The sequence below is a fragment of the Hibiscus syriacus genome, unplaced genomic scaffold (assembly GCF_006381635.1).
Source record: "Hibiscus syriacus cultivar Baekdansim isolate YM2019G1 unplaced genomic scaffold, ASM638163v2 tig00112443_pilon, whole genome shotgun sequence".
Lineage (NCBI taxonomy): Eukaryota > Viridiplantae > Streptophyta > Magnoliopsida > Malvales > Malvaceae > Hibiscus > Hibiscus syriacus.
In genome coordinates, this window is record NW_024063332.1 from 1126803 (window position 1) to 1198891 (window position 72089).

Consider the following 72089-nt stretch of genomic DNA (forward strand, 5'->3'; position numbering starts at 1 on the left):
CCAAATTGCTTTGGATCCTTGGACGTTAGTTTCAATGCCCCTTGTTCCTTTCGGAACCCATACTTGCCTAATTTTAAAACGTTTTCCTTTCTTCAAATGACAAGTATGTTCCAAATGACCATGATAATGACAATGTGAGCATATTGTCATTATTGAACTAAATGAATTATTTAAAATGATTTCTTTTTCTTTTGTTAAGCATTCAAGCTTAACTTTTAAATCAAAATTTTGTTTTTCAAAACTATCAATTTTTATTTTTGAAAGCTCTAAATCCTTTTTCAAAATTTCATTTTGGCTTTCAAAATCTATTTTTGTTTTCAAAAGAAAATCGTTTTCAATTTTAAATTTTGAAATCAGTTTTTTATATTTGGAGTTCATGGTCTCAAACTCCGAATATAACCTATTAAAAGCATCTTGTAACTCATCAAATGTATATGAATTAAGTTCATTTGAGTTAGAAGATACCTCGAGCTCTTCATAAGCCATTAGAGACACCACCTTTGTTGGTTCTTCTTTCTTGTTTCCATGGATTTCCTCGAGCTTATTCCAAAGTTCCTTGGCACTTGAATATGAATAAACCCCTTCATAGATTTCAGGACCAAATGCACAAAACAACATGTGTATGACCTTGGCATTAAGTTGAGCTTTCTTCTGTTCTTTGTCACTCCGCTTCTTCTCCTTTTTCTTTGGAGAAGAGTAGTCATTCTCAATTATCTCCCATACATCAAGATCATTGGATTGGATGAATACCTTCATTAATTTCTTCCAATGATGATAGTTGTCTCCATTGAAGTATGGAGGCTTGTCGGTTGGTAGGGAGTCTTCCATGTGGAACGAGCCGGAGGTGGAAGCCATCTTCTCGGTTGTGTCAGGAATTGGTAGAGCTTCTTCTAGGATCGTCTCAAGGTGGTTAAACCTTCTTAACGAGTTAGGCTCTGATGCCAATTGTTAGGATTTTTGGAAGCTCGAAATGACAACCGGAACGATTTGCAAAGAGGGGTCGGAACGGTTTTATGTTTAGGGAGTAAGGAGATTGAAAGATAGAAAATTGCACAGCGATTTAGAGTGGTTAGACTTTCTCAACCAAAGTCTATATTCACTACCTTAGCTCCTCACCAAGGATTTTCCAACAAATTCACTAATTTGTTCTTTCTTTTAAGGACAAAGAGATAACCTTACAACTCCCTAGTTTTTTCGGGCTAAACTAGAACCTTTCCCTAGCTTTTACACGGGCTAAGCTAGAACCTTTCCCCTTTACAAAAGGATAAAAGATGTAAACAATAAAACCTCTCTAAGGTAGGTGTTTACAAGAATTAAGCTCACAAGAACAAAATATTTACAAGAGAAAGATGAAATAAGAATGAAAAACTCTTCTCTTGTGTTTGATTACTTGGATAGTTGTTCTCTTTCTTCTTCAAGTGTTCTTAGCTTGTATTTATAGCTTGGAATGTGTTTGAAGTCATATCTAGCCGTTGGGGATGTTTAGGAGCCATTTGGGAATGATTTTTCTGTAAAAATAGGCTGCCCAGAATGGGGGGAATTGGTATCCCTTCATAGGGAATCGATATCCCTTCATAATATTCAAATATTATGACCGTTGGGCTGATGAACAGTGAGGGAATCGGTACCCCCTTGGGAGGAATCGGTTCCCCTTTTACATAATATTCAAACATTTTTGTGCTCAATTTTAAATTAAAAGAACTTTGAATTATTTTTGTAAATTTTGAATAAATTCAATTAAGTCCAAATACATTTTGTAAATTCAATTCAAGTCCAAAAACCATTTTGCCTTAAATTGTTATATCGAAACATAGTTCAACAAATACGGAAGAGTTTCATCTTGTACAACCGCCAAGGAAATATGGGATAAACTACAAGTCACTCATGAAGGCACAGACGATGTAAAAGAATCTAAAATTAGTCTTCTAACTCATAGCTATGAAAATTTCAGGATGAAACCGGATGAAGATATCAAAGCTATGATGGATAGATTTTCTGTGATTGTCAATGGACTCAAATCATATAGAGAGATCATTCCAAATGTGAAGCTTGTGAGGAAGTTAATATATTCTCTTCATAAAGCTTGTCAATCGAAGAAGACGACGATCATCGAAGCTAAAAACTTAAAGTCTTTAACTCTCGATGAACTCATCGGTTCTCTCCTCACGTATAAAATGATGATTCAAGATGAGTTAAACCTCGAGAAGAAGGACGAGACAAAGAAGGAGACGGAGAAAAAGAAAAACGTTGGAGTTGCTCTCCAAATCCACAAAAGTTGATGATGACGACGATGATGAAGAAATGACATTATTTGCCAAACGGTTCAGAAAATTAATGAAGCTCAATAGAGGAAGAAAATTCAAAAGAAATGAAGGCTTCAAAAATGAACCAAATGAGAAGGATCTGATCATTTGCTACGAATGCAAAAAGACGGGGCATGTCAAATACGATTGCCCGTAATTAAAGAAAAATGGTCAATATAAGAAGAAGCACAAGACACATGTGGCTACTTGGAGTGATGATGATGGATCATCAAATGAAGAGGAACAAGAAGTAGTGAACCTGTGCTTAATGGCCACCGGGGAAGATTCTCAGGTAACCTCTAACTCATTTGATTTCGAAGATTATTCTTTTGATGCGTTAGTAAATGAATATACTAGTTAGCTTCGGATTATGAGAAATTATTTTTGAAATACAAAAATGATATTTCACAATTCAAAAACGAAAATGATCTCATATCCAAGACCAACAATGATCTTGAAGGTAAAATTAAAGAATTGCAAATCAAAATCAAAGATTTTGAAAAGAAAAAATCTGATTTGCATAATTTACTTTCAAGAGTTCATGAAGATCTTCAAAAAGAAATTGATGTTCTTAAATCTTCTTTCAATAAAGTTGGAACAAAAGATTTTGAAAATGGAGAAAGTTCAAAATCCAACTTTGTTAGAAAAAGTTTTAAAAACTACAATCATATATGTCCCCAAAGAACCTTTAATAGAAAAATAATTAAAATTATATGGTTTCTAAAGAACTCATTACTACTAAAGATAAGGATATCCTACACATATAGATACCCAAGGGGACTATGATTTTAGAAACTAATGAATATGAACCCAAAAGAAATTGGGTACCAAAAATTAGAAATTAATATATGTTTGTAGGAAAATGAGCATGACTACAAGGCGCAAAATACAAGTTCAAATTTATGGTTCCTTGATAGTGGATGCTCAAGACACATGACCAAAGACAAAAGTTGGTTTATAGAGCTTAATGACAAAAATGGAGGAGTGGTAACATTTGGTGACAACTCAAAAGGTTACATTGAAGGTATAGGTACTATAGGTAATACATCTTCTATACAAATAGAAAAAGTATTATATATGAATGGGTTAAAGCATAATCTATTGAGTATTAGTCAATTATGCGATAAAGGATACAATGCCTTATTTGAAACAAATGATTGTAAAATTATTGACATTGTATCTAATCGGATTATGCTTGTTGGTCATAGAATAGGAAATATTTGCATGGTGCATTTAGATACAATGAATATGACTAACTTGTGCCTAGTTGCTAAGGATGAACACGATAGTTGGTTATGGCATAGGAGACTAGGACACACTAGCATGAGTGTTTTACAAAGACTAATTCAAGGAGATTTAGTAAGAGGATTGCCAAAGCTAAAATTTGATAATGATAAAATATGTGATGCATGTGCTAAAGGAAAACACAAAAAAGCCTCCTTTAAATCCATTAATGATGTATCAAATAGTAGAGTATTACAATTGATCCATATAGATCTTTTTGGGCCAATTAGGATGGAAAACAATATTGTTTTGTATTGGTATATGACTATTCTAGATATACTTGGGTTCTATTATTAAGTACTAAAGATAAAGAATTAGAAAAATTCATCACGTTTTCAAAAGTAATCCAAAACGAAAAAGGTTGATCCATAACTAGTGTTAGGAGTGATTGTAACACCCCCAACCCGTACCCGACCCGGATCCGAGTCTGAGGTGTCACATTGACTTTTCAAACTTTGACTCTTGACAAAATTCAAGAAAATTTAAAACTTTCATTAAAGTAAAAGTGGTTTATTTACATAAATTGACCAAAAAACCAAAATCGATCAGAGCATATCTAACTCAATCAATTACTACATGCCAACTATATTCAAAATAACAAAAACCATTTAAATCATCTAGTTTTTTATCTAAAATTTTGTAAGGAATATGCTGACCTGTCTTACTCTTCTTCGCTTCTCTTCTAGCTTCTGTAACCTACGTGTGAAACAATCACACGCTAAGTCTATGACTTAGTGAGGCATAAAAACTTATAATGCACTTTATAACATATAACAATACCTGCATGTTCTGTTCTATCATGCTATACCAAATTACACGATTTCCTCATATCATGTAAAATCATATCAGATTAATTAACAATAAATACATACATACACATAAATCATCATTAGCAGTTTATCATGTAATCACATACTTTTATGCTTAACCTTTTCAATCAAACACTATACACTCACAACATCATATCATTTCTATAACATTTATCATATCCTAACATATATTTGTTTATATCTCTTGATCAGCCCATGTACATATGTGAGAACTATATATATGTGAGTATATGGAGGTTGTGCACTAATGTTGTCACCACAGCTCATATAAATGCACCGAAGTTCCATGTAGAATTACACCATAGTACCGCGTAGAATTGCACCGAAGTGCTATATAAGATTGTCCCTAAGGACCAATTAGAAAATTCCTTAAGAATCATATACATATGCCAAGGATCAAGTATGTGTCTCAAAAGACCTCACACATGTTCCAAAGAATACATATATGTCCCGAATGACCACGTAGACCCTTGACTCTTGGCATGCCAACTATACCCGTAGCTCTCATGACACACAACATGAGCATTGTCATTTATATCATTTCATATTCACACATGCATATTAATTATCTTTTATCACATGTCTGATCTCTTATAATCATGTAATCACATAGCTCATGTCATTTCTTGTAAAATCACATATATCATGTAATACATATAACTTATACACTTTCTCATATATTCACATGGGTCACATCACATGAATCATATATTTTCATATAGTTTATGTTTTATTCTCTTATATTCCCATACATGTAATACATATCAGGCATGGTTACACAACTCATTTATATATAACTTGCATGTACCTATATTCTTTTTCATATACTCACATAGTCATATAGTATAATATTTCATATAACCTCATGAATCACATCACATAGATACATACTCAAATACTCATAGTTACATATCACTTAAATTATTCATATTTACCTAATCCATGGTCATATAGCTTCTATCACCAAGTCACTTATCTAATCTCTTATTCTCATATATTCATATTTATCATATAACACGTAAGTTTTATTGCATATTTATATCGCATTCCTACATCACTAATTCATAATATAATTTACCTCATATCATCTACCTTATTATGTATTTCTTGGTATGCACTTACATTACCTAACCTACATTATACTTATAAACATGAATATATTACTTCTATTATTTCTTTTATATACAATTTAATCTATTTACTTATTCAATTTCGTACAACTCCTATAATCATTTCATATCACTCCATAGCTTCTATTATACAACTAATGTATCATAATTTATTTAAGCATATGAATCTTTCTCCTCTATCTTATCTTATATACTCATAGTATCACTGAAGTTCAAGTCTCCTAGTTAATATATTATTTATGTAACCTTTGCTTACTTAGTTCATATCATTTCTCATAAACTCACTTTTACCATATTCTTATATTATTACTTAAATTATCTCATATCATGTATTAATGTAGTAATATTTCATTTATATATATATATATATATATATATATATATATATATAATATATCAAAGATCTTATCGCATAACTTATCTTTTATATTCATATAATTTATTATCATACCATATGGTTTATATCATCATAATATAGCACATATTCACATCAGCCATATAATACATATATACAATAACATGTCAACACATATAAATCATACACACATATAATTCTATTTATGAATTCATGCATTTTACTATGGAAAATATACTTGTCGCAAGTCTTATTTCCATTTAACATCATATACTACTAATATGCACTCACCTGACCTCACTAGTCCATTCTAATCTCTTATCTTCCCTTTTATCGATCTTACTTGTCAATGATTCCGGAACTCGTTTAGGCTCTGAATCTACATAATTATACATTTTTAGGCAATTATTAGATACCTACACCTTGTAATTTTATACTAGCAACTTAAACGAACTTATTAAATCAATATTTACAATTTTCCTTTATGGGGAATCGGTTCCCTCCTGTGGGGGAATCGGTTCCCTCCTGTGGGGGTATCAGTTCCCCCATGACATTCTGGATTTTTTTTGCTCGTTTGAAGGGGTATCGGTTCCCCTTGAATTGGTACTGATTCCCCTAGCCTAGAAATTACATTTTCAGCACGAAAAATACTTCATTTCAACTTAAACACTTCCTATTTCAACCTCTTTTATATACTAAACTCAAACACACATACTTAAGCCTATTTGTACTCATTTATCCCATCTTAATTCTCAAAAACTATCCTCTTATGAAATTCAATAATCATACTCAAATTTCAACATGTTCTAAATTCCTTTCTATCACTCCAAATCTCTTAATTCAACTATTGACAAGTCAAATTTAACTTCAAATTCTACTTATCAATTCTTTTCCAAAATTTCATATAAAAACTCCAAATCTTTAATCTCTCCTAACCCCTCCATTATTTGTTTTACCATAACCCAAGCTTTCCTTAAGTTTATCCATCAACTAAAGATCGAAACCAAACTTAAAATTCAAATAATAATCAACTAATAAAACTCTCACCTTTGCCTTGCTCTCCCAGGTATGAAGAAGAAGAAAGGAGAAGAGAACTCTGGATGTTTCTCACATTTCCCACGTTTATATTACTCAAAAAGGGAAGATAAAAATCTTTCCTACGAAAAGACCATTTTACCCCTTTAGCTAATCCATCCTTACTAATTAATCCAAAATCCTTTACTTAAGTCCCTGAACTTTTAGCTTATTTCAGAATTAAGCACACAGTTTCCAAATTTTACATTTTAGTCACTGACCCGACTTTTGGGATGTTACAAATCTCCCCTCCTTTTAAGAAAATTCATCCTCGAATTTTCACTGCATACCTTTATAATATCATGCCTTCTAATATTTTCATGTTGCTTCCATTTCTTAATCTTTCCTGTTACCGCTAGCAAACTTACCATTTTCCCCAAACTCAAATCTTCATATACATCCACATCTTTATAAGTCCATATAATATCATTCATTATATAGACAGTAACCCTAATCCTTATTCATCAATATTATGAATCAATTGATCTTTTCCATCATTCTCTATGTGCTTTGCACATAAATCAAACTTTTGCTCATTCTTAATCCTTGTCTGTATTACTATACACACAATCTTTTTATATAACCCTTACGTATTTACTCAAAGAATAATCACCCCTTCTTGTTCTTCTAATAATTGAAAATTGTATCGCTCCATATCAAACTCATAACTTATATCTCAATATACCTCTTGTCATCCTTGATCTTTTAAACTCCATATTTGACTTTCCCTATCCCTTTTATTCCTTCAAAAACAAAATCTTCTTATACACATATCATATCTTTTCTTTAATATTCACATACTCTTTTCTTATCATTTATACTCATCTCTGATTACTGATCTTCATCATATCTTCGTAGCTTGATAATCTACTATACTTATACATAACCTTATTCTTTACCATTTCTTATATTTGTATTTCATTCCTTAAAACACCCTTTTAAACATGCAAATACTTATTTCCTTGCCTACATCATATCTATATGATCAAAATATACAACTGTATCCAGATCCACTTCATATTTGGTTATCTTATCCTGACAATATCTCAAAATCTTATAATTACAATACATTTTCCACCATATCATCTAGTTAGCCAACGCTAACACTTTCCATCTAGAATGCAAGCCCTTATTATAGCCACACTCTTGCTTATACACGTTACTATCTCTTTGTTTCAACCTCATAAGCTCTGACTTTATATGTCTTATACGCTTGTCATTGATGCACTTATTCTTGAATTCTCCTAACTAATAACCACATCCATGAATCTTCTATCATTCTTATGTTAACATCTGTTCACTATACTTCAACTTCTCCACATAGTAACTAAACTACTTCATCTAACTTCTTCACTTCAAAACAGTGGAAACTCTTTAGCGTTCTTATGGTGACACTTATTCACCGTATTTTATCTTATTCACGTAATAACAAAACTAATCAATATCACTTTTTTGATTCAAATAGTGAAGATCTTTTATCACTATTCTGATATGATTTCAACTTTCTGAAATCAATCTTTGATCTAACGAAAAACTTCCTGAGGTGTCCACTCTTCATCCTGCCTGGCCAAGGCAGGTGAATTGCTATCACAATCAGGAATATTGCCTCTCACATCACTTTGAAATTACTATAATTATACTTCTATTATAACTTAGCAATCTAATTCTATTAGCAAGATAACACGCTCCTTACACTATCAGATCAGAAATTTTCACCTTATGTTGGCATGTACACATTTTAAAAACTCTTTTACCTTCGGTTTAAGCTTAGAATCGGCTAAACCTTGGCTATGATACCATTAGATGTAACACCCCAACCCGTACCCGACCCGGATCCAAGTCGGAGGTGTCACATTGACTTTTCAAACTTTGACTCTTGACAAAATTCAAGAAAATTTAAAACTTTCATTAAAGTAAAAGTGGTTTATTTACATAAATTGACCACAAAATCAAAATCGATCAGAGCATATCTAACTCAATCAATTAGTACATGCCAACTATATTCAAAATAACCAAAACCATTTAAATCATCTATTTTCTGATCTGAAATTTTGTAAGGAATATGCTGACCTGTCTTACTCTTCTTCGCTTCTCTTCTCTTCTAGCTTCTGTAACCTACGTGTAAAACAATCACACGCTAAGTCTATGACTTAGTGAGGCATAAAAACTTATAATTCACTTTATAACATATAACAATACATGCATGTTTTGTTCTATCATGCTATACCAAATTACATGATTTCCTCATATCATGTAAAATCATATCAGATTAATTAACAATAAATACATACATACACATAAATCATCATTAGCAGTTTATCATGTAATCACATACTTTTATGCTTAACCTTTTCAATCAAACACTATACACACACAATATCATATCATTTCTATAACATTTATCATATCACTAACATATATTTGTTTATATCTCTTGATTAGCCCATGTACATATGTGAGAACTATAGATATGTGAGTCTATGGAGGTTGTGCACTAATGTTGTCACCACAGCTCATATAAATGCACCGAAGTGCCACGTAGAATTACATCGTAGTGCCGCGTAGAATTGCACCGAAGTTCTATATAAGATTGTCCCTAAGGACCACGTAGAAAATTCCTTAAGAATCATATACATATGCCAAGGATCAAGTATGTGTCTCAAAAGACCTCACACATGTTCCAAAGAATACATATATGTCCCGAAGGACCGCGTAGACCCTCGACTCTTGGCATGCCAACTATATCCCTAGCTCTCATGACACACAATATGGGCATTGTCATTTATATCATTTCATATTCACACATTCATATTAATTATCTTTTATCACATGTCTGATCTCTTATAATCATGTAATCACATAGCTCATGTCATTTCTTGTAAAATCACATATATCATGTAATACACATAACTTATACACTTTCCCATATATTCACATGGGTTACATCACATGAATCATATCTTTTCATATAATTTATGTTTTATTCTCTTATATTCTCATACATGTAATACATATCAGGCATGGTTACACAACTCATTTTTATATAACTTGCATGTACCTATATTCTTTTTGATATACTCACATAGTCATATAGTATAATATTTCATATAACCTCATGAATCACATCACATAGATACATACTCAAATACTCATAGTTACATATCACTTAAATTATTCATATTTACCTAATCCATGGTCATATAGCTTCTATCACCAAGTCACTTATCTAATCTCTTATTCTCATATGTTCATATTTATCATATAACACGTAAGTTTTATTGCATATTTATATCACATTCCTACATCACTAATTCATAATATAATTTATCTCATATTATCTACCTTATTTTGTATTTCTTGGTATGCACTTACATTACCTAACCTACATTATACTTATAAACATGAATATATTACTTCTATTATTTCTTTTATATACAATTTAATCTATTTACTTAATTCAATTCCATACAACTCCTATAATCATTTCATATCACTCCATAGCTTATATTATACAACTAATGTATCATAATTTTATTTAAGCATGTGAATCGTTCTCATTTATCTTATCTTATATTCTCATAGTGTCACTGAAGTTCAAGTCTTCTAGTTAATATATTATTTATGTAACCTTTGCTTACTTAGTTCATATCCTTTCTCATAAACTCACTTTTACCATATTCTCATATTATTACTTAAATTATCTCATATCATGTATTCACGTAGTAATATTTCATTTATATATATATATATATATATATATATATATATATATCAAAGATCTTATCACATAACTTATCTTTTATATTCATATAATTTATCATATCATATGGTTTATATCATCATAACATAGCATATATTCACATCAACCATATAATACATATATACAATAACATGTCAACACATATAAATCATACACACATATACTTCTATTTATGAATTCATGCATTTTACTATGGAAAATAGACTTGTCGCAAGTCTTATTTCCATTTAACATCATATACTACTAATATGCACTCACCTGGCGTCACTAGTCCATTCCAATCTCTTATCTTCCCTTTTATCGATCTTACTTGTCAATGATTCCGGAACTAGTTTAGTTTAAGGCAATTATTAGATACCCACACCTTGTAATTTGATACTAGCAACTTAAACAAACTTATTAAACCAATATTTACAATTTTCCTTTAGGGGGAGTCGGTTCCCTCCTGTGGGGGTATCGGTTCCCCTATGATATTCTGGAATTTTTTTGCTCATTTGAAGGGGTATCGGTTCCATACTTCATTTCAACTTAAACACTTCCTATTTCAACCTCTTTTATATACTAAACTCAAACACACATACTTAAGCCCATTTGTACTCATTTATCCCATCTTAATTTTCAAAAACCTCACCTCTTATGAAATTCAATAATCATACTCAAATTTCAACATGTTCTAAATTCCTTTCTATCACTCTAAATCTATTAATTCAACTATTGACAAGTCAAATTTAACTTCAAATTCTACTTATAAATTCTTTTCCAAAATTTCATATAAAAACTCCAAATCTTTAATCTCTCCTAACCCCTCCATTCTTTGATTTTACCATAACCCAAGTTTTCCTTAAGTTTATCCATCAACTAAAGATCGAAACCAAACTTAAAATTCAAATAATAATCAACTAATAAAAATCTCACCTTTGCCTTGCTCCCCTAGGTATGAAGAAGAAGAAAGGAGAAGAGAACTCTGGATGTGTCTCACATTTCCCACGTTTATATTACTCAAAAAGGGAAGATAAAAATCTTTCCTATGAAAATACCATTTTACCCCTTTAGCTAATCCATCCTTACTAATTAATCCAAAATCCTTTACTTAAGTCCCTGAACTTTTAGCTTATTTCAGAATTGAGCACACAGTTTCCAAATTTTAGATTTTAGTCACTGACCCGGCTTTTGGGATGTTACAGTGATCATGGTACTGAATTTGAAAATCTTGGATTTACTAATTTTTGTAATTCTAATGGTATTAGCCATAATTTTTCAGCACCTAGAACCCCTCAACACAATGGAGTTGTTGAGAGGAAAAATCGAACTTTAGAAGAAATGACTAGAACCATGCTTTGTGAAAACAATTTGCCAAAATATTTTTGGGCGGAAGCCACAAATCTCGCTTGTTATATTGTAAATCGAGTAATGATTAAGCCTATTTTAAAGAAAACTCCATATGAACTTTTCAAAAATAAAAAGGCTAACATTAGTTATTTTCATATTTTTGGATGTAAATGTTTTGTTTTAAACAACGGTAAAGATAATCTTGGAAAATTTGATGCTAAAAGTGATGAAGGAATTTTTTTGGGTTATTCCTTAAATTCTAAAGCTTATCAGGTATTTAATAAAAGAACTTTAGTAGTAGAAGAGTCTATACATGTTGTTTTCAATGATAATCCCCTTCCGAGGAAGGATTCTTGTGTTGATGATGATGTAGGTATTGTAAATACAAATGACGTTAGACATGACGTTGGAGAACCATCATCAAAAGAAGAATTGAAAGATGAGGAAACTCAAGATATTCTTGAGAATCCAATCATTGAAGAAAGGGAAGTCTCTTTCCTAAGAGAATACAACTATGTCAAGGATGGTGAAATTATAGGTGATCAATCAAAAGGGGCAACAACTCGATATTCTCTTAGAAATATATGTAATTATGTTGCATTTATCTCATGCATAGAGCCTACGAATATCCAAGAAGCATTAAAAGATTAAAATTGGATTATGGCTATGCAAAAAGAGTTAAATCAATTTGAGAGAAGTAAAGTATGAACATTAGTTGAAAGGCCTAGTAATAAATCTATTGTAGGTACTAGATGGGTATTTATGAATAAGCTTGATGAAAATGGTAATATAGTGAGGAACAAGGCTAGACTTGTTACTCAAGGCTATACCCAAGAATAGGGCATAGACTATGATGAAACATATGCTCTCGTAGCTAGGATGGAAGCAATAAGAATATTATTAGCATTCGCATGTTTCAATTAATTTAAATTATATAAAATGGATGATAAAAGTGCATTTTTAAATGGTTTTATAAAATAAGAAGTGTATGTGGAACAACCTCCTGGTTTTGTTGAAGATTCAAAATTTCCAAATCATGTTTTTAAATTGACAAAAGCTCTTTATGGTTTAAAACATGCTTCTAGAGATTTGTATGAAATATTATCAAACTTTTTAATTGAAAAAAGTTTTTCAAAAGGGAATGTTGACACTACATTGTTTTTAAAGAGAAAAGGTAAAGATTTATTAGTACTTCAAATTTATGTTGATGATATAATATTTGGTTCTACTAATGATGCTCTTTTCCAAGAATTTTCTAAGCTAATGCATAGTGAATTCGAGATAAGCATGATAGAGGAGCTCTCATTTTTCTTGGGACTCCAAATCAAGCAAAGAAAAGATGACATCTTCATCAATCAAGCAAAATACGTAATGATATGCTCAAAAGTTTGGATTGGAAGATGGAAAACCCCAAGCCACTCCAATGAGCTCATCTACAAAACTTGACAAAGATGAAAGAGGTAAATGTGTAGATATTAAATTATATAGGTCTCTGATTAGCATTTTTTTTATCTAACCGCAAGTAGACCGGACATTATGTTTAGCGTTTGCTTATGTGCTAGATTTCAATCATGCCCTAAATAATCACATCTAAAAGCCATTAAGAGAATCTTTAGATACCTTAAGGTCACTCTTAGTTTAGGACTTTGGTATCCTAGAGACTCTAGCTTTAGCTTGCATGCCTTCTCTGATGCAGATTATGGAGGATGCAAAATAGATAGGAAAAACACATCTGGTACTTGTCAATTCCTAGGAAATATGATGATTTCATGGTTTTCAAAGAAACAAAATAGTGTTACATTATCTACCACTGAAGCGGAATACATTTCAGCGTGTAGTTGTTGAGCATAAGTTTTATGGATGAAACAACAACTTTTAGATTATAGAATTGAAGTAGGTATCATACCTATCAAGTGTGACAATACTAGTGATATTTCTCTCACTAAAAATCCCATCCAACACTCTAGAACTAAGCACATTGAAATTAGACATCATTTCATTAGAGATCATGTCACTAAAGGAGATGTAGTTCTAGAATATGTTGATAATTTGCACTAATTAGCGGATATTTTTACAAAACCTTTAGATAAAGAAAGATTTTGGACAATTAGGAGAGAATTAGGTTTAACAAACCTATCTTCACTTAGTGTTTAAAAATAATTTTAGCACTTTTAATTAGTTTTGAAAAATGCTTATAAAAATAATATTTTTGATTGCATTCTTTGTTAATAGTTAGGGGGAGTTTATGATCTTTAGTGAAAATTAATAATATGTTCAAATAAAATTTAAGGATAGATTTGATTGATTGAACATTGTTAATTTTCGATATATGAGTTGTCAATACCACTAGAGCTAATTAATTTAGCATTTTGAGTATTTAAATACAGATTTTAACATTTTTGTGCACAGTATCGATACATGATAGTGTACCGATGCATTCCTTGGATATGTATTGATACACTCAAGAGTGTACCGATACACTCTTCGGGTTTTTGGCTTTAAATCCCTAAAATATCATATTTTGCCAAACCCTCATAAACCCAAACACTCCCATCGTATTGCTCCTCTCAACTCCTACTCTCCATTCTTTGTTGAATCAACGAAATCTAGTCAGAATTAATTCGTTCTTCAACTCCTAATCCTGCTACGATCATTAAAATCGTGCAAACAACATCTAATCTCTCTCAAATATGAATTTTCAAGGTAAATTTTCTAAAACCACTATTTTATTCATTTTTGAACTTAGGACTAGATTTGATTAGTTCTAGGTTGAACTATATATCGAGCATTGTTAGATTGTAGTCTAGAACTATAATATTCAACTAATTTCTTCAAAAACAACATTATTTTTTAATTTTTTTATAAATTTTGAAATAAAAAAATGTTTTGATTTTAAAATTGTTGTTTTTGATTTAATTATGTCGTTTTCATGAAAACTATACGTATTATGATTCTTCAAACATTGTTTTTCAAACATAGTTTTCAAATTTGCCATTAGGAATATTTTAGAGAACCTTGAATATTGAGGACTCGTATTGAGTTTTGGGATTCATTGTATTGCATAGATGTGTTTTCAAATTGCAGGTAACCTTATCCATTCTGATTCTAATCATGTTTAAACACCCTAGGTCATCCTCTAGTCGGTCTTCAAACCAACCTCAAAATCGACCTCCCATTCCACCTCCTAATCCAAATCCAAATGAACCAAAAATGACTATTCTAAACTCTTGCTTTAACCAATCTGGTCGTAGAGAAAATCTCTACCATAGGTATGTTAATTTATTCCAGTCATATAAAATCTGGGAAGAGTGTATCCCCTCAATCCAAGCCATGGTCGATATGAAATTTGAATATCTTCCTACCCTCCGATCTTGGAAATTTGATAAACTGTTTCAGCTCAAACCTATCGTTTATCATCAACTAGTCCGCATTTTCTATTCTAATGCGGTTTGTGTCCAAAATGAGTCTCGTACTGAAATCGTAGGTATTTGGTCTTATCTCTTAGGCCAATTTGTTTATATTAACTCCGACACAATCGCTAATAATTTTGGATTAGATAACGAAAAAGAGATTGTGGCTACCCGATATAAGGCTAAGGCGAGTGCGAGTACTTTATTGACTTATCACGAGTGATTCCTCTACTTGATAATCTCTTGGTGGTTTAGATCATCCGGAGGTAGATACTCCACCCTTAGAGTTATAGATATATGGTGGATACATTGTATCCAAACGAATAAGAAAATAAATTTGTCACAAATCATTTTCGTCGAGCTAGTCGAAACCGTGAACAATGTCCCATCCAAATATGTTGAAACCTTAGTTTACAGTTGTCTTCTTAGCAACTTATTTATCAAATCCAACCTTAGGGTCTCGCTTGATGTTGGCATCCCACTTAAGAACCAAATAAATTTCACAACCTTGAAGAAATCGGGATGGTCTGGGGGAAATGATCACTGGGTTCGATCCACCGAGAAAACAGAGGGTGCTAGTTCTTCAAGAGCAGCACCGGCACTGGCAGCTGATGATGATCCAGAGCTTCAAGAGCTTATGCAAGATATTGACGATCATATACCCGATGATGAGCCGGTTCAGAAAGATGATCAAATGGCTCCATACTTTCGATCATTTTTGGAGACATTTGATCTGAGGTTTGCATCCATAGAGTCTCATTTAACCGCTATGGGGGATCAACAATTGGATCTTCAACGGGAGATGCGCGCAAACAATGAAGCGATGAACGAACGATTAAATGCGCTTTCACTCGATATGGCCGCTATGCGAGAACACTATCCTCCTCCTCTCGATCCTCCTATGGATGATTAGACCTTGTCTTGCTTAGTTTTCTTGGATTGAACTTAGAACTTAATTGTTAAAACATTTTGACTGTTTTGGATTTGTTTGTTATGGATGTTTGGATGATTGAACTTAGACGTTTATATACATATTTGGTTTTGATTGTTTGAATTTGGTTTGATTTGAATATTTAATTTGAATTTTCATGTTAGTATATGTATCATTTACATTTTAGAAATATTATGACCAATTTACCATTACAAATTGATTATGAATATTGTTTATGAACTAATGGCTAATCTTTCTCTTGATTGTGATCTTAGCAGCTTAAGCTATATCTACATTTAAATCAATTGGCTATTTTCTTACAAACTTGTTTAAAAACATTTTATAGAGTCTTTTTTATTTAACAAAAAGGGGGAGAATAAAGTAATAAAGAAATGAGGAGAGTAATTTTCAAAATTGATTTCAAAAATGATTTTCAAATAAAATCTTAAAATTACTTAAATGTTTTGTTATATCAAAAAGGGGAGATTGTTGAAAACATTTTGATGTTTCGATATAACAAATAGAGTATAAATGATTTTAAGATTTTATCCGATTTCAAATATTTGAATTAAATTATTCGAATATCAAAAATATTACTCCAAGTTTTCAAATGTTAATTTCAAACCTTACTTAAGTGTAAAATTGTGTACGGGTCTTAAAATATTTTTTAAACAATTTTTACAAAGTATTTCGAATCTTAATCGGGACAAAATTGATTTTTACAAATGGAGGTACTGATACACTATTGGATGTATCGATACACCCCCAACATCAAATGCATTTTGTGTATCGATACACTGGATGATGTACCGATGCACTGGATGATGTACCGATACAATCTTGGCTTCAAGAAAAATCGAATGTAATTAGTGTACCGATATACTAGGTCAACCAACGGTCGATATTTGAATTTTACACTAAGTGTACTGATACACCTAGAGAGTGTATCGATACACCTACGCTCCCAACAGATTTTTTTAAATGGTATTCACACCATAACGGCTCTATTGACTTCACCAATGATCCCCAACATTCAGAATCAATTGAAGGTATATTTAAACAAGCTGAGGAGCCATTGATCAACAATAATTAAGAAGAGAAAGCTAGAGAATCAAAGAGAAAGCATCAAACCTCAAGTTTGAGCATTTCAAGCCTATTTTCATTCAATATTTATTTTTGCTTTCAAGAATACTATTTGTGTTCAATTGTATTATTCTTGAGTGTTCTTTCTTTGTTCTAGAATTGTGCAAACAATCTACCTAGTGAGGTTTTTCTGTAAGTTTGCGAAATTTGTATTCTTCTCTTTGGGAGAGAGTGTTCTCAAGAATTTGGGGTATAATTCTTGAAGGAGTTGTAAGGTTACACTTTGTCCTCAAAAGAAAGACAAATTAGTGAATTTGTGGAAAATTCTTAGTGTGGATAGCTAAGTTAGTGGACGTAGACTTGGTTGAGAAGTCGAACCACTCTAAATCGTTGTGCAATCTTTTTCAATTTTCTGCAAAAGCTTCCACCGAAATTTTTATTGTCAATTCACCGCCCTCTTGACCGATTCGTCGATCGATTAACTCAACAAGATAGTTCTCTCACAATGTTCAACTATGGTTTATGATTGTTAGTGATCTTTTTGTATTTTTGATCTCCTTTTGTGACTTGTTTATCAATATTGTTAGATTTGTTTGAATTCTTTAGATAATTTTTTAATACTTTTCTTACATTATCATTGTATATTTCAAGTGACTAAGTTGTTAAAGTCTATTATTATAAAAATACGTCTTGATTATATGTTTAATTTACATTTATAATTATAAACCTTATTATAATTTTAAATATGCTTTTAATAAAAATAATTACTTCTATTTATTATTAAAATAATATATTTTATAATATAAGTATGTCAAATCTATTTACATAAAATACTTTTTATGTGAATATTACGTAATTTAATAATATTTGAATTAATTTTAAGATATTTATCAAGTATATCTTACTTAATAAATCAAATATTATCAATAAGATTTGACTTTGACATCAAAATATAAATTCAACAATCACACAAAAAAAGTCCAGCAACACAACAGGTCAACGTTCCTTGATTGCTCCCGGGAGATCCATGCCTTGGAAAGGAAGGTCGACGCACGAAACACCACGTGGCCAGAGACAGACGATCCGACGGTGACTGTTACCCCGTCTGAACGCCCATAAACCACCGAACCCGCCGTCTGCGCATTGAACACGTGTCCGCAATATACACAGACCATATGACGGCGGCTGGTGACACGCCACATGCCGCCAGCGCAAGTGTCAAGAACCTATGTTTTTGGCACAAGAAAACAATTCGCAATGAGAATTGGAAGGGAAAAGGAAAGTGCGGAAGGCCAAGTCCTTATCATGCACTTGAGTGTGCTCCAGAGCTTCTTTGAATTATCACGTTCACCTTACTCGGGTTTCCCGTTTTGCCCCTCTTTTTAATCATTTGCTTATCTATATTAGGGATAGACACGAGACTGAATACGACGAATTTCGCCATGACCCGAATTGATCGGGTTGATTTAAAAAAAAAAAAAAAGTAGATTCAGGTTGTGTCAGGTTTGATTGAGTTTTTTTTAGAAAATATGTTCCAGTCAGATTGAGTTTAGATTTAGAGTAAAAAAATCCGATTGATTTAATTTGAAAAATTATATTATATATTTATTGATAATTACGATAATAACTCTCTATACATTATTTTTTTTCTTATTAGTTTCACATTTTTATTGAATAAAAATAATGTTTTTTATAAATATATTTATTTTGGGTTGAATCGAGTCATATTTATATTTTATCTCAAAAAATCAGATCAGATAAAATCACCCCTAAACTCAAATTAAATCAAGTTTCGAGTAAAAAGTTTATAATTTTAAGTCGAATTGGATTGATCGAAACTTAAACCGACTCATGCCCAACACTCATTTTGTACTAGATTCTTTTTAAAAAAGTATGATGATAAAACAGTTATTTTTTCAAACAATATAGTAATTGAATTAATTACACAACATGTTTTTAAATTATAATTTTATTTTAAATTAATCTTTAAATTTTTAAACATTTTAAATTCATCTTTAAATAATAATTTTTATTTTATATTAATTTTTAAACTTATGAATGATTTAGGAAATGCCATTATCTAATATTTTGGAATCAATTTAGAATAAGGATTATAGTTTGAGACGAACTTGTAATACATAAAATTTTGGCATTAATTTAGAACATACATCATAGTTCAGGAATAAAATTAAAAAGTTCAAAAGTTTAAAACCAATATGATACGTCTTTTGACATATCATATGGACATATATATCTTTGACATTCCCATATTCCTCATACGAGAAATATATAATAAGTAAAGTTCCGTACTCAACTATTCGAATGCATTCTTTAATTATAAGTTTAGAGATTAAGATTTTATTTAAGTCAAAACTAATAATTACTTTTATGGACTGTCTTCTTCTTCCACTATAAGTTTGATAATCAATCTTAACAATTGAACCAATACTCTCATCTATATTAATGATGAAACCCCATTTAGAAAGAGCAACTGCCACACTTAACAAATGGATCCAACTAATCACCTTGTTTTGATACAATTTAGAAGAAAATATGATGTCCAATGTCCAATTGTTTAAATAGTGGCCGGAAGTTATCAAATGACCATAAAAATAAGAGATTTCAAGTAACCTGAACAAGTACAATTTATTATCTTTTTACGAAATATGTTGTAGTCGATTTTTGATTTTAAAAGTAGATGAGATATGGAACGCTCGTTTATTGAGAAGTTTTACAGTGTGTTGCTCTTAATATATAATTAAAAAGATATTATTAATTTTATTATTATTTAAATAATAAAATCGGTAAAAAATTATTTAAAATATTATTATTTTTATCTAAAATATCAATATTTTTTAATATTTACTGTTGTTGTGCACTAGAAGCAACTACATGTGGGGGCATGCATGTGTCTATACTATTATTCAAGGCGTACAATCTTTGCTTTCCTTTGCCTCGAATGCAAAGCAACAAGAGTTCCAACGTCATTGCTATTCCAACAACATCTTTAAATAAATAGATAGAAATAAAACAAATCAAAGAGATGTGAATAAAATAAAGTGTCATCCGTATCAAATTAAACAAATCATTGGGTTTGTTTAACATAAATTATAATTGCTATATTAGGTGACTTTTTAAAATATATATAGGATAAATATAACTTTTCGTACTTAAGTTTATCATTTTGTGCAATGTGGTACTTAATTATAATTATTAACTATTCAAACTAAAAATATTCTAACTTTAAAGTTGGAGGGGATATGCTTTTTTATATAACGGGTTAATATTTTAATAAAGTAGAGATTAAATTGTAAGGACTAGATAACGAATTATAGTATAATAAGGGATTGAAACTACAGTTTTACCTCCTTTGAGGAAAAGAAAAGGTACGATGACAGCATAGCATTAAGTTACCAATTAACAAAAAGTCGAGATTATCCACAACGAAAAGCCAACGTCCAGTTAACTTCGCTAATCATAAAGGGTATTATCGTAATTTAATTATTACTATTCCTGGCCTCAGAGAAATTTCCCGCAATAATAGAACTCCATGAGAAAAAAAAATATTATTGAAGGAAAAATCAAAGAAGAAGAAGAAAGGAAAGAGAAGGAAAACTAAGCTTTTCATTTAAAAAATCCAGCGGCTTTGTTGACTCTTTCTTATTCCCCCCTCTTAATTTGTCAATTTACAAGTAGAAATTTAGGCTATATATTTGTAAATACTGTAGCTCAATAATCCTTCTCTTCAAAACAGATTTCGATTCTTTGTTTGTCTTTGCTGTTTGTGTGAATGTATGTATGATAGAATAAATATACGTGCTGAACCAAAGGGATTTATTTTTCTTTTTTAGTTCTTACTCTTGAGATTCCAATAGGGTCTCGTTTAACAAATTCATTGGCTTCTGATTGTAGGGGGGGACCCTTAAATTGTTGTGTTTTTAAAGAAAATTTTGATTGGATCCTGAGCAAATTTGTTGTTTCTTTGGAGGGAAAATTCTGGGTTTTGACATTTAATTAATTTTAAAACCATTTATTTTGGGGATTTATCTTGGTTGTTCGTAAGCCATGGCGGTTTCGACAATAGTTCTTTACGCTAGTCCACCGAGGAGCACGCCGAGCACCGTGTGCTCCGCTCCTATTCAGATCAACATGAATTCTCACGCTTCTTACGATTTTGATTTGAATTCAAGATCCTCGTCAACTTCCTCAACGACCGCTTCAGGTTCTTTACAGAGACCCGCTGTTGGTGGTCTATCGTGCCTCTTCTCCTCGCCGTCGGTAAAATCAAGCTTTTCTAGCGGTGGGGGAGACGATCTAGGGTCCTATAGAGGAGAAGATTTGAAGGAATTAAGCAGTTCATTTTGTTACTCGTCGAGTAAATTCGGTGGTTCTTCTTTGAAAGCCAATCAGAGCCCGATATCGGTGTTTCAGGGCCCGGTTTCGTATAGTAGCAGCGGCTCTCCTATGCGAATTGTTCGCGAAAAGGGTGGGGATGTGAATTTCCATGGCTCATTTCGTGTTGGGACAAATCGATTGTTCAACGGATTCATTAGGGGAACATTGGGATCTTGTCGTCATTATGATTCCCCGAGTTTCAAGGTGCAAAGCAGTAGTTGTGTTGATGAATTACCCTTCACTATGGAGGATAATTTCACGGAGGAAGTGGATTGGGAGCCTTATGCGAAGGAATTGCTTTTAGGTGCACAAATGAAGCACGGAGTATTTTCCGAAGATATTGTAATCAAAGCATTTTATGAAGCCGAGAAGGCACATAGAGGGCAGGTATAAACAGCGAAATTAATGTTTTGTTCTTTATGTTCTGTTGGTCTCTCATTGTTTATTAGGGTTATATGATGTTCTTTGTTTGTAGATGCGTGCGAGTGGAGATCCTTATCTGCAACATTGTGTAGAGACGGCAGTGTTGTTGGCATCCATTGGTGCTAATTCCACGGTCATTGCAGCAGGGCTTTTACACGACACCATTGATGATTCATTCTTGAGCTACGACTACATTTTTAGAACATTTGGTGCCGGGGTTGCTGATTTAGTAGAAGGGGTAAGAGATAGGAATCTCTCTTGCATTTGAAATTTTGGTATATTCAATTTGCAATAACGCTGCATATGATTATCATTGATCTATTACATGATTTGAATCTGGCAAATAGATGTAGCTTTATTATGGTTGCATATCACTATTTATAGCATTATATGCTGAGCATATTCATGGGTGCCACTTGGTCGGTTTTAATTTCCTTCATTGGATTAGAGAAATCACTATTCTTTTGAATGAATAAATGAAATCATAAGATTCTGATCATGGTATTATTATGTCGTCCGTGTAGGTCTCTAAACTTAGCCATCTGAGCAAGCTAGCACGAGAAAATAATACGGCGAGCAAGACTGTTGAAGCTGATCGCCTTCACACCATGTTCCTTGCCATGGCAGATGAACGAGCGGTTCTTATTAAATTGGCAGATCGGTTGCATAACATGATGACACTAGATGCATTGCCTCCGCTCAAGCAAAAGAGGTTTGCTAAGGAGACTTTGGAAATATTTGCTCCTTTGGCCAATCGGCTAGGAATCTCTAGCTGGAAGGAGCAATTAGAGAATCTATGTTTCAAGCATCTCAATCCGGAGCAGCACAAAGAATTGTCTTCTAGGCTTGTGGACTCATTTGATGAGGCAATGATCACTTCTGCTATAGAGAAACTCGAGAGGGCGCTCAAGGATAAAGAAATTACTTACCATGTTCTCTCTGGACGACATAAAAGCTTATATAGCATTTATTCAAAGATGTTGAAGTATGTTATCTCTCTCTCTCTCTCTTTTTCATACATACATAAACACCCATGGCAGGCAGAGGATAATCACATTCACACACTGACTATCATCGAGAGACATTCACACGACATTGTCACAGGTGTATGCACATTTTCTACATTGTAATCTTTTTCTCAGAAGACTAGGCATGTGTTTCGGGATTGTTTTTTCTTTTCTAGAATTCATCAACAATTGATTAGGCAAAGGGTGAAGGAGTAGGCCATTGTTGATGCTAAATATTATCTTCTTTTTGCAGGAAAAAGTTGACAATGAATGAAATCCATGATATTCATGGATTACGAATCATTGTTGAAAAGGAGGAAGACTGTTATGAGGCTTTGAGAGTAGTTCACCAGTTATGGTCTGAAGTACCTGGAAAGCTGAAGGACTATATAAGATACCCTAAATTTAACGGGTATATTATACATGAACATGTTTCAGTATCGTTCTTAGATGGAATCTGAAAAACTGCAAAATTTCCTTCTAACTTCCTTACAATCTGCAGGTATCAGTCTTTGCACACAGTGGTGATGGGTGAAGGTGCAATTCCACTTGAAGTTCAAATTCGAACAAAGGAGATGCATTTGCAAGCCGAGTTTGGCCTTGCAGCTCACTGGAGATACAAGGAGGGTGACTCAAAGTACTCTTCATTTGTACTTCAGATGGTTGAGTGGGCTCGATGGGTTGTGACTTGGCACTGTGAAACAATGAGCAAGGACCAATATTGTTCGATTGGCTACACTGATCCTGTCAAGCCACCCTGCACCTTCCCAACACATTTGGATGACTGCCCGTTCTCTTATAAGCCTCATTGCAGCCAGGATGGACCTGTCTTTGTTATCATGATCGAAAATGATAAGGTATGTATCCTAAATGGCACACTTCGTCTTACTTGCTGATGGAGATAGGGAGTTTGGTCTGAATATTTATGGTTCTATGAAAGTTGCAGATGTCAGTGCAGGAGCTTCCGGCAAACTCAACAATGATGGATTTGCTAGAAAGAGCTGGGAGGGGGAACTCGAGATGGTCTCCATATGGGTTTCCAGTGAAGGAAGAGTTGAGGCCAAGGCTGAACCATGAGCCAGTGAGCGATACAACATGCAGGCTGATGATGGGGGATGTGGTGGAGCTAACACCATCCATACCCGACAAGTCTTTGACAGAGTACAGGGAGGAGATACAGAGGATGTATAACCGAGGTCTCCCTGTTTCCAGTACGGGACCCTTGTCTAGTACTATGTTTGCTTCAAGAAGTTGACCTGACCCTCTTCAATTCTTACTTTATGCAAAAGAAAAAGAAGCAATAGCTTATTCTTGTGTAAAAAAAAATATTTGTACAGAACAATACTATATGGTTCCATTGCTAGGAAACATTGGCCAACTGGATTCAGCAATCAATGAAATGATTGATTTCTTAGCAGTTTCCTCCGTTAATTCATTCATATGTTGTGCTTCATGGCTCTCGATTGCTCAATTCCACACGGTTTATGAACACATACAGGAAAAAAGTGCAGAAATTGCCAGATAGGGAACGTAACTACGCGTGAAGAACATTTAACATTAAGAATTGAAGCAGTAACTTGGTCAGATTACAATGATCAATAACATTCAATCATGATATCAGATGAAACATCAACCATCGTTTTGATGAACAGGATAAAACTTAAAAGCATATATTATCCTACATAGATGGATTTTTGAAACAGCTTACGAAAACGAGTCTTCACTTGGGGGTAGGGATGGCAAACGGGCGGGTCGGGTGCAGATACCCCCTCCCCCCATCCCCATACCCACATAATATTTTTCAATCCACCACCCGCCCACCACCCATGATGGGTACAAATTTTCAAATCCACACCCGCTCACGCGGGTATATTTTCAAATTCATCCCCACATCCACTACCCACTAGCGACATACCCATCTAGACCCGCCTGATAGCAAACTAATGGGATGTTGGAGTTGGTTCCCAAACAGTTCGTGATGGGGTAGCAGCGCATGCTTCAATTTGTCAGAGGAGTAACTCTACGAATGTTATGGAGACAAATTGTAGGGAGCATGTAGTCGCAGAGCTGGATTGTTGTGTTGTTTTCGATGTTAATGCTCATAGTGCGCCTAATATGGGTTTTGAGGGACTAAAGAACATGGAAACTGTTGCTTTTGATGTTAATGCTTATAGTACGACTAATTTGTGTTTGGATGGGCAGCATGGGCTAAAGAACATGGAAAGTGACGTGGTTAGTGGGATTATGGGTTTAATCAAAGAGCCGAATATTTCCCTAATTAAAGACCATATTAAAGACTAAATATCCTTAATATTTGGATAAATTATATGTTATATATTATACAATATTAAAATTTATAAATTAGTCTATAAAATTACACCTAAATTTATAATGGTCCAAAATTTAATAGATATTTAGCTGGGAGGACGGATGCGGGTCGGGCGGATGCGGGGCGGGTAATATCTCAAACCCATTACCCGCCCACCACCCACGACGGGTACCACTTTATAAATCCACACCCCGCCCACTACCCGCTAAAATTATACCCATCCCCGCTCCAATTAGAGCGGATGCGGTGCGGAATCAACGAAACTGTACCCGTTTGCCATCCCTACTTGGGGGCTTAGTGAGAGGAAACGATACTCTGAGAGATGTTGGGTGTGCCACATCGGTTTTCTGCTCTTGCGACGAATTCGGTTTAACACTTTCTTCATCGTCTTCAGTCTCTTCCATTGCTGGAGTCGATTGCTTCTTAGGGATAGCAAATTGGTAGTTCGTGCTTATCAATGTATCATGCTCAGGAGGAAGGGGAATTCCAGGACCTGGTATTGCCTTCGGCAATGGAACTTTGTTCCTATTTCTTGCCAATTCCAAAAGCACCTAAAAACAACAAAAATCCAAAACTATTTTCACAATATTTATTCATATATTTGCTTCATTCAAGAACATGAAAAGATTGGTTAAAAATACGGGGAAAGAACAAAAACAAGATTTATGTTATTTTAGCACCTCCCAAAAGATCCCTGGGTTAATTATCCAAAAAAAAAGATCCCTGGGTTGCATAACGCTAACATCATGAGAACAAGTCAAATATTGTTAATTTTTAGAGACGCCACAGATCAATTTAATCAGCTGTAAATCCCACAAAGAACAACTTTTTTTTAAAGCAAATAGTACCTCTCTTGGCGGAGGTTGTGAGAAGCTGAAATTGACTTTGGATTGAATAGCAAGCTTCACATCATCGCAATCGATGGTTTGCTTGCCGGCATGCTCACAGTAAACCTGTGCATCTGACAACACATCCACCACATAGCGATACCATAGCTCAAGAAACTGATGGATAACGCGAGGTTCATATTCCTCAACGCCCATTGATTTGAGCAGTGACTTGACAATCTTTGCATCCCTCGGCAGATCCTCTCCTCCTCCCGCCATTGCCCTTTGGCTTTTCCCTAAAAAGTTAATATTTCAACAAATTGATGATTTGATTCCTCGGCGTACAAAGAAATAAAATTGACAAAATAAAGAAGAAAAAAGGATTTGGAATTCAAAAACAAACGAAACCTTATGTGAAATTACCTTTGCAAAGAGATTTGATTGTTGCGGAGATTCCAGCAGTTTCAGCTACAGAATATAGGATACTACACAATTTATATTTTTTTAGGGTACATTAGAGCGAATACCACTAAAATTTTTCTATGGACTCGTTTATACCATTAAACTTAGTTTAAATTCAATTATGTCACTCTGCCTTTAAGTTACTAATAGGACGATGACATGACTAACGGTTGCTGATGTGGCATGTCATACCAAAACAACATCGTTTGGACGCGATTGTTCTAATGCCATATCACTGAACTTTTATACAATTTTTTTATCACTGTATTTTTTTACTATTGTCGTTTGTCAGTCGCCATCTGTCATCATCATCTTTAGTAGAAAAATGGGTTTCAAAATGTTCGCATTTGACTCGTTATTCTTCTCATATGATTAGTTCTCTATGAAACTCTTTTAATATCGACGAAATTAAACACAAAAAATCTACCATTTTTAGATGTTTGAAGACTTTATTAAATGTATGGGATTTAGGATGTTTATTTTAAAAAATTGAACAGTGGAAATTATTATTTTGTGAAGAGGAATAACATACCTCAAAACTAGTCTCATCGGTTGGTCATTGAAAGAGATCATAATATTAATACGTTAAACTTTTAAATGGATTTCGTCAATTTTGCACGGTTTTCTTGGAAAACCAATCCTCAGAATAAAAAGAGGAGTGAAATACGAATATTTTGGTATCACGTTTGTCATAACATATGATTGATAAACGACGATGTTTGTGTAATGCCCTGGAACCCAGTCATTATTCCAGCCAACCCGAAACCCATAAGTCAAGCCAGTTGAACCAGTTCAAAAAGGATATCGAGCTTATGTTGGCCCAATAGTTTATCCGTAGCTTGTTTTAAAGGTTAAAAACCCTCTTATCTCCATTATTTTTTACGTGAGTTATTCCCCAAAAATATTTTCCCATTTTTTTCTTCTCCAGACTCTTCTTCTTTATTTCTTCTACTTAGCCAAGATTAGACTCTAAGGAAACCTAAGCCTAGATTGAATCAATCAAGGTAAGAAATCTATTCTTAGTTTATTTTATAGTTGTTTTATATTTAAAGAAAGTAAGAAAAAGTTGGTTAACCACTTGAGTGGTTTCGTGTAGCATCTTAAATCGGTCGATTATGTGTCGTACTGGTCTAGTGTGTTACATTTAGGGGGCGTTTGGATGGGGGAATGTGAGATTCCCATGGGAATAGAATCCACATTCCCCCGTTTGGTTAGCACGGGAATCCCATTCCTGGTAATGTAAGATTACCATAGTTGATTTTTTGGTATATTACCGGGAATGTCATTACCTCCATTTCCTTAGGTATTGTTGGATTACAGGCGTTTTGGACTAAAATGCCCTTAATTTTTTTTCTTTTAAAAATATCATTCTTCTGTCATTGAATAATAAAAATTCTACGAAAGTTAAATTACAAATTTATCCTTAAACTATTTTAAATTTACAAAAAAGTCTATAATTAAAATTTTATATGAAGTTCAGGGGTTAAAATAAAATTTTACCCTTTCATTAAACCTTTTTATATTTTCAATTTTGTAAAAAAATTATATAAATTTTATGAATTTAAATTTTTTAAAGAAAATATATAATATTTTCCAACTTGTTAAAAAAAACAAATATAATAAGGACAATTTGGTCAAATATATATTCCAATAATCTTTATTCCTTTAACCAAAACACGGTAATCTTGCATTCCTGCTAAGCTAACCAAACACAAATACAACATTCTCAGTAATCTTATTCCCTGGTAATCTTACATTCCCACTGGTAATCTTACATTCCGTGAACCAAACACACCCTTAGTGGTATCAGAGCATTATGATTGACGTTATTAGGACCCGCGGGTCAGTGTCGGTCTGTCAATATCAGTAAAGAGTTTATAGGTATACATACACCTAAAGTGTTAACTCGTACTTCTATATTTGCAATAGTGATAGTAATTCTTTGTTTCCTCTTAATTTTAGAATTTTAGATATGGACAAAAGCCCAAATCATAGTAGAGACGAGAGTAGAGCTCCTTTAGTCAGTGATTCATTAGATGAGTTCGTCCCAGACTTCGAGTATGGAGAGCTTTGAGACGCTGGAGTTGATGAGGGTGCATTCTTCAGGAATCTAACCTCTACTCTAGAGTGCATAGATAGAGTTATTCCTCAGGCACCTGCTACCCCATCTATCCAGCCAGTCCAGCCTGTTCTTCTAGTTGTAGCACCTTAGGAAAACCCAGTAGAGAGGCTTTGGAGGTACCAAAACACTGAATTTTTTGGGTTAGGAGATGAAGATCCAATCGCAGTCGACCTGTAACATCCAAAACGTCGGGTCAGTGACTAAAATACAAATTCTAAAACCTTAGTGCTTAATTTTGAAATAAGTTAAAAGTTTAGGGACTTTATTGGAGAATTTTGATATTGGATTTAATTGTAAAGTTTGGAAGTAATAAGGGTGGTATGGTCTTTTCTAATAGAAAATTTTTATTTCTCTTTTTAAGGGGATATAAATACGTGAAAAGAAGAAAGAAATGAAGAAGAGTCTGGAGACTTAGTTTCTTATTCTCCCTCGTTACCGTGAGCTCCATCTTGAAGGTAAGTTTTGGTAAATTGATTATTTATTGAGTTTTAAGCTTGGTTTTGATTCTTGGTGTTCTAAGAAAGATTAATTAGAGATTTAAGTGTGTTGAAACTCCAAAATAGATGAGTTTTGAAGGATTAAATATGAAGAGCTTTTATGTGAATTATTGAGATAGAAGGAGTTAATAGATTTTGAAGTTGAATTTGACTTGTCAATGGTTGAATTAAAAGATATGTAGTGCTAGAAGTGGATTTAGAACAAGTAGAAATTTTGGTAGGATTCTTGAATTCTATGTGGATGATGAGAATTTGAGGATAAAGATGTGTTAAATGTATAGGAATTGGTTTGAGTGGTGTATTTTGAGTTAGAATATCTAAGGAGCTAAGTAAGGAAGGATTTAAGTTGATTTGGTATGCTTTTTGGGTTTTAAACAGTCTATCTGGACAGGTGTATCGGTACACTATGAATAGGTATCGATACACTAAGACTAAATTTGAAGAATAGCTTCATAGTGTACCGATACATTAATGAGTGTACCGATACCCGTGAATTTCGGAGCTAATATGAATGAGTTCTGAGGTATAATAGTTTTATCATTTAATATAATTACATGAAGTATGCATCATAGGAAATAATAATGTGAAGTTATATTTAAGTTTATTTGCCACTAAGTCATCGACTTAGCGTGTAATGTTTCATACGTAGTTTGGGAAAGAGAAAAAATAAGTAAAGAGAAACAAGACATGTAAGTATCTCCCTTACAAAGATCAGATCAGAAACAAATTGAATATATGTATTTTGTGTTATATAATTTAGTTGGCATGTAGTTACAAGATTTAAATTGAATAAGCTCTGATCGACTTTTGTAAAACAATTTGATTGTATTTATTAATGTAAAGTACTCATTTTTGTAAATAGTGAATTTAATATTTTGTGAATTTGTAAAGACAGAGTTTGAAAAAGTCAATGTGACACTTCGGACTCGAATTCGGGTCGGATACAGGTTGGGGGTGTTACATTTAATGGTATCAGAGCTAAGGTTTAGTCAATTCTAGGCTTAAACCGAAGTCAAATGAGTTTTGAAAATGTATTATATCAACTCAAAGTGAATTTTTTTGATCTGATAGTGTAAGGAGTATATTGTCTTGTTAATAAAATAAGATTAGTATGAGATAGTTATGAGAATAAAATGGTTAAAGTGAATCGAGAGGTGATAAACCTTATGTTGGTAGTAATTCAACTACCCTGGCCAGGCAGGATGAAGAGCGGATACCTCAGGAAGTGCCTCGTAAAATCAAATATGGATTTTCATAAAGTTGAAATCATGTTAGAATAGCGTTAGAGGGTTTTTATTATTTTCAATCGGGAAAGTAATAGGGAACAGTTTCGTTATTTCGTGGATAAGATAGAATATGGTGAACAAATGTCACCATGTGAACGATAGAAGATTTAGTGACGAGGTTATTAGTTTTGAAACATTTGAGAATAAGTATTTGGTGATAAGTTTATCAGATGTATAAAGCCAGAGCCTATGAATTTGAAACAGGGGAATCGTACTATGTATGGATAAGAGTGTAGTGCGATAAGTTAAGTGAATAGTTGTTAAGCTAATTTACAGGAAAATGAGGCATGCAAGTGGATTGTGAATGATTTGTTCTCAAATTAAAAGAATGTTATTGGTGATGAAATCATTTCCATTCCAAGAAGTAGTTAATAGTGCTAAAGTTCTAGAGAGAACTCTGAATGATTAAAAGAATTTGTATTTTATAAAGATTAACACTATCAAAGAAAGGAAAAAATTTTGGGTTTCACATATAATCAGGGTTAGAAGTAGTAGTATTCCATGTTAAAAGATCAAATCTGATGAAGTCAGAAACGCTTGAGTAGTAGGATCTGATATTGGAAGATAAAGTAAAGAGTTAAGAATTAATATGAATTAAAGGGTGGAGTGGATTAAAAGTTATGTTAGAAATTATGTAAAGTGAAGTATAGAAGTATTTTAAATGGATCAAGTGATATAGATATTGTTTGTAAGAGATTAAGAATGAGTACATCGATGATTGGTTATAAGATGAATGAAGTTGAAATGTTTGAATTTAAACCCAGGAATTGCAATATGAATGAGTAAGAATGTGAGTTTGATAAATCAAATAAATTATTTACGAGAGTTAGTTTTCGACCGAAAATAATGTATATGATTGGAAGAACTATTGATGACTCACATCGTTGGGTGATGATGAATGTATTAGAATTTAAGAATTGGAAGATGATGTCAGGTTAAGCTAACAAAGTATAACGTGAATTTGAAATGGTTATGTATTTGATTATGTAAATATGATGTAATGAAGGGATAAGGATTAGTATGTTTGAAGGAAGTTAAAGATGGATAAGAAGTTTGAGATGATGAAAATGATATGAGTTCCATGATTCGAACAATGAATTTACCAAGAATAAGATTTGTGTAGTAGGGTTGTGAATCAGAGATAAGTATAAGGGAAATGAAAAGAGTATGAGAACACGGTTGAAAGATATGGATTAGTTATGTTATAAGGAGATCTTGATTATAAAATGATAAGTGAAAAAATGAAAATGATTGAGTTTAAAGAATCAGATGTGATAAAGGTTATGCTGAGTATAGATTTTAAGTGTGATGAGAAGTAATAAAGGCATGTCGGGTAATACGAAATGTTATTTGAATCTACAAAGTGTGTGTTAATCAATTATGATGAAGATGTAACCATTTCATTTTCTTTGATAAGTAAATGTGGTCATGAAAATAAATAATGATTTATATATATTAAGGAAGTTTTAGAGGCAATCAAGTAAAGATGGAGTAAAAGTTTGCTTATTATAGCAAAACAATTAAAGATTGATAAGGAATTTGATTGATTTATAATGTTGAGTGAGGCGAAATATGCTACTATCTATATAATAAGTGACATGATAGAATGTACAAAGGAAAAGGTAGTTGAAGAATGGAAGAGAGGAAAGCCAAGTTATTAATGATAATGTGAAAGATTAAATTGAGAAGGTAACATGAAATATGAATAGGATATGTGTAGACATATATTTATCTATTAATGCAGTGAAAATTCGAGGACGAATTTTCTTAAAAGGAGGGGGATTTGTAACATCCAAAAGTCAGGTCAGTGACTAAAATGAAAATTCTGAAACCTTGGTGCTTAATTTCGAAACAAGTTAAAAGTTCAAGGACTTTATTGGAGAATTTTGATATTGGATTTAATTGTAAAGTTTGGAAGTAATAAGGGTATATGTATTTTCTAAGAGAAGATTTTTATTTCTCTTTTTAAGGGGATATAAATACGTGAAAAGAAGAAATAAATGAAGAAGAGTTTGGAGACTTAGTTTCTTATTCTCCCTCGTTACCGTGAGCTCCATCTTGAAGGTAAGTTTTGGTAAATTGATTATTTATTGAGTTTTAAGCTTGGTTTTGATTTTTGGTGTGCTAAGAAAGATTAATTAGAGATTTAAGTGTGTTGAAACTCCAAAATAGATGAGTTATGAATGATTAAATATAAAGAGTTTTTATGTGAATTATTGAGATAAAATGAGTTAATAGATTTCGAAGTTGAATTTGACTTGTCAATGGCTAAATTAAAAGATATGAAGTGTTAGAAGTGAATTTAGAACAAGTAGAAATTTTGGTAGGATTCTTGAATTCTATGTGGAGGATGAGAATTTGAGGATAAAGATGTGTTAAATGTATAGGAATTGGTTTGAATATGTATTTTTGAGTTAAGAATATCTAAGGAGCTAAGTAAGGAAGAATTTAAGTTGATTTGGTATGATTTTCGGGTTTTAAACAGTCTATTCTAGGCAGGTGTATCGGTACACTAAGAATAGGTACCGATACACTAAGACTAAATTTGAAGAACAACTTCATAGTGTACCGATACATTAATGAGTGTACCGATACCCGTGAATTTCGGAGCTAATTTGGGTAACAATACACCCGTAGTATACCGATACACCCCTAAAAAGAAAAATAAATTTTTGGTTAATTAAGTTAGATTAAGTTATTAGCATCGAATTACAAGGTTTAGGCTTATGATAATTGTCTTGGAAATTATAATTATGTAGATGCTAAGCCTAAACAGTTCCAGAACATTGGCAAATAAGATCGATCAAGGGAAAAGATATCGGTATTGACTAGTGAGGCCAGATGAGTGCATATTATTAAAATGTGCATATGAATATATGGAAATTAGACTTGTGAGAAGTTTGTTTCTAATATTTTTATATATATGATTGCATAACTAAAATCATGATTATGTTTATATTAGGTGAATAAAATATGCCTTGTTCATATTATATATTATGTGGTGTAATTTATATGATATGGACTATATGGAAACGATATATGTAACTATGTGAACCATTATTGAGCTGTATGAGTATGTAAGATAAGTTATAAGATCACGAACTATACATGATAGTAAATGTCGTATGTGATAACGATAGAAATAATGTAAGTTAGGTGATTATGAACATGTAAATATATGTGTAGATGAAGATATAATAAAAACATAAATTACATGAGTTAAACTTATGGAACTAATATAATCTATTTATAGTATTTAAATGAAAAGTTAGATAAACTAATTAGCATTGATCAATCGGACAAGATAAGAATATATCAATTAAGAGACCTATACATAATAATGATAAGCATATGTGAGATAAGCTATATGAGAAAGAATGTTCTTAGAAGAACTATAATATAGGAATTACATGATAAAAATCTATGAAGTTATAGGTAAAGGTTACAAGAGTAACGAAATTGAACTAATAATGAAATATAGGAATTAATATATAAATGAAGTTATATAAGTGATATATGTTGGTATGCTACAATATATGTTACATGATCTAGGGGAGCATAATAGAACACAAACATGAGCTAGGTGATATAGATATAATGATTATATAAACATGAAATATAAATTAGGGAATGATGATCTAGGTGTTTTATATGGCTATAAAAGATATAAGAACAATATATAAGCTATGTAATATGAACTGCGTGATTTAAATTCTATGTAGTATTATCTATGTGACTAAGTAAAAATGTGATATCAATATATGACAATGATTTTGAGATTGTATAAAAATGCGACATGATCTACGAGATAAAAATTATGTGATTTTATGATATGTGACTATAAGAGAATAAAATATAAACCATATGTTGTGAGATGAGTGATATGTGGTTATATGAGACTCTACGAGAATATGAGCCATAAGTTACGCGATTACATGTGTTTATATGTTAAGTGAAATAAGTGACATGAATTATTATAAATGGTAATGCCCATGTTATGCGACATAAGAGCTAGAGGTATAGTTGGCATTCCAAGAGTCGAGGGTCTACGTTGCCTTCGGGACATATGTATTCTTTGGAACATGTGTGAGGTCTTGTGAGACACATACTTGATCATTAGTATATGTATATGATTTACGGAATTTCTATGTGGTCCTTATGAACATTAATATATGGCACTACAGTGTATTTCTATACGCACTTCAGTGCAATCCTACGTGGCACTTCGGTGCATTATACGAGCTGTGGTGACAACATTAGTGCACAACCTCTATAGACTCATCTATTTATAGTTCTTACATGTGCACATGGGTTGATAAAATGATAATATAATAAACTTGGTATGATCATATGTTTATTTCGTGAAGTGATATGATGATGTGTACTCTTTATGAAATGATATACTTGTTTTATATATATTGTTTAGTACAATAATGTGTGACTAAGAGATATAAATGATAATTATAATAAGAATATTAATAAGGATAATGAAATCATAGGGATATGTATGGATGATGTTCTGAGGTAATATGTTTTAGCATTTAATATAATTACATGAAGTATGCATCATAGGAAATAATAATGTGAATTTATATTTAAGTTATTTATGCCTTACTAAGTCATCGACTTAGCGTGTGAATGTTTCATACGTAGGTTTGGGAAAGAGAAAAGAGAAGTAGAGAGAAACAAGACATGTAAGTATCTCCCTTACAAAGATCAGATCAGAAACATATTGAATATATGTATTTTGTGTTATATAATTTAGTTGGCATGTAGTTACAAGATTTGAATTGAATAAGCTCTGTAAAACAATTTGATTGTATTTATTAATGTAAAGTACTCATTTTCGTAAATAGTGAATTTAATATTTTGTGAATTTGTAAAGACAGAGTTTGAAAAGTCAATGTGACACTTCGGACTCGAATTCGGGTTGGATACGGGTTGGGGTGTTACATTTAATGGTATCAGAGCTAAGGTTTAGCCGATTCTAGGCTTAAACCAAAGTCAAATGTGTTTTAAAAATGTATACATATCAACTCAAAGTGAAAATTTTGATCTGATAGTGTAAGGAGTATATTGTCTTGTTAATAAAATAAGATTAGTATGAGATAGTTATGAGAATAAAATGGTTAAGTGAATCGAGAGGCGATAAACCTGATGGTGGTAGTAATTCACCTGCCCTGGCCAGGCAGGATGAAGAGCGGATACCTCAGGAAGTGCCTCGTAAAATCAAATGTGGATTTATAAAGTTGAAATCATGTTAGAATAGCGTTAGAGGGTTTTTATTATTTTCAATCGGGAAAGTAATAGGGAGCAGTTTCGTTATTTCGTGGACAAGATAGAATATGGTGAACAAATGTCACAATGTGAACGCTAGAAGATTTAGTGATGAGGTTATTAGTTTCGAAACATCCGAGAATAAGTATTTGGTAATAAGTTTATCAGATTTATAAAGCCAGAGCCTATGAATTTGAAACAGGGGAATCGTACTATGTATGGATAAGAGTGTAGTGCGATAAGTTGAGTGAATAGTTGTTAAGCTAATTTATAGGAAAATGAGGCATGCAAGTGGATTGTGAATGATTTGTTCTCAAATTAAAAGAATGTTATTGGTGATGAAATCATTTCCTTTCCAAGAAGTAGTTAATAGTGCTAAAGTTCTAGAGAGAACTCTGAATGATTAAAAGAATTGGTATTTTATAAAGATTAACACTATCAAAGAAAGGAAAAAATTTTGGGTTTCACATATCAGGGTTAAAAGTAGTAGTATCCATGTTAAAAGATCAAATCTGATGAAAGTCAGAAACGCTTGAGTAGTAGGATCTGATATTGGAAGATAAAGTAGAGAGTTAAGAATTAATATGAAGTTAAAGGGTGGAGTGGATTAAAAAATATGTTAGAAATTATGTAAAATGAAGTATATGAAGTATTTTAAATGGTTCAAGTGATATAGATATTGTTTGGTAAAAGATTAAGAATAAGTACATCGATGATTGGTTATAAGATGAAGGAAGTTGAAATGTTTGAATTTGAACCCAGGAAATTGTATTATGATGAGTAAGAATGTGAGTTTGATAAATCAAATTTTTACGAGAGTTAGTTTTGACCGGAAATAATGTATATGATTGGAAGAACTATTGATGACTGACATCGGGTGATGATGTATTAGAATTTAAGAATGGAAGATGATGTCAGGTTAAGCTAACAAAGTATAACGTGAATTTGAAATGGTTATGTATTTGATTATGTAAATAGGATGTAATGAAGGAGATAAGGATTAGTATGTTTGAAGGAAGTTAAAGATGGATAGGAAGTTTGAATTGATGAAAAAGGATATGAGTACTATGATTCGAACAATGAATTTACCAAGAATAAGATTTGTGTAGTAGGGTTGTGAAATCAGAGATAAGTATAAGGGAAATGAAAAGAGTATGAGAACACTGTTGAAAGATATGAATTAGTTATGTTATAAGGAGATCTTGATTATAAAATGATAAGTGAAAAAAATGAAAATGATTGAGTTTAAGAATCAGATGTGATAAAGGTTATGATGAGGTATAGATTTAAGTGATGAGAAGTAATAAAGGCATGTCGGGTAATACGAAATGTTGTTTGAATCTGCAAAGTGTGTGTTAATCAATTATGATGAAGAGGTAAGTATTTCATTTTCTTTGATAAGTAAATGTGGTCAGAAAAATAAAGAATGATTTATATATTAAGGAAGTTTAGAGGCAATCAAGTAAAGATGGAGTAAAGTTTGGTTTTATAGCAAAGCAATTAAAGATTGATAAGTAATTTGATTGATTTATAATGTGAGTGAGGCGAAATAATGCTACTATCTATATAATAAGTGACATGATAGGAATGTATAAAGGAAAAAGGTAGTTGAAGAATGGAAGTGAGGATAGCCAAGTTATTAATGATAATGTGAAAGATTAAATTGAGAAGGTAACATGAGAATATGAATAGGATATGTGTAGGCAATATATTTATCTATTAATGCAGTGAAAATTCGAGGACGAATTTTCTTAAATGAGGGGGATTTGTAACATCCAAAAAGTCAGGTCAGTGACTAAAATGAAAATTCTGAAACCTTGGTGCTTAATTTCGAAATAAGTTAAAAGTTTAGGGACTTTATTGGAGAATTTGATATTGTATTTAATTGTAAAGTTTGGAAGTAATAAGGGTATTATGGTGTTTTCTAAGAGAAGATTTGTATTTCTCTTTTGAAGGGGATATAAATACGTGAAAAGAAGAAAGAAATGAAGAAGAGTCTAGAGACTTAGTTTCTTATTCTCCCTCGTTACCGTGTTGTGCTAAAAAAGATTAATTAGAGATTTAAGTGTGTTGAAACTCCAAAATAGATGAGTTATGAATGATTAAATATAAAGAGTTTTTGTGTGAATTATTGAGATAAAATGAGTTAATAGATTTTGAAGTTGAATTTGACTTGTCAATGGTTAAATTAAAGATATGAAGTGTTAGAAGTGAATTTAGAACAATTAGAAATTTTGGTAGGATTCTTGAATTCTATGTGGAGGATGAGAATTGAGGATAAAGATGTGTTAAATGTATAGGAATTGGTTTGAGTATGTTTTTTGAGTAAGAATATCTAAGGAGCTAAGTAAGGAAGGATTTAAGTTGATTTGGTATGATTTTTGGGTTTTAAACAGTCTATTCTGGGCAGGTGTATCGGTACACTATGAATAGGTACCGATACACTAAGACTAAATTTGAAGAACAACTTCATAGTGTACCGATACATTAAGGAGTGTACCGATACCCGTGAATTTGAAGCTAATTTGGGTACCAATACACCCGTAGTGTACCGATACACCCCTAAAAAGAAAAATGAATTTTTGGTTAATTAATTTAGCTTAAGTTATTAGGCATCGAATTACAAGGTTTAGGCTTATGATAATTGTCTTGGAAATTATAATTATGTAGATGCTAAGCCTAAACAAGTTCCAGAACATTTGGCAAATAAGACCGATCAAGGAAAAGAGATCGGTATTGACTAGTGAGGCCAGGTGAGTGCATATTAAAATGTGCATATGAATATATGGAAATTAGACTTGTGAGAAGTTTGTTTCTAATGTTTTATATATGATTGCATAAGTGAATCATGATTATGTTTATATTAGGTGAATAGAATATGCCTTGTTCATATAATGTTATGTGGTGTGAATTTATATGATATGGACTATATGGAAACGATATGTAACTATATGTGAACCTTATGAGATGTGTGAGTATAAGATAAGTTATAAGATCACGAACTATGTATGATAGTAAATGTCGTATGTGATAACGATAGAAATAATGTAAGTTAGGTGATTATGAACATGTAAATATATGTGTAGATGAAGATATAATAATAAAACATAAATTACATGAGTTAAACTTAGGAACTAATATAATCTATTTATAGTAAATGAAAAGTTAGATAAACTATTAGCATTGATCAATCGGACAAGAAGAGAATAATATTAATTAAGAGACTATACATATAATGATAAGCATATGTGAGATAAGCTATATGAGAAAGAATAATGTGCTTAGATGAACTAATATAGGAATTACATGGTAAAAATCTATGAAGTCATAGGTAAAGGTTACAGGAGTAATACGAAATTGAACTAATGAAATATAGGAATTAATATAAATGAAGTTAATAGTGATATATGTTGGTATGCTACAATATATGTTACATGATCTAGGGGAGCATAATAGAACAAACATGAGTTAGGTGATAGATAAATGATTATATGAACATGTAATATAAATTAGGGAATGATCTAGTGTTTATATGGCTATAAGAGATATAAGAACAATATATAAGCTATGTAATATGAACTGCGTGATTTAAATGTTATGTAGTATTATCTATGTGACTAAGTAAAATGTGATATCATATATGACAATGATTTGTGAGATTGTATAAAATGCGACATGATCTACGAGATAATAATTATGTGATTTTATGAATATGTGAATATAAGAGAATAAAATATAAACCATATTTGTGAGATGAGTGATATGTGGTTATATGAGACTATGAGAATATGAGTCATAAGTTACGCGATTACATGTGTTTATATGTTAGTGAAATAAGTGACATGAATTATTAAATGGTATGCCCATTTATGCGACATTAGAGCTAGAGGTATAGTTGGCATTCCAAGAGTCGAGGGTCTACGCTGTCATTCGGGACATATATGTATTCTTTGGAACATGTGTGAGGTCTTGTGAGACACATAATTGATCCTTAGTATGTATGATTCTTACAGAATTTCTATGTGGTCCTTATGAACATATATATATGGCACTACGGTGCATTTCTACACGACACTTCGGTGCAATCCTACGTGGCACTTCGGTGCATTTATACGAGCTATGGTGACAGCATTAGTGCACAACCTGTATAAACTCACATATTATAGTTCTCACATATGCACATGGGCTGATAAAAAATGATAATATAAATAACTTGGTATGATCATATGTTATTTCGTTGTGAAGTGATATATGATGTTATGTGTACTCTTTGTGAAATGATATACTTGTTTTATGATATGTATATTGTTAGTACAATAATGTGATTAAGAGATATAAATGATAATTATAATAAGATTAATAAGGATAATGAAATGATAGGGATAGTATGGATGATGTTCTGAGGTATAATATGTTTTATCATTTAATATAATTGCGTGAAGTATGCATCATAGGAAATAGTAATGTGAAGTTATATTTAAGTTTATTTATACTTCACTAAGTCATCGACTTAGGTGTGATGTTTTACACGTAGTTTGGGAAAGCGAAAAGAGAAGCAAGACTGATCAGTATCTCCCTTACAAAGATCATATCAGAAACATATTGAAATATGTATTTTGTGTTATATAATTTAGTTGGCATGTAGTTACAAGATTTGAATTGAATAGGCTCTGATCGATTTTTGTAAAACAATTTGATTGTATTCATTAACTCATTTTAGTAAATAATAAATTTATATTTTTGTGAATTTGTAAAGACAGAGTTTGGAAAAGTCAATGTGACACCTCGAACTCGAATTCAGGTCGGATACGTGTTGGGGGTGTTACACGACCAGTGGCTAAGGAAAACCCTTAAAACCCTTCGTCAGCTGCATCTTACTCTCGAAGGAATGTTGGGGTGCGTTATCTCGCTGTTGAAAGGTGATGTGATAGATTGGTGGGAGATAGAGGAGATGATGTTAGATTCCGACGACCCACATGGGACCTATTTTTAGATGAGTTCATCAAAAGTATATAGGGAAGGCCACATGGATGCAATGAGAGATCGGTTCTCTCATTTGATCCAAGGGAACATATTAGTATTCGAGTACAAGGTGGAGTTTCTCAAGTTGAGTAGGTACGCCCCAGAGTTGGTTTCGTCAGAGTATCATCATTGTCGGAAGTTCAAAGAAGGTCTCTGGTTAGATATCTTGACTCTTTTAGCTTTCAATCCACTGAAAATCTTTGCTGAGTTAGTTCTCCAGGAGAAAACAATAGAAAGAGTTGTGGCAAAGAAATCAGAGTTTGCAGTGTGAAGGAACGTCAAGAGTGTCTTTTCATCCTATTTGTTCACGCTATGGTAGGAAGCACCCAAAAGTTTGCAGGTTTTGGGGCTCAGGGTTGTTATCGCTTGTGGATCTTTAGATCATTTTCTTCGAGATTGCCAGAAGCTCAGAGTGTAGTTCCAACTTGACTCAGCAGTCAACTCCGACAATCCAGAGGGGTGGAAGATTTCAAAGAGGAGAAAGTTCATCTATTCAGGTTGATAGGGGTGCAGTTCAATCAAGAGTTAGTGGGGAGCCTAGAGTTGCAACCCGTCAGTATGCGATTAGAGCTCAGGAGGAGGAGGAGGAGGAGAAAACAGCTTATGAGATCTCAGGTAACCTTACCCTATATCCTATTCCAGTAACAACCATAGTGATTTAGTGACCAACCCTTAGAGTTAGATGTCTTAGAAGTTGAGATAGTAGTAGATGTTGTCAAAATTCGTGGACGAATTTTCTATTATGATGGGAGAGTTGTAATGCCCCGGAACTCGGGTCAGTAGTTCGAGTCAACCCGAAACTCGAAAGTAAGCCAGTTAGACCTCTTAGATAGTTGGACCAGTTCAAAAAGGGTATTGGGCTTAGGTTGGCCCAATAGTTAAAGGACAATGGGGTTTTTAAAAATGAGTTGAAGGGAGAATGACTAAAATTGTAGTTTACCCATAGCTTGTTTTAAAGGTTACAAAGCCCCTTATCTCCTTATTTTTCACGTGAGTCATTCCCCAAAAAATCTTCCCATTTTATTTTTCTCCAGACTCTTCTTCATTCTTCTACTTAGCCAGATCAAGCTCTAAGGAAACTTAAGCATAGATTGAAGTAATCAAGGTAAGAAATCTATTCTTCACTTTATTTTACAGTTGTTTATATTTAAAGAAAGTAAGAAAACTGGTCAACTACTTCGGTGGTTTCGTGTAACACCTTAAATCGATCGACTGTGTGTCATACTAGTATAGGATGTTACAGTTTGATTGTCGTCGACGATCGAAAAGTGTAGTGGTAAAGGAGAAAATTATTTAAAATTTAGGGATAAAATTGTTAAACAAAAAATTTAGTGTTTAATGCGACATCATTTTAAGCATCAAAACATCACACCAAAACAACGCGTTTTGATGTGTCATGCCAACAACCATTAGTCGTGTCATCTCGTTAGTAACCTAACGACGAGTGAATAATGAATAAATTAAAGTTTAGTATCATAATTAAATTTCAAAATTAAATATAAATGAGTCACCATACAAAATTCATATCTTAAGTAATTTATCATTCTTTATATAAAATAATCTAACTATTTATTTTTTAGAGTGAGAAAATACAAGGTAATATTATTGAATGATTCACATAATTTAACAATAATGTTTATACATTTTTGTATAGCCAGTTACGTATTATTTAAACTCGAATGACAAGATAATAATAATTCATTAATCATGAAATCAACTGAATCGTACAAAATCAACTTTGTAATACTTATATTCATCCAAAATTAATCAAATATATCTACTGTTTGTTTGTAAATTTTAAATATATTTAATATTATCCGAATATTATTATGAAATTATTTTTTTCCTGTAAGAAATCATAAAAAACCAACAATATCGTATTTACTAACTTATTCTCTCGGTCTTTCCTTGTGCGCTCGATCAGTCTCTCTCCAGCCATCAATGGTTTCTCTCCGTTTAAACGCCGATAACTTAATCTCCGACGTAGAAGAAAATTAAAAAGTAAACATTGGGAATATGTCCTCGCATGAACAAGCAGTTGCCTCCTTAATCTCACAACTAGCTCTTTCTTTCGACGGCGCCGTTTTAGGCGATGCCTTAGCCTGCGCCGCCTTCCGTGCAATATTCCGGTTCAAGGCTACCTCACTGCCCCCGCAAAATCCGCGGTGCACGCACTCCGCGTCTCCGACTCCGTTTCCTCCTCGAGGAGGACAGCTCGGCTTCCGCGAGGAACCTTTGTCGCAGTCGCGGCGCCGTCGACGTAATTCCTGTTGCAGATGGACGGAGCTTGATTAGCCTTAAGAATAACGCGCTCGTCTCTCAAGAGTCTGGCGATGAAGCTGTTATCATCCAGAGAACACAACTGTAAGGACTTGAAGAAAAAGAACTATTTTATTTTTAAATATACACACACAATCTGGTTATTGAAGTTCTATTTTTTATTATTTTTGAAAATTAAGTATATTTACCATGAATGGAGAGGCCTGTTTGGATGGACTTCTGATACGTGCTATTCTTGGAGATCTTGGAATAAAAAGAGTGAACTTCGATGAGAACAGTAAGTTAAAAGCTTCCATTTTCCCGTTTATTAAAAAATGATTCCTTTTTCCCCTCTTTAATGCTTAATTGTTTTAGTTATCTCATGCTTTATATTAGAACTTTTGGGTGTTATCATGTTCAAGCTTTGGAATTTGTTCTGTTTTCGGTTTTAATGTTCTGCAGGTTCCTTTCATTTGATTGAAGGGGGTCAATGGCCATAATCTGATTTGTTATTGTCAATATGAATGGCTCAAATCATCCCCTGCCTCTTACTACAGTTTATCATCAACTGCAGCTATAAATGCTTGGCCGATACATTCCTTCAAGCTTTGTTTGGTCATGAATACCCTGTGAGTTGAGAAAAATTAAAATTTTTATTCCTTCGTTGCCAAAGTTTAAAGATTATGTTGCTTAGTGATTGTAGTGTGGCATCATTTGTTCTATAGACCTGCTCACCTGTATGAAAATTCATGATTTATCTGTTTTAAGGTTGGTCTGCTTGATGAAGAGAAAATTCTTCTGGTGGGAAAGGAAATCAGCCGTCGGCATATGCAGTTAAATAATGGAGCACCTGAAATTAAGGCATGCAAGGACCTTCCCTTTTTTCTGTAAGTGGTCTAGAGACACATTGTTTAACTTTTTAATTTTTACTTTTAGGACTTAGAAATTTCATGCTTCTGTGCTCATAATCTGAAATAGGAAAGCTAAGCTTTCTCTCGGAATTATTGCTTCTATTAGTACTTTTTCTGATACTTCCGAGTCCTAGTAATTGAGTTTGTTGTTTTTGTACAAGTTTCATGTTGCATTCTTTAATTTGCTTAGCAAGAATAAAAGAAAAGGAGTTGAACATTGTCGTAGCCCGGATGAAATTCAAATGTAAATGTCTTTCTTCAAACATTTATCTTACAAACCTCTTCTTGCTTGCAACTGCAGTGTTGACTTGACAAAAGATCAGATGCTGTTAGATCTTGCTTTCAAGACAAAAATACTGTTCCGGAGTGGTATCGTCCTTGGTTCGCTATCTTGGTATCCTTGGCTAGCTTTTGTAAGGTATTTTGTGTTAGTCTAATGATCTTTTTCCCCCTTTCTCATACCGTGGAAAAGTTCTTTCAGTTTATCTCCTATACAGACTGTAGACCGTATAAAAAAACATTGCAGTTATAACATCTACGGTTCATAATTTCTTTAATGAATTGCCTTCAGGAACTGGAATAATGGAAAGAGAGGAGTCTGAGACGGACTCCGGAATCAACTAATGCTGCCTCTGAGACTCAACCTCTCAGATTGATTTGGAGGAAGAGACTGGTGATGTTCCAGATGGAGAGTTGTGTGTGATTTGCTTGATGAGGAGAAGACGGTCTGCATTATTCCATGTGGGCACTGGTTTGTTGCCAACATTGTGCCATATCAGTTGAAAGGTATTGATGCCAAAATGTCCTGTTTGCCGCATGATAATCCGTAGTTCAGTGCGAGATATGCGTCTTAATAAGCAGATTACTGAATTTTGTAATTATGCACAAGGTATTGACATCAGGATGTCATGTCAGGTACGGTTCTATACCATTCTCTATTGCTAACTGGCTTCCATAACATTGATAGGGCTGGATTCGGCTTAACACCGTTGCGGGGTTTTTATGATATGAATGGAATTATGTCGAACTAGATTCTTGTCCGTAATCCTTTTTGGCTGGAAAGACAGTATTTTGTGTATACTGATAACTAAAGCAAAATTCTTCAGTTGACTTTTTAGGTTACATTTTGAACGAAAGAATATGATGGTATGTCATTATTTTCGGATCGGATAAGAATACGGCAATATGCTTAGTTTTGGTTTTACATTTGGATGTACATGATAACAGATGAATTGGTCATGTAGATGAAATCAAGACCAGCTAAAACTGAATATTTATGATGCTACCTGAGTTCTTTAACTGGCATGTTCTTTAACATGCTACCAGCTAATAACATGATGATAGGGCAAAATTCACCAGCAATGTTGTTTGAGCAGTGGATATGGTTCTTATTTGCTCGGATATGAACCCGATTATACTAAACTACATAGTTCAGTTGAATTAGATTGTGTTTAAAATACGAATTTGTAATGCTTGTTCATGTTCTTGATATAGTAATTGTCTTCCACCACAGCCGACACAACCGTCGTTCTCTTCAACTCTCATCTCCCAATTACTATCATACTTCCTCAGCAATGCTCGAGCTCCGTCAATGGCATCCTCTCGAACACTTCTGTCACGAACCCTACACCTCGCATCCTCTCGCACCATTTTTCTTTCCCTTCATTCATCTCTCCTTGGTTTGTTAACGCCTTTGCCGCCTCTCCTTCCATTACTCTTCTTTCCTCGCTCTCTCGTCCTTTAAATGCCGAGCTTGTTGAGTCCAGAAACTTCCATAGGTACTCGACTCTTCGAGAGAACCCAGTCGCAAAATCTCCGCAGTTGCTGCAGCTGCAATCCATGTTGTTTTCACTCAGAATCACCCCTTTTGGTTCTAAATTTCTCAGTACTTTCAAGAATTCGATTCTCTGGCCATGCCCGTTGTGATTCAGATGATGCAGTCTAAACTGTGCGCAAACTATAAAGGTCTCATCCGGAGTTGTTGATAGTTTGTGCGTTCAGGTGTTGTAATGACTGGTTCTCGAGCCGGTTTATCTGCAAATTGATGTCATGGACTTAGCGAAATTGGAAGTCGAAAATAGAAATCGTGATCGGGTGGACCGATCGAGAAAGGGGTGTCTGTGATCTGGTTACTTTCAGCTGTGGCGGCCACAACTGTGATGCGAACTAGAGGAGGTGGCCCTCCGGGATGGCAAGACAAGGCCTCCAGAAGCGTTGGCCATTGAACACCGTGAGATACACTGATGTCGAGAATATGAAGAGTTTCGGGTCTTATCAGGCTCTTGAGCTAGAATTTGGAGTATGGAAGAGTTGGCTATGTTATAGGGAATGCAAACCAAGGGCTGATCTCGTAGAATTTCAGTAAAGATTGTTGAAAGAACCTTGGCTCGGTTGAAGCGAAAGTAATGGGTGCTGCCGAGGCAGAGGAAGGCGATAAGGTGGGTCAGAGCTCGTAGGCCATGATCCGCAAGCCGGTGGTTGGCGTCTCCGGTAGACGAGCGAGTTCGTTGAGAACATACCAGATGTTGAACACGTGTAAGGTTACCGGCAGTGATCGCTGAGGCGCAAGGGTTCAACAACTGTTCTGCCATCTTCCTTCCTTGTTATTACCGTTATTTCCTGAAGACTTGTTTTTCTTGTTTCCAGCTGACCTTTTATTATTCCCCATATCCTCTTCAACTCCTGCTTTACCTTCTTCGTTCTCATCGATCTGACCGTTATGATTCTTCTTATGTTGCTGTTGATGATTCGACATCTTCGGGAAGTTATCATCGTCGAACAGTTTCCTTCTTTTGACGAATTCGATGTCACAAGAGATCAACAATGGTAGAATCGGACCGTATGAGACCGGTATCCGTACCGCATAGAACAGCACCAGCAGCAATGGCGGGACTACTGCTAGAAGTTGCAGCAATACCACCTAAGTTAATCAGATGCTGGCCGAACTCTTGATTCGGATCCCACCATGGATAGCCATCGACGTCGCCCGAGCCGTACGGAACATCCAAGAAAGACGGAAGGAACGACGCGGAATCCTCAGCCAATCCAAGATGGGATCCATGATCTCTTAAATTGAAAACCGAGTTCCAAAGAAGGTTTCCCAAGTAGTTGATAATCATTGACCAAATGAAAGGGAGACATTACTAAAACATAAAACAAGTTGATTAAAATAATGTGGAAGTGGACGGTAAAGGGAATATTGAGGAGTTTGGTGCTGTTTTTATTGGAAGATGTGATGTTTTTATTGAGGATAAATTAAGGATGTTTTATATTTAGATTAAGAGTAACAGTACGACATGTGGAAAGTTTGGGCTTTCAAGAGACGGCAAACTCTATTTTGCTAATTATTAATAGGGTAATTTTTAAAATGAATATTAAATTATCTTAAAGTTTGTTTATTTTAGTTTAGTTTAATTACTGTTTAGATATTATAAAATGTTGAAAATAGAATTTAGTTAAAATTAAGAGTGTAAACGAATATATCTATTAATCTCAATCTGTCAAATCATTTTTTAATATTAACTAATAAAGCTAACGTCATAATTCTATTTGAAAAAATTTAAAATTTAATATAAAGAAATTATTTGAGAAGTTTAATGATATTTTTTAATTTATCATTATTAATATGTAGATTTTCGAGTATTTATGAGATATCTTCAAGTTTGCTTGAATGATTATTTTGATTTATATTCTTTTTTTAACATGTTTCATTTTTTTGATTAAAATAGTCTATATTAAATGAAAACGGTTAGTTGACTATTGATCGACATATATTATTGAATTAATATTTTTATATATGCTTAGTTATTTATATTGTAGATACTCATTCTCTTCCAGAGTTATTTTAATATATATATGTTAATAGTATAAATTTTTGAAAATATTTTTGAAAAAATAATATATAGCTTTTTAAAACGTTTCGAGAATATATATTATATAGTTTTGAAAGCATTTTGAAAACATATATATAATATATAGTTTTTTAAAACATTTTGAAAATATATATAATATATAGTTTTCGAAATTTTTTGAAAATATATATTATATAGTTTTGAAAACATATATTATATAATTTTGAAAACATTTTTGAAAATATATATTATATAGTTTTGAAAACATATATTATATACTTTTAAAAACAATTTTTGAAAATATATATTATATGGTTTTGAAAACAATTTTTGAGAGCATATATAATATAATTTTAAAATGATTTTTATTTTTATATTATATTATTATTATTTATTTATTATTTATTATTTTATTAATATTTTTTCTTTTCTTTTTTTTTTATTTTTGTTTAAATTCCAATAAGAGTGTCCAAAATGAGTCCAGTAAGGGTCCAAGTCTGCCTGACCCAAAAGGCTAAGACCAGGTAGCCCGAATACCCAGCGGGTAAATCGGGTAAACAGGAGACCCGAGATATGTTAGGGTTTCATGCTTAAGTCCAGCGCCGCACAATAGGGAACCGTTAGATCGAGATGGAGATCAACGACCAATATTGTAAGAGAGTTAGGGTTTGTTTAACCCTCATATATCATCACGTCGCAACCGATCTTGGACCGTTGGATCAGCAACCAATCCAACAATAGAGATCAAATCCAGGAAGGTTCTAGAGGCTCGAAAGCCACCAATAGTAGCGTGTGGGCATCACACGCCGACAATATTACCAGTCGACGAAGAATTCGGTGATTTGAATCGCAAAAGTCGAAGCAACTTGGACTGAACCATCTGAGATCTTCTGTCAACCAAAGAACAACCCCGAAGATCAGAGTAACTCGAACTGACTTATTCGAGATAATCGAGAACAACCCTAAAACAATCGGGAGCAACCCCAAAGTAATCAAAAACAACCCTGATGGGGGGCCTATAAATACCCTGCAAAATCAATTATCGAACCAGGGAGCAAACAATAATGAGATAAGACCACAAATACAAGCAACTAAGCCACTAAGCAAAAACAAAGCAAGAAACAACAACCAAAATACAGATAAAGAGCATAAAGCCAAAAACAGTATCCTTCGGTGAGCATCGGAAGAGGAAGGGTCACCAAAAGACAAAGAGGGTTTTTCGCCAAAAAGGGTATAAACCATAACATCTAGGCTAGATCTACTCCGATCTAGAGATTATCTCATTGTTTCGAGGCCAGATTCGGTATCGGAGGGTCGAGAGAAAGCTTGGGGTAAGTTTTGTTTTTTTCAGCCACCAGATGCGGTGGTTGGAGCGATGGCGGATCGGCGGTCGATGGCCGATGGATTTTTTGGGTATTTATATACCAGAGACCTCTGTGTAATTAAAGGATTTTTAAATCCTTTACGTTGTCCCTGCTACTTTGATATGTAATTCGTTTTGGTCACCTATTTCAATTTTGCCTTCGAATTTTTGATTTATTCAATTTAATCCTTTTTTATATTTTTTATATTTCGCAAATTAACCCCTCATTTTTTTTCTCTTGCAGTTCTTCTTTTAGCATCAATTTGATCAATAAAATTTCGATTGGTTGCAATTTGATCTTTTAAATTTTTATTTATTTTTTTATTGCTTTTAATTTTAATTTGTTTTTACACTCTTTTAATTTATTATTTTCAAGACTGAACATTTTCTAAATTTTTAATATTTTTCTTAACATGTTTTTGTTATTTTCTCAATTTATTTATTTATTTATTCTCTCTCTTCTATTGATTTAATATTTATCTTTTAATCTAACATTTTTTGACTCTTTTTAGAGGCAAATTTAACTAATCAAAGGTAAGTGATTTGAATCGATTATTTTAATTTTAATTTCAATTTTCGCAATTAAGACGACCAACAAATTAAATGGTATCGAAAGGTCACTTCAAGGGTGCTAATCCTTCCTTGACTGTAACTGACTCTCGAATCCGACATATATATGGTAAAATGCAGATCATGTAAGATGGTGTCCGATCAACCTAAATATTGTTTTTAAATGATCGGTGTCGGCTCTAACATTTTTTCAAGTCGAATTTCAATTTCGAGCCCACCCAAAAGACGACTGTGACATATATGTCATATGCTAAATCACTAAAGATGATGTCATGTCATTCAAGACATTTAATGTGGCATATATTATATAATCCAAAACAATAACATTACCTACCTTACGTTATCTAAAATGATAATATATCATGTGTCATCTTACTCAAAATAGTGCGTATATATTGATAAATAATCAAATAACATTTTCATTCAATATAAATTATTCTGATTAAAAGAATAAAACACATTAAAAATTAGAATGTAAAAAATAAAAATAAAAATAAAAATTTCAAATAAATATTAAGGATTAATTTTAACATTATATCAAATTATAAATATCATAAAAAGTAATGGTAAGTTAAAAATAATAAAAATATTTTAATTATATATATATATATTAATGATTAATTACAAATAAAATTATTTTAAATAAAAATTATATTTATGAGGATCACAATTTAAATTAAATTCGATTATAACGAATCACGAAAGAAAGTGGATATTTGTAAATAAATTTTTGAGAGAGTTTTATTTTTTATAAATAAAATTTTAAAAGACTATATTTTGTGAGGAAAAAAATCATTTTAACAACGTAAAGAGCAGCTTTGCAAAATGAGATGTACACTCATTTTAAGGAGAAAAGAGGTGGAGACAGCAAAAAGGCCATATGCGCCTCCATGGAGTGAGTAGTCACCTCCTTGCCCTACATATATACACTCTACAATTAAAACATATTTTATGAATTTATATCGGCGTATAAATTTATATACCAAACGCATATTATAACATTTTATTAAAACCTTTTTTTTTTTTTGACAAAACATTTTATTGAAACTAAATACAAAGAAATAGGAGTTTAACCTATCACATTACAAGGTCAACGAGTATTGGTGTAAATGATTGGAGTGTAAGAATTTATACTTGTAAAATCAAGATTGAATCTTATTATCGTCACTCTTGACAAATAATCTGTAAATTCTTATAGAAATCACAATTGAATCTTAAAAATCTTAATCCTTAATTAAGGAGTCAACCACAACCTACACTTTTTCGAGTCCCAACCTATGACATAACTTGTATGTATAATAATTGGAATATAATGATGATAAAGTTGTAATTTTTTGAACAAAATTTGATTAGCACATCTTATTTAAAATTAAAAATATAAAATATACACCGTAGTATTACCGGTATTTGAATTAAATTTTAAGATCGGTATTTGAATTAAATTTTAAGATTCTTTCTTTTCTTTAATGGATATTTTGTGAAGTTGTCAGAGACAGATTAAAAGCAGCAACAGAGGGGAGCAACAGCACTACAGTAACAACAGCAGCAGCAACAGCAACCGCATAAGTAGAGGCACTAAACCCCTCTTGTCGTTCAGAGAGCTCTTTAGATTGGGTCTTTGTTCTTCTTCTTCTTTTAGTTCCATCACATAATTATATTATATATATACATATACCTTTTGAGTTTGTTTTTGGTTATTACTTTAAAGATGATTAGTGGCAGAAACAAATGCCCTTTCACTCCAAATCAATGGCAACAGCTTGCTCACCAAGCTCTCATCTTCAAGTTCATGGTCTCTGGAGTTCCTATCCCACCTCAACTCATTTACTCTGTCAAAACTAGCTTTGATTCTTCCTTGCCTCCTAACCTCTTCCCTCAACAACGCAGTAAGTATATCTGCATAACATACATGCACATACATACATATACATACTTAGATGTGTGTGTAATGCTTTTGGCGCTTATGGTGTGTGGGTGTCGTTGCAGCAGGGTGTGGCTGTTTTCAGGAGGGATATGGCAGAAAGCCAGACCCAGAGCCAGGGAGGTGCAGGAGAACTGATGGGAAAAAATGGAGGTGCTCAAAAGAAGCTTACCCAGATTCCAAGTACTGTGAGAGGCACATGCATAGAGGCAGGAACCGTTCAAGAAAGCCTGTGCAAGTTTATGCTGCTGCTGCTTCGTCGTCGTCATCAACAACAGGAGGCTCAACCCTTTCAACATCTTTCCCATCAATCAATAATAACCTTTCCATTTCCATCTGTAATACCACTTCTTCATTCTCTTTTCCTCCTACGCCTTCTGAAACCTATACCCATTTCGACCCTTTTCTCTATTCTCCTTCTTCTTCTTCCACGAGGCTTCCTGGTCCAGGTTTATCAGTTCCATCTCACCCTTTCCTGGATCCTGCAACTGGACTTGATTACAGGTTTTTTTTATAGCTTGAATAAACCCTTTTACTTTCCTATCTTTGCATAATACCTGTAATAGTTGATTGTTCTTTGTTTAATAGGTATGTTCATGGAACAAGGGAAGCTGTTGATGAAAGATCTTTCTTCCCTGAAGCTTCAGGGAGTGCAAGAGTTGTACCTTATTCATATCCGCCATTGTCAATGGTTCAAAGCTTTGGTGAACAAGAGCAGCACCAGCAATGCTTTGTTTTGGGTACTGATATCAAGTCAGCTAAGCCAATCAAGTTAGAAAAAGATGAAGAAACTCAAAAACCAGTGCACCAAATTCTTAGGGAGTTGGACACCAGGGAACAACAACAACAATGGGTCTTGGCTTGATATCGCATCCAATTCCAGGGTTCATTCAGGCAAAAAATAAATTCAATTCCCATCCATCATTTTTGTTTTTTTTCACATTTCGTACAAATTTTATTTGCCCATTTCCTAACACAAATATTTTTTTCCCTTTTTGCACATGCAGATAGTTGAGGTCTCAATAATGGAATCAATAAAAGCACTTGAATGATGGGTCAGTTTCAATACATTAGCTCTTGAAATTTGTGGCTAGGATTGCTTTGTTGTGATAAAGTTGTGAACCGAGCAGTGTAGAGCCAGTAGAAGATTATCTATTTGTTGCTGTCACCCACTCTGATAACCTACTTTTTATCTTCTTCCCTGGAGGAAACATGTTTCGAATTTGCAAGACTTCTTTGACTAGCCCTTAGGAAGTAAAGATATTTCCTTTTAGGTTTCTGCCCTGTATTATCAATAAAAATATCTCCAGCATTCCATCATTGTGTGCTATGGACACTATATCATATATTCCAAGCACTGAAATTATATTCGACAGCGAAATTCGAATCCTAACATCGAGAAATCACTTTAGTAGAAAAACACAAACAAAAGGGTGTGATCGTCATTAGCCCATTGGCTTGAATTACAAATCAATGATAATGAATTGAACAATTATCACAAGTTAATGAATGCCACCACCAATGATATTACCTTGCATGTGTGGAAGTAAGAAGCTAGTACCTGCTAGGGAAGAATCCTTGTTTCATATAAAAAGAGGGAAAAGAAAGGCAATACTAAAGAGGGTGGTTCTAAAAGGACTATGCATAATGGAGAGATTCTAGTAAACAAATGAAGCGTGTGTATTTTACATAGTTGACAGTTTAATCTCAGACTCTCAGCAGATCCATGTCCGGAGACTTAGCCCCATGCCATGGAACAGGCATAATTGACCACTAGTTTACCACCGAAACTGAAATTCTAAAAAAATGCAAACACAGATCGGGTTAGATTAACAGATAAACATCGACAAGTATGGTCGAAAATTTATTAGGAGACACAAGCAAGTAATGGAGTAGCTTCCTCTCGAGAGAAAGAATTCAGTAAAGTGAAGAAAACTTTTCTTATAGAAGTCATCATCTTCAAGGGGTTCTTATGATGGACCTAAAAGTGTCTAATGGAGGATACAATAGATGTGTAAGAAAATCTATTTTCAATGCAATGAACATTTTCTGACAGAATACTCCGGCCAATCTATTGAAGACTCTGAAGTAATGGACCATTTCAGGTGAAAACTCATTGGATTCTGCCATCATGGGCCCCCTATTGTCAATATAAGATAAAAGGAAATAGTTGCCGGGTTTAGGTAAATAGTTATCTCTATACGTTAAGGCACATAAAATTCAGAAAAAAGTATAGCAAGTTAATGCCATAAAGTCAGGAACGTATGATGATTTTTGTCATTATCATCATACGGATAAAAAACATGTCTGTGATGATGAACATTCGCATAAAAGAATAAGTTCTGAGTTAAATATCTTCGTTCTTTCCTATTCCTATTTGTGTTTCCGAGAAGAAAAATCCAGTCATGAGTGCAGATATGCAAGTCAGTTCCCTCTTTAAAGAATCCATAAATACTCCAAAAGAGCTATTCGCATAACTAAAATCAGCAAAAGGAAGTATCTTCAAGTACTATGACTTGCATTATATAGATCAATCACCAATTCATCTGGGTTTGGTGAGAAGGCACTATTGACATACAAGAACTGCAAAACAAAGGATAAGAAATTAGTACAAATGCAAACAACAGTATGAAGTTGACAAAACTAAGATACAATAGACACGAATCGGTTACCAATGTATCACGGTGCAGTTGTTGGCGTAGGAAATCGATTAGTTTAGCGAATTTGTCAGCTCCGGGTATCTGCAAAGGTACATTTCATACGATGACAACCATTACATACTAGAAGAGATTGAATGAACACACATGCATGCATGCATACTCAAGAATAAGATTTAAGGAATTGTTTCAGGTTAATCACAAAACTCCAATTGCAATATCAACTAAAATTGTACAATTTGTATATGTGCAAACTAAACCAAGTTTCTAAGTAACCTAAGTTGCACGGATTCTTCATTTTTCATGAAGTCCTTCTATCTGACACTTAGATATCGATATATCACCTCTAAGTAGGGTTGACCAAAAGCAATCCGAACCAAAATTAGCCTAAGTCAAAAGAAACTTGAACCGAATTTTAACCCGATCTGAAAGCAACCCTAATCGAATTTAACTCGACCTGAAAACAATTCGAACAGAAATTAATCCGAACCGAGAGTAAGAATCTTATTGTAAGATTGAAAACAATAACAAATAAAGTTTACTTATCTTATTTGTAGTAAAAATATTAGATTTATAATAAAAATAATAGAAATTTTACTTATGTTACATAAAAGCAATATAAAAGTAAGAATAAAAATAATAGAAAACAAATTTTTTTTACATGAAATAATAGAAAACAACTAAAATAAAAGAAATAATATTAAATTTATAATAAAAATAATATTAAGTTTACTTATGTTACGACTAAAACTTAGTAAATAAAGTTATGTAATTTTTTTAAAACTTTAATAAAAATATTAAATTTGTAATTGGAAATAAAATTTTTAATAAAAAAATTATTTCTTTTATCAAATAGATAAACTTTCTGCACAATATCAACAAAAATTTTGATAAAAAGCTCTAACATATTAAACGCATTATAGGACCGTATTTGTGTAAAATTATCAATTTATTATCTCTAAATGATGATTTAATTCAAAATATTTAATGATTGAGAATTAAAATTAGGCCTAAGTGATAAGATTAACAAATAAGAAGACATATTTTTTACAAGAATATATTAATAGTTCTATATATATTGGATTAGACTCATAACCAATTCAATCTGAATTGACTTGATCTAAAGGTTGACTCAAACCGAAAATCAACCGATCTGATATTAACCCGACCCAAAAATCAATCGATATGATATTGATATGAACCAAAAAACAACCGATCTGATAATCACCCTACCCAAAAATTGACCGGACCCGGTAATTTTATGTATAATGGTAACATATGCGCCGTTGACACAATATCATTATGTAATTGATCTCAAATGGAGTTATCTCTATTGACTTTGTAAAATCAAAAGATAACATCATCGATCTGCTAACCAAAGGGTTAAATCGAGATCAAGTTGAGAAAACATCTAAAGGAATAAAACTAAAGCCCATAAAATCTAAAGGTGTTATGTGAAGGAAAAAACCCTACCTTGTTGACTGGAGATCCTAAGATCTAAGTTTAAAGGGACAACCTAATTGCATAATGCATGCACAGTCACTGTAGGGGTTTCTTATCCCAATTCCATTTCTATGATGTAAACAGTGATCAAAGTGGTATAGATTAAGCTAGGCTTTTAATGACCAATTTGTGTTGCGGTGAGCCAAGCAACATAAGTCACCTATGTAAGAGTGGAGTGGAGTCGCTTTAAAGAGACTACCAGACATAGTTCTCTCAAATTCTTGCAGAACCAGGCGATGCCCATGGCTTTAGGGACATACCCATGATAACTAAATTTTTATTAGAGGGGTGGTTGTGTGAAGTATGTCATCATTTACACAAACGGCAGAACAGTTGAAGGACATTGTGTCTATTATTCAACCAGTGAAGTAAATATAATGTCACAAGGAAAGATTCAAAGGAGAACACCTACCTATCCTATACAACTATCGATCATAAAGGCTATCACCACATCGAGTCAAAATATTTTGATTAAATCATCAATTTCATTTATATAGGAGATTGTTGGAAAAATGATGAATTACATCGATGGATTTAATATTTATATTAAATTCAGAGTAATTTCAAATATTGTAAATTAAAATAATATTTATTTAATTTGAATAATAAAAGGAGGAAATATATGTTTAATATTTAAATTTAAAAGATATTATTATCTATTTAAATTTAGATATTAAAAGAGTTTTGGTTTAAGTAAAACTTTCAGGTTTAATATTTTAAATTTAAAAGATATTATATGTTTAAATTTATATATTAAAAGAGTTTTGGTTGAAGTAAAATTCTTAGGTTTAATATTTTAAATTTAAAAGATATTATTATTTATCTAAATTTTGATATTAAAAGAGTTTTAGTTGGAGTAAAACTCTGTCTAAATTCCCCTATAAATACTGAGCAATCCTCTCAGTTTTTCATATCTCAGAATTTAAGAAGTTTTATTTTCTTGAAAATATTTTCTACCTTCCCAGAAAATATTTATTTTCTCCCTTAGTTTTTCCAGTGATAATCGAAGGCAAGGAAAATTTGGGATATCTACTGTTGTGCTATTGTAGTTGATCACCAAGTTGTTGTATCCTAGGATACAGACGACCAAAATATCTCGAGCACTAAAGAGTGGCCAAAAATATGTCTTAAGAATATTGTGTAGCGACAGACCTCAATTGATTTTGATCACAAGATCAACTATAAAATAATATTTTTTATTTCCTTTTTAATTCTCTTTTATTATAAAGAATTTGATTTCTTTCTTTTACTTTTTCTCAGATTTCATTATTGTCTCGAATTGTTACTACGCTTAATAGGTATCTCAATTACTGGGTGTTGTTTTATTGAATTCATTAACTATTAAAAGTTATAAAATGATTCCTCAATTGTATGGTATTGTTTTGTTGATTAAAAGTTACAAAATCGTTACTCGATTATTCATATGTTCCAAACTTATACTTTCTATTCAAAAAATAGACAATCGTTTGAGCTTTACGTTAAATTGCTGATTGTGATATGATAAAATCATATTTTAATAATGTCTATTGGCATCGCCATTATTTTCGAGCACTGGTTCGATGATATAATATTTTAAGCAATATCTTGACGATATAATATAAACGGAGATTCGATCCATAAAATACAGTTCAAATGATTATAGGAACAAATTTTATCATATCATAATAAATCATTTAATGCCTAATTCAAATGATTGTAAATTTTTAACAGAAAAAGATAAATTTAAAAGATATAAATAATCTAGTGATATTTTATAAATTTTAAAAATTTTAAAGGAGATAACAAATCAGCCTATTAAGATGGAAAGGTTAATTTTGGTATTTAATATCTTTTTAGAAGAAGAATTGGTTACCGCAGTCCCGCAACATATCAGACGACTCTTCATCCCTATAAAATCTAAATGACGGTAGAAATAAAGTCCCAGAAAACTCTAGTTACGCATCCCTAGAAAACAGAGTGTGGTCAATCTCACAGTCTATAAAAACATCAAACAAGTCGCCAATGAACGAGCATTAATCAAATAAGAAATAAAATAAAAGTCTAATGTCTAAGGGAGAGAGAAGAGAGAGACCAAACATCAACAACAAAGTCAGAAAAAACAACGTTGTAGTTGTGTCTTTCTGATTCTGTCTATCAAATCTCCCATATATTCTTTTTTCTTCTTTTTTTTTATCTTCCTTTGTTGGAGTTCACAATTTTCAGAAAGAATCCCCAGAAAGCAACATAAAAAAATCTCATATTTTTAAAGAAAAATAAATCAAAACCCGGCGAATACACCGAAAAATCACCTTTTAAAATATTAATTACCTGTCAGACACCCATTTATCTTTATTTACCGATCTAACACCCTTTGCAGAAAGGCGCGCCCCATGAAGCACACCTTACGCTGATCTGGCACAACGTGGGGTAAGGTGCACCCCATGAAGTGCGCCTTATGCTGACATGGGTACACGTTGGCTAAGGTGCGGTGCATGGGGCACGTCTTATGCCACGTAGCGGTATAGCATGGTGAATGGTTCGTTCCTCGCATAATTGCACCCGCACTTCTCGGGTTTAAAGCATCGCCTCTTTGCTATAAATACCCATCCCCCCGTAAACTCTCTCGCAACTCCCTCTCAACCGAGAAACTACTACAATAATCCTCTCAACCAGTAAAAAACAACCGGTAATCCTTTTATATTTGATTCAGAAGTTCGTTCGATCTTTCGTTATAAGGTAAATTTTTATAATATTTTTTATAATTATATATGATTATTTGAAAAAAAAATATTGTATTAATTGTTTTCAATTAATTTTTGTGGTTTTAAAATTGGAAAGCGGAATCATACGTCGAAATATTTTTACCGATATGGTAATAATATAAAATTATATTATTTAAATTATTTACATTTATGTGTAAAATTATTTATGTTTATGTGTAAAAATTTTATTGTGTTATATTTTCGTTCATATATTATTTATTTAATTAGGTTTGTTTCAGTTTTTTTGCAGATATAATAGTGTCGCACTTTCAAACTCTAAGAATGGCGCGAATTTCAGCTGTTGTTTATTATGATGGAGAAATTCGAGAAGATGAAACCGGTGTTGTTTTCGTATCAAATCATTATGTGAAAATATCCTTCAAGAGAAACATAACTCTTGAGGAGCTGATAACGAAGATTTCAAGGAAGGTTCATGTTGGAAGTACTAGAAGAATGTCGTCGTTGCAGTACAGATTTCCAACATCATTGTTGCCATTAACTTATACAACATTCAAACTATCGAAAAATGATGATGTTGAAATGATGGTTGATTCTCAAAGTAATTATTCAGACGTCGATACAGAGATGTATGCAAAGTTTGTTGAAGTACGTGGGGTCTATCATTAAGCTCCCACTATGGGATGGCTGAAGAAGTTGATCAAGTTGACAATCTGACTACAGTAATGTGTAATGATTTTAATGTCATAATAAGAAATTCGCATCATGTTGTCGTCCCATCAACTTCAATAGGGATACATTCATCAGCAACTCCTTACGATCTATACTGAGGTGGGTCAACGAACAATCCGTATGGCACATCGCATCCAGTTCAAGGAGGAAGACATTCATCTACAAATTTCTTTGACCTTAATATAGAGATGCCCTCGACGTAATAATCTATGCAGTTTCTATTTGACACGATAACTTCAAGTTCTAGGGGGAGGCATTCGACTGCAAGCTTTTTCGATCTCAATATCAATATGTCTTCTAGTTTAAGGGGAAGGCGTGCAAGTAGTAGGTTCTTCGACCTAAATGTGGAGAGTATGGAGGAACCATCATCTCCATCAGAAGAACCGCTTCGTGAGCCAGGTGCGGATGGTGCTGAGATTGGACTACTCATTCACCCAGAATCACCGCAATTCAACTCCGATGATGATGTAGATGAAGTTCCCTCAAATGTGGCACAAACTGACCCTCCATCACACATGTATGAAGTTGATTATGGTGCAATGTATGGGCCAGAATTTGCGGATATGCCTAATCTCGGTGACTATGGATTTTACTCATCAATAAACAACAGTGAGTTATCTTTAGGCATGGAGTATTCAAGTAAAGAAGAAGTGGTGATGGCTATAAAAAATTACAATATCCGTAATTATGTTCAATCCAGAGTCGTCCGCTCTACGACAGAAAAATATGTATGTCACCGTGCTTGATATGAAGACAGATACAATTGGATGGTTCGCGTATCAAAGAGGAAGAGGAAAACCAATAAATGTGAACTAATGGTATACAACGATCCTCACACATGTTTCGCTGGAGGGATCAACCAAGATCATCCCAACTTGGACTCTGAAGTGATCTATCAAGCCATCATGCCCATGGTAAAAGCAAGCTCACATATAGCTATTGATGTGTTGATTTCAGCTATACAATCGCACTATAGGTATTCCATGTCATACAGAAAAGCATGGAAGGCAAAGCAGAATGCCATTAAAAAACTTCACGGCGAATAGGATGCATCTTACAATGAACTTCCAAGTTGGTTTAGGCTGGTGAGGAGGTTGAATCCTGGGACAATTGTGGACTTCGAAACCTCTCATGCATACCATAATGATCGAGTTCTTTGCGATCGATGTCAATTCTACCAGGTTTTTTGGACTTACCCAAAGTGCATTAATGTTGTCAAATACTGCAAGTCTGTGGTCTAGATCGATGGGACTTTCTTGTATGGAAAATACAAGCAAGTTTTATTATTGGAAGTTGTCTAAGATGGTAATCGTAACATTCTTCCAGTTGCTTTTGCTCTCGTTGAAGGAGAAGATACAGATTCTTGGGCTTTTTTCCTCCGAAACTTACGTTCACATATTATCATGATGGAAAAAAATCTGTGTCATTTCAGATCGCAGAGCTGGGATCAAAGCAGCAATGGAGTTTTTTGGGTCCATTGTGGCAGCCACCCTTTGTCCAGCATAGGTATTGTATTAGACACATTGCTATGAACTACAATGGAAGATTTAAGAAGAATGATGAGCGACAATTACTTGTGCGCATGGGTAAGTGAAACCACCCTTTTTCTTTTGATCATTTTCATTTTTTAAGGAATAAAAATTAGTAAGTTCTAAATTTTTTGATCAGTTTACGAACTACTACCTCAAACATTTGAATCCATGCTTCAATATTTGCGGGCGAAGAACGAGGAAGGATATGATTATATCAGCCTCATTGATAAAGAAATGTGGTCAAACACATATGATGGTAGATATCGATATGGATACATGATGACCAACTTGGCTGAGGCAATCAATTTGACCTTAAAGGGTGCACGTCACTTACCTGTAGTGGTTTTGGTAAAAACTATATATTTTCGTTTAGGGGCGCTTTTTACGAAGCTCGGGGGACAAGCTCAAACCTGGATTCAAGGCGGTCATGTCTATCACCCTAGATTAGTTGCAGATCTACAAAAAAATTGTTGCATCAAATGGAATGTATGTAACAAGCTTATATAGAACGCATGAATTGTTACGTGTCACAGAGTTGTCGCGACCTCTTCAAGGGATTGAAGCTGTGTCGTTAAGAGTAAATCTACGGGACAGATGGTACGATTGCAGGTTTTTTCAAGCTCTGAAGTATCCATGCTCTCATGTGATAGCAGCTTGCTCACATACCCGTCAAGACTATAACCATTTTTTGGATCCTGTATACCTACTATCAGAAGTGTTTAAGGTATACGAATTTGAGTTCCCGCCATAGGTAATGACAAAGACCCTAATGAGGTTCAGAATTGGGTACTGATTGTACCAGACCCGACTTTATTGAGGGACCGTGGTCATCTAAAATCCACTCGAATTTATTGTGATATGGATATTTTAGAAAAATCTAGACACGATAAAAAATGTGGGCATTGTAGAAACTCAGGACACATTAGAAGAACATGTCCGCTTCTGTTGTCATCAAGTAACCATTGATGAGGAACTGACTTAGTTGTTGTTTATCAAATAATAATTCTTGTACTTTAATTTTCATTTACTTAAAGTTAATATTATTTGATAACCACTGATGAAGATTAAAAAAATGATACAAGAAAACGAGATTCGACGTTGGCGTTATATGTGATTATAATAAAAGAGATACTAAGTGAAAAACTTAAGAAAGTTATCGAACACAATTATTAAATTTTATCAAACTAATAGCAATTTGATATTTGAATATAATTTTAAATACAACAAACTTACAATAAGTATTAAATGGTAAATAATAAAAAAAATTACAATAATTGATATTAAATGGTAATAAACAAAATTAACAAAAAGTCCAACAAAATTAACAAAATAAATTAACAAAATAAAGTAAGTATTAAATGATAAATAATAAAAAATTACAAAAAAAAAGTCTAATAAACAACTAAATACAAATATAATGAAATATCAAAATCTATCGATGTCTGCGGTTAGAATGTGTTCCGCAGGGCGGTGGCTATCGGTCTCGAGGAGGATTACTTCATATAACTGGTTGTGACTCCTCACTTTGATCATCATCACCATCGTCGTCGTCGTCATCGTCGTCGTCGTCGTCGTCGTCGTCGTCGTCAGGAGCAAATACATTTTGTTGATGAGGAACTGATGACGATGTAGCACCTTTATAGAATAAAGACCTGGAGGTGTATGACTGACTAACCCACCGCTCATAGAAAACTGGGAAAACTCGGAAAACACAGACATCGATGAATGAGAAAACTGTACATGAGGTGTCTGTGCGGCGACCATCGGTGATGAGGCTGCACCCGCTAAATAACCAGCATATGAACCCCTAGTCAGATATGTAAACATAAACCCATAATATCCTCCAAGAGGGGTCATATAACTCTGTGATAGCAGCGGCGGCAATGTTTGGTAAGGGAAAGGCGGTGATAACATCATATATGGTTGCGGCATGTAAGTCGCTACAGACGGTGGCTACTGTGAAGGTCCTACTGGTGTAGCTGAGGATGAACTGGAAGCACTTGTTCTCATTCCACGAATCGGGGGACGATGGGGTTGTGACGGTGTACGTCTCTGTCGACGTCGATGAAAGCTCTGCCCTCATGCATCCTCGGAAAGTAGAAACAATTTCCCGTTACTGTTGAACCACTCATAATAATCATCTGCAACCTTCAAGAGGTTATCATAAATGGGCTATCTATAGGGAGGGCGACGATGTCGATCCTCCCACCTCAAGACCCACTCATGATGCATCACTAGCCAATCTGTATCCGCATTGTCGCGTCGATCTGTGTTATGTAACTCATCCATATTGCAATGTGCTTCCGGAATTGGTTGTACAAAATCAAATTTCTGGAGCACGCGATTAGTGGAGTGCCACTCGACAATCGCATAACATATCAAAGTGACCACCGCCATCCAAACATCTGATGAGCCCCTCAACTCATGTGGGATGAACATCCTCACATCATCATTAGAATATGAAATCCATTCAAACTAAAACAAATATATATAATTCTTATCAAATAATAATCTAATTATATAACTATAATACAAAATCGATTTTTAAACATTAAAATGCATACCTCTGTGCTAACCTTCTGATCAATTAGCAGCCTGATTATTTCTAATTCATCAGGTAGATCCCGATGATTTTTCCTGTAGGTAGATCACCTATTCAAGGAAATTTTTTTATTATACACTAGATAAAATGATTAATATACGAAATTAGTTTTATAATTACCTCAATAGTAGCGAAAATACGAACGGATTCTTCACAACAGGGCATAAAAAGGGCAAGCGATACCATGCCCAAGACTGCAACAGAATGAGACATCTGTCGATATTATTTTTCCTGTTGTCAGTCGCTTAACACATCTCCCTATACAAGAATGCCAAAACTGTTGAGCCCCAACTCAGTGATCCGGCCATATGAAAGTCGCCAAGATGTCGCAACCACATACAATGAACTTGGTTGCGCAATTTGTCTGGTATCAACAACCCTCCTATCAGCTGTAGTATACATGCTCGTGCATACATTTTAACTTGATCCTCTGAGGCGTCCTCATTTAAATTCCAAAAATTTACATCTAACCAATTTAACGGTATTCGACAACCGTTAAAATTTCGCGGGATACCTCCTAAATAATCATGGCACAAAGTAATCCAGTTACCCTGTGCCATCCCTGAAATCACATCTCTATCCACCGGAAGCCCCAAGTGCATAGAAACATCCTCAAGCGTAATCGTGCACTTTTCATACGGAAGATGGAATGTGTGGGTCTCCAGCCTCCACCGCTCCAGTAATACAAAAATCAGGTTTGGTTCTATCTTACAATGGCCTTCATATCTAACTATGTGACTGAATCCAGCCTCGACTAAATATGGCCAGACACGGGTAGATATCACTAACTTAAGGTTCCTAATAAAAGGATATAATATATGGTCGCTCTCCTAAAATATTAATAATTACAAAAATTAATTTATAAACTAATAATTATGAATTAAATAAATAAAGTATTACTAATAATTTAAATTAAATTAAAATGTAAAAATGTTATCGTATCAGCAAAATGTCGAGATATATTATTTCCATCCAAACGAAGTAGACCGCCTTCCATTTTATGACTACAAAAAAAATTAATTAAATAAAATATTAAAAATCTTAAATAGTTAAATAAAATACTAACAAAATATTAAATATAATAAAATATACCTTAACGAACTATGAGAGAGTATAAGAGTATTTGAGAGAAGTTAATAGGATTTGGTGTGATGAAAGTGATTGAGAATGGATGTATTTATAGGGGGAATGGGGGTGTGAACGGTCGAGGGGGTTGGGAAATTAATGGAAGGCGTGGCCCATGCACCGCGCCTTCCTGACACGCGTCAGACTATCACAAAGGCGCGGCCCATACACCACGTTATACCCTTACGTGGCATAAGACGTGCCCCATTCACCCAACGTGTACCCATATCAGCATAAGGCGCGCTTTATGGGGCACGCCTTACCCCACGTTGCGTTAGGTTAGCGTAAGACGCGCTTCATGGGGCGCGCCTTTGTGCAAGGGGTGTTAGATCGATAAATAAAGATGAAAGGTTGTCTGACAGGTAATTAAAGTTTTAAAAAGGTGATTTTTCAGTGTAATTGCCTCAAAACCCAGTTGTTTTTCAGAGAAAAAGATTCCAATTTTGCTGCTTTTTCCCTCCCCGTCCCTTTGTGTTGAATCTCAAGATATATCTAGTCGTTTCAAGGTATGAGAAAAAAAATGAACATCAACCCAAATTTCATTTCGTTGTATTTGTAACGTTTTAATGGTAATTAAGGCCATTAGGTTAATGATTTTGTGGGGTCTCATAAATTTATGTTAACTTGGTTTTCTTTCTTAGAGATAATTGGGAACAAAAGGTTGTTTTTTTATAGGCCAAGGGCCAATGGGTCTCCAAAGTCTGTTCTTTTGTGCTTAATACATTGTTGTCTCGTAAGCGCACACTCCCAGTTCTCTGTTTGGTTACTGAGATAAAGTCGGAGAAAAGAAAAGGAAAATCCTTTCATCGTTGAGAATTTCCGTCCCTAAATTTGATGGTGTGCCGCTTTTCAGGGTTCCTCGAGATGGAAGACGATATGTTTTCAGGGTTCGGCAATGGAACTCGGCTAGACGCCAGAGTTGTACACACATTTCAAAAGAATTTCGTGCAAGTCCAAGACATTCTAGACCAAAACAGGCTGCTAATCAACGAGATCAACCAGAACCACGAGTCGAAAATCCCCGACAACCTGAGTCGAAACGTGGGGTTAATCAAAGAGCTAAACAACAACGTCAGACGAGTAGTGGATCTCTATGCCGATCTCTCGAGCTCTTTCACAAGATCAATGGAGGCTTCATCTGAAGGTGATGATTCATCAGCTGGAACATTCAAGTCTGATGGCAAAGCTTCCAGTCAAAAGAGAATCAGATCCGGGTAAATCTGCAGAATCCCATATTTAAAAATTCCTTTAAACTTACATCTTGTAATCATGTATAACCATTGTTATGATCTTGTCATGTGGATTTGTTGTTCAATAAATGAGTATATTAGCCATAGTGGTTTTACCTTAACTGTACTTTGTCTGCAAGTTCAATTATTGTTTAATGTGCTAAACTGTCATTAAAAGCAATTTTGAAGCATTTTCAGTTCCATCAATATATGTGTACGTGTATTGTTTCATTTATTGAGGTTTGAGGGAGTCGATCTGCCTTTGATGGGAACTTTCAACAACCCCACTTTATCATTCTTTTTTTTCCCCATGTTTTGTCAAAAAAAGATTCCTTAGTTTGCAGTGAAGGGTTGGTATATACTGTTTTTAATAACAAAAACACAGATTGCGGGGGGTTTTTTTTTTTATGTTTCATGATTTTATCTGTACTAAACTCGAACATAATTTGAACTCTGACCATCAAATGATGGTTCTTCCTTCAACCTAGAAAGGGTGAATTATAAATCGTTTAATCATCGTAAGCCACAACCTTGTATGTTGCACATCAATATTATTAGCTTTGTGTATTTTGTGGAAACTTTGTGAAATGTTATTCACTCAATTCTGCAATGATCTTTGGGAATTATTATTTGCCTTTTTGAGTTGAAGATGCTGTGTGGGACAAATTGGCAGAAAAGGGGGGTTAACTTTTGAGTTCATTTCAAACACCAAATTCGTCAATTAGAGGTCATGACGGTTGTCCCTTTAGCCCATGTTAGTCCTAGAACTTGATAACTTTTACCAATTTAATCCCTAAACTTGGATTTCGTCTCACCTTTTTAGTCCCTGCAGAATTCAAGTTCAAGTGTATTAAGCGCGGAGTTTATCCTTCTTCTTCTTTTCAGTCATTACAGTTTTCATTTCTCCCTCTTCCACCCACAAACACTTTTATCGGTGGACCCTTCAGCTTTTGTTTAATTTTCTTCTACCCCCAGAAACCACATATGAGTGGATGACCCATGTGACTGTTTTGCTGTAATTAGCTAGTTCTTGGTTTAAACATGATAGTGTGTTGTGCTATTCATGCTTAAATGTAAGAAATCGTATTTTATAAAAAAATTGTATGATATCATATTTAATAAAAAATGATAAAGATTGTCTTAATCCATAGATGCTTTGACAAGTTTAGAAGACTTGAGAAAAGGCTTGTTGTTGAGATATTTACTAAGGACGGCAGATTTTCCCACCGACCTTAAATCCATTTTCTAGCCAATCGAATAAGGCAAATGTGAAAACCTCCTTTTGAAAGAGATTCCGGCATGTTTAAATTTAGAATACACTATCTGCACGAATCAACTAAGATTGCATGAATTATTTTTGTTCTTAAAGATTGTGGATTCAAGCATCAATAGTTGTAGCAGGATGATTGAGCGTTCATCATCAAATGGTTAAGAGTATATAACAAATACTACTTATAATCACTTTAGCTTAATAAAAAAAATACACTATCTCATTAATCAATGAATTTTATCATGTGAACCGATTGTCATTAAATTTTTTTAAAAAAAAATGATTTTGTCACTAAACTTTCGACATTGATTTTTTTATTCATTGGATCAGTTATCCAAAGTTGGTTGACATTTGTTGCAAGATCGATATCAAAATCTTCGCATTTCACTCATCTTTATTCTTTTCGGATTGATTTTCTATAAATCTCACTCAAAATCGATGAAAATTAATCAAAAATATGACATTCTGACGATTCAGCCTCTTTCGACTATCGTCTGATGTAGTTAGTTTTGAAGTATGTTGTTTGTCTCATTGAAAGAATACTTCTTATTGTTTAAGTTTTGAACGTACCTCTAAAATCCCTCAAATTAAAAAAAATCTAAACACAAAAAAAGGATTATTTGTTTGTTTAATTTTGTGAGTTTTAAAGAGATTTAGAAGAAAATCAAAATTATAAACTGATAGAGGAAGATGAGATAAATTTATTTGTATTAAGGGTGGCCACAAAAGATATCGATGACTGACAATTTTCTATGATAATTTAAAATGAATGAAAATACTTCTAATTTTGAGGGGGGAAAATGATGAATTGAAATAAAAAAATCTTGTATTCCACGTTAACATCAAATCGTCATGTCATTTAATTGTTAATGATTTAATAAATATTAATATTAAACGTTTAATATTAAAATAAAACATTTTAAAATTGAATAATAGAATTCATATAGAAATTAAAATTAATGATGAATCACATTATTTAACTCTAAATTTAAATTGAAAAAAAAGCTCATACAATAAAAGAAACATTGCTTTTGTTTAAAGGTAAGATCAGATATAGGCATTGACCATAGATTTCTTTAAAAAAAAATGGATAAAAGATATGGTTTATGACAGCTCGGACAAAATCACAAAACATTATCTGATCAGATGGAGTTTATTACATAATCTTTTACAACTCTTATCATGTATATATATGGATCAAATATTACAGAGGTAAGATGACCATCCCAACTTATATTTTAATCAGCTACTTTGCACTTTCTTCGTCTGGATTGACATAAACATAAGAAATGATGCCTTCAGCTTTTGGTCGTGTTTTAAATTAGGGCTTTTAGATTAGTGGATCACATATATAATAAACTCTTTTCCTTATCATCAACAATATATTAACATACATTACTATTATATGAATATACATTTTGATGCACTAAATATGTATTTCGTATAATATATATTAATATATTAACAAATATTTTACGTGTTTATTTTTTATTGATTAATCTAAGGCAAAATTATTGGGATAATGCAGGCGGCCCAATTATTTAGCCTAATAGAGCATACTGGTTTTTATTTTGGGATCTACGGAAAAAACTACAGTGCAGCTGAAACTCGTTATGTAGACGTGACAAATTCCTTGAGATATAATTTTTTTAATGGGTAGTGGGATGCGGGTCCTATAGCCTGAATATATTTAATAATATTCAGGGACTCATCATGTCCGCGTGACGAGTTTGAATAAAAATATTTTTTAAAAATTTAAAAATATATATTATTTTAATGGGTAGTGAACTCGTCACACCGGTGTAACGAATTCCAACGGATAAAAATTTTGAATTTTTCGACTGTTGGGGTGACGGTTGGGAAACGATCAATTTTTTTAAAAAATTCAATGAAACTCATTACGCCAGTGTGACGAGTTTCAACGGCTATTTTCAATTTGAAAAAATTAGTTGTTTATAGCCGTTGGATAGAGTAGTATAAATAGAGGTTTATGTTGGATTAATTTTTCACTTAAAATCAAACATTCTATTGAGAGTACAAACTTTTTTATTGAATATTTTGTGACTTTAAGTACCTCCAAAATGAAGCATATTGGCCTACATCAATAATGTATGAAGAACGGTTGCCAAATCTTGAATTGCGTATGAAATTAAGAGGTCGACCTGAATCTAGCCGAATTCATATAGATATGAATAATCCTCAAAGAGAGTCAGGTCTACCAAAATTTTATGGCCGAGCTGAACGCTAAAAATAATCGTTAAATTTTATTATGTTACCTTTTTACTTTTACTCTTTTCACTATGTTTTTAGTTTGTACTCTGACTATGTTTTTTTTATAAACGTGTACTCTTCCCACTATGTTTATGAGTTTTTTTAGTTGAACATCATTACTTCAAACTTTCAATTCAATTCTTATATAATTGCAAACTATTACTAAATAAGTTTACTTAATCCAATAATTACTTAATTAATAAAGACAATTTCATACATAAATTAAAACCATACAAATCAATATTTGTACATATGTCATTTTCTATTATTTTAGATCTCTCTTCAATTCGTTCACTACGTCGGATTAAGATACTTTCGTATCTTTCTTTCTTTCTTTCGTATTCTTCTTCTTTTTCTTCTCAATTTCTATACTAAAATTTTTAATTTTTTCTTCCCTCTCAACGAGTCGTTTGCTACGCCGCTTCGGTAAATCTTCTTACTTCTTCTTCTTCTCTTCCATTTTCATATTCTTCTTCTTATGCTCCTCAGCTATTCCATTTTCATATTCTTCTTTTTATGCTCCTCAAATATGTATTTTATTACCTCTTTTTTCCACTCTTCATGTAAAAAAGAGCTTGAATCCAAATCGTTGATTTCTGAGTTAGTGTTATCAAACCCATAAACACCGTTCGACAAATCATACCCAAATTTTTCCCATGAACACATTATTTAATAATCTCAATTTTTCTCACTTTTCATACATCAAAACCTAAACCCTAAACTCCTATTTATACTAAAATCATCTCCCAAAATAGTCATTGAAACTCGTCACACCGGCGTAACGAGTTCCATTAAAAAAATTGACCGTTGGCCAACGGTCCCCTCAATGGTCGAAAATTTCAAATTTTTTACCCTTTGAAACTCGTCACGTCGATGAGATGAGTTCATGGCCATATATATATATATATATATATATATATATATATATATATATATATATATACAATATTTTTTAAAATTTCAAAAAAATATTTTTTATTCGGACTCTTCATGCCCGCGTGACGAGTCCCGTGAAATATATTAAATATATTTGACCCTTGAGACCCACTTCCCACGGTCCATTAAAAAATTATATCCAACGGAACTCGTCAAGTAGGCGTGACGAGTTCCAGCTACACTGTAGTTTTTGCCGTAGATCCCAAAATAATAAAAAAAATAACAACTTGCCCAATTGGGCTAATCTAATATTTAACCCACTAATTTTGCCTTAATCTAATATTTATTAATAATTTTAAATTCAAATACTGTAATGATTATATTATAATATTATTAAATATTTTACAAAAATATAGTTATTATATTAAATATTTTAATTATATAAATATCCTATTAAATATTTTATCAAAACATAAATATAAACGCAAAAAAACGACCCGAACAGAAAATAATGGGTAAACTACTAAAAATATCATTTTCGTTTGAGTTTTATAAACTCTACTTCACTGAATTGAAAAAAACATAAGATTTTATCATTTTCATTTCATTTTAATTAAGATTGCCACTTTCATTACATTTTAATTAAGATGTGATCACTTAAGGTTAACGACCGTTAGACCTTGCTGACATGACACAATAAATATATAAAATAAAATTTACATCATTTCTATGTAAATAATACGTGGATTAAATTTTGGTCACTTTCATTTCATATTTGTACACTTTTTCTATTCAAATGAATATATATATAAGTTTTGGTCACTTACGTTGTTTTATTAAATTTTAGTCACTTACATTATCATTTTATTTGGTTTGATAACTTGGACATTGAATATCGTTAGTTTGATGATGTGATATGTTAGTAAAATGGTTTAATTTTTATTTTAACCACATACACATTAGACAAAATATTGATTATGACTATTTTTATAAATTCAAATTAGTTTATAGACTACATTTCAGTCTATCTTTTTTAAATAGGTTTTCTTCCCGACCTCATTGTTGTTCATCTTCTCCTTGCTTCTTCTTCAGACATCTATGTTCCATTGCTTCATTTGCTTTCTTTCAAGAAATCATGTTGCATTCCAAGAATAATAAAAAGATTTTCAACTTTAAGTAACAAATGAGATGGTAAACATTTAGAGATAAAATGAAGCTGAGTAATCTCAACTATACAAACTAAAATTTAATTTCCAAAGATTGATATTGCAGAATGCCAATTGCAACAAGGAACAAAAAAGACAAATCATTGGATCCAATAACCCGATAACCAAATATCACTCTTCGTAGTGATTTTTCCTTGAGAAAGTGCCTCAGGTGAAACATAATCAATAGATCCAAACAACCCGATAATTGGATCCGTAAACTCATCCACTGAACTCAATCCAAAATTCATGATCTTTAACGTCAAATATTTGTTTTTACTCAAGAACAAGTAATTTTCTGATTCTAGATCCTTACGAATCGCTATTAACATATGCGGACTGCGCGATATGTCGCACCACCGCCACCACTCTGACCT

At 33.0% G+C, this 72089-nt stretch overlaps 4 protein-coding genes and 2 pseudogenes across 5 annotated transcripts; 4 read left to right on the plus strand and 2 right to left on the minus strand.

Moving 5' to 3' along the window:
• The first annotated feature begins 21286 nt into the window (after nucleotides 1–21286).
• LOC120179685 (probable GTP diphosphokinase RSH2, chloroplastic) lies at nucleotides 21287–24629 on the plus strand. The gene is made up of 6 exons (XM_039185218.1): nucleotides 21287–22271; nucleotides 22360–22545; nucleotides 22832–23292; nucleotides 23568–23726; nucleotides 23817–24171; nucleotides 24261–24629. Exons 1-6 carry the CDS (start codon nucleotides 21555–21557, stop codon nucleotides 24567–24569), a joined length of 2187 nt encoding a protein of 728 aa, XP_039041149.1. The 5' UTR covers nucleotides 21287–21554; the 3' UTR covers nucleotides 24570–24629.
• Nucleotides 24630–25865: 1236 nt separating this feature from the next.
• Nucleotides 25866–26969, minus strand: LOC120179686 (transcription initiation factor TFIID subunit 9-like). Its single transcript, XM_039185220.1, has 3 exons — nucleotides 26894–26969; nucleotides 26492–26766; nucleotides 25866–26194 (listed from the first exon to the last, which is right to left on the minus strand). Exons 2-3 carry the CDS (start codon nucleotides 26747–26749, stop codon nucleotides 25898–25900), a joined length of 555 nt encoding a protein of 184 aa, XP_039041151.1. The 5' UTR covers nucleotides 26750–26766; nucleotides 26894–26969; the 3' UTR covers nucleotides 25866–25897.
• A 16075-nt stretch (nucleotides 26970–43044) lies between these two features.
• LOC120179675 lies at nucleotides 43045–45437 on the plus strand (annotated as a pseudogene).
• A 309-nt stretch (nucleotides 45438–45746) lies between these two features.
• On the minus strand, nucleotides 45747–47425 carry LOC120179642 (annotated as a pseudogene).
• Nucleotides 47426–51785: 4360 nt separating this feature from the next.
• On the plus strand, nucleotides 51786–53232 carry LOC120179698 (growth-regulating factor 5-like). Of its 2 annotated transcripts, none has more exons than XM_039185228.1 (4): nucleotides 51786–51976; nucleotides 52077–52515; nucleotides 52600–52870; nucleotides 53019–53232. In XM_039185228.1, exons 1-4 carry the CDS (start codon nucleotides 51799–51801, stop codon nucleotides 53061–53063), a joined length of 933 nt encoding a protein of 310 aa, XP_039041159.1. In that variant the 5' UTR covers nucleotides 51786–51798; the 3' UTR covers nucleotides 53064–53232. The 2 variants fall into 2 exon arrangements, with proteins under 2 accessions (XP_039041159.1, XP_039041160.1); XM_039185229.1 differs by having other exon boundaries at nucleotides 52600–52905; nucleotides 53019–53231.
• Nucleotides 53233–65332: 12100 nt separating this feature from the next.
• Nucleotides 65333–66288, plus strand: LOC120179668 (protein ELF4-LIKE 4-like). The gene is made up of 2 exons (XM_039185202.1): nucleotides 65333–65367; nucleotides 65716–66288. The coding sequence occupies exon 2, from the start codon at nucleotides 65726–65728 to the stop codon at nucleotides 66077–66079; it is 354 nt and encodes a 117-aa protein (XP_039041133.1). The 5' UTR covers nucleotides 65333–65367; nucleotides 65716–65725; the 3' UTR covers nucleotides 66080–66288.
• The last annotated feature ends 5801 nt before the right edge of the window (nucleotides 66289–72089 follow it).

Coding starts and splice junctions, on each gene's coding strand:
- LOC120179685 (XM_039185218.1), top strand. CDS start 21,555: ATGGCGGTTTCGACAATAGTTCTTTACGCTAGTCCACCGAGGAGCACG. Junction 22,272..22,359: donor AGAAGGCACATAGAGGGCAG/GTATAAACAGCG, acceptor CTTTGTTTGTAG/ATGCGTGCGAGTGGAGATCC. Junction 22,546..22,831: donor TTGCTGATTTAGTAGAAGGG/GTAAGAGATAGG, acceptor TCGTCCGTGTAG/GTCTCTAAACTTAGCCATCT.
- LOC120179686 (XM_039185220.1), bottom strand. CDS start 26,749: ATGGCGGGAGGAGGAGAGGATCTGCCGAGGGATGCAAAGATTGTCAAG. Junction 26,195..26,491: donor CACAACCTCCGCCAAGAGAG/GTACTATTTGCT, acceptor TGTTGTTTTTAG/GTGCTTTTGGAATTGGCAAG.
- LOC120179698 (XM_039185228.1), top strand. CDS start 51,799: ATGATTAGTGGCAGAAACAAATGCCCTTTCACTCCAAATCAATGGCAA. Junction 51,977..52,076: donor CCTCTTCCCTCAACAACGCA/GTAAGTATATCT, acceptor GTGTCGTTGCAG/CAGGGTGTGGCTGTTTTCAG. Junction 52,516..52,599: donor GCAACTGGACTTGATTACAG/GTTTTTTTTATA, acceptor TTTGTTTAATAG/GTATGTTCATGGAACAAGGG.
- LOC120179668 (XM_039185202.1), top strand. CDS start 65,726: ATGGAAGACGATATGTTTTCAGGGTTCGGCAATGGAACTCGGCTAGAC.